This window comes from Sarcophilus harrisii, chromosome 1, assembly GCF_902635505.1.
Source record: "Sarcophilus harrisii chromosome 1, mSarHar1.11, whole genome shotgun sequence".
In the NCBI taxonomy this organism is placed as follows: domain Eukaryota; kingdom Metazoa; phylum Chordata; class Mammalia; order Dasyuromorphia; family Dasyuridae; genus Sarcophilus; species Sarcophilus harrisii.
The window spans coordinates 713,411,191-713,475,047 of NC_045426.1; the positions used below are offsets into that span (position 1 = coordinate 713,411,191).

The 63,857-nt window shown below is 36.0% G+C and overlaps 1 protein-coding gene across 1 annotated transcript; it reads left to right on the plus strand.

The window, feature by feature from the left end:
* The first annotated feature begins 22,978 nt into the window (after nucleotides 1-22,978).
* On the plus strand, nucleotides 22,979-55,903 carry LOC100925857 (zinc finger protein 345). The gene is made up of 2 exons (XM_003762838.3): nucleotides 22,979-23,612; nucleotides 50,786-55,903. The coding sequence occupies exon 2, from the start codon at nucleotides 50,837-50,839 to the stop codon at nucleotides 52,685-52,687; it is 1,851 nt and encodes a 616-aa protein (XP_003762886.3). The 5' UTR covers nucleotides 22,979-23,612; nucleotides 50,786-50,836; the 3' UTR covers nucleotides 52,688-55,903.
* The last annotated feature ends 7,954 nt before the right edge of the window (nucleotides 55,904-63,857 follow it).

A 63,857-nucleotide genomic window follows, 5' to 3' on the forward strand; every position in this document is an offset into this window, starting at 1 on the left:
TTTTAGGTCTTGTCATTCATAGAGTATTGAATTTATAAAAATGTGCCAATTTCCAGCACAGCACACCTGTCTGTCTTGCATCAAGACAGGTTCTGGGTAGATGCTTTATGGAGGTTTTCCCATGACTGTTTTCTGAAGGCCTACAGAAGGTGAGCTTGTATCTGATATACTTATCCAATTAAGAAAGCAATCATTTAAAAGCCTCTGACACTAATTTATAGGAAATCAAGTCATTCTCCAATTGACAAATGATCAAAGGATATGAACAATTTTCAGATGAAGAAATTGAAACTATTTCTAGCCATATGAAAAGATCCTCCAAATCATTATTGATCAGAGAAGTGCAAATTAAGACAACTCTGAGATACCACTACACACCTCTCAGATTGGCTAGGATGACAGGAAAAGATAATGCTGAATGTTGGAGCGGATGTGGGAAAACTGGGACCCTGAGACATTGTTGGTGGAATTGTGAATACATCCAGCCATTCTGGAGAGCTATTGGAACTCAAAGAGTTATCAAACTGTGCATACCTTTTGATCTATCAGTGTTTCTACTGGACTTATACCCCAAAGAGATACTAAAGAAGGGAAGGGGACCTGATTGTGCCAAAATGTTTGTGGCAACCCTTTTTATAGTGGTTAGAAACTGGAAGTTGAATGGATGTCCATCAATTGGAGAATGGTTGGGTAAATTGTGGTATATGAATGTTATAGAATATTATTGTTCTGTAAGAAATGATCAGCAGGATGATTTCAGAGAGGTCTGGAGAGACTTATAGGAACTGATGCTGAGTGAGTTGAGCAGAACCAGGAGGTCATTATACATGGCAACAACAATACTACATGGTGATCAATTCTGATAGATGTGGCCCTCTTCAACAATGAGATGAGCCAAATCAGTTCCATTTGTTCAGTAATGAAGAGAACCAACTACACCCAGTGAAAGAACTTAGGGAAATGAGTGTGGACCACAACATAGCATTTCTACTCCTTCTGTTATTGGCTGCTTACATTTTTGTTTTCCTTCTCTCGTTATTTTTACCTTATTTCTAAATCCGATTTTTCTTGTGCAGCAAGATAACTGTATAAATATGCATACATATATTGCATTTAACATATACTTTAATGGATTTAACATGTATTGGTCTACCTGCCATCTAGGGGGGAGGGTGGGGGAAGGAAGGGAAAAATTGAAACAGAAGGTTTTGCAAGGGTCAATGAAACAGGAATCAGAAGTGGAAACTCATCAGCCTAGGGGAGGGGTCAGATTCTGGAGAAAATTGACTTTGCTTAGTCTCTTTCCACTTGTACTGGAGTATTCAATGTGTCTGTCCCTCAGTCCTACCACTCTCATCAATTAATGTCAATCAGACTACTGGTCTAACCTTTAAATGGCTGGAACCCAACAGAGTAAGGCAATGGCAAGTGAGTAAGAAATCAAGCAGCAGTTTAATTAATTTGAGAGTGAGAAAGGTCAGTCTGCAAATCAAAGTCTTCCTGGGAAGAGGAGGTTCCTAAGCTGGAGCAAGAGTAGGAGATATATATAGAAAAACAAACAAACAAAAATAAAGTAATTGAGTTAAAGCACAATACAATCATTCTTAGATCTTGAAACAATTCCCATGGCAGACTCACTAGGGCAGGCATCTTTGATACAATTCTCAGGTTTTGAGTTCTGTGGTGTTAGCAACAAGTATTCAGACTCGATTTTAAAGTCTGATGTTTTATTGAAAGAATGAGAGAGATTGAAAAACACAAACTTCTATTATGGGAAGGAGGCATAGCTCCCTGAGAGGAAGCTTTTTTGGGGTTAGTTCCTACTTACCTTTCAGTTGGCTAGAGGAAGAGTTCCTAGTATGCCCTAGAAACACCCTAGGAAGTTCCACTTCTTCATTCTCATAGTGTTTAGATTTGTATGATTTTTTCCCCCTATGCATGAGCTTTATTAAGCAAGGGCAATACAGAAAAGCCTTCTCTCAGTTTTGGACTCTGGCAGATTTAAGCCAGTTTCTAGCCCAAACCACCTTAATAGAATTCTGTAGCTAAGTCAATGTTCTGTGGAAACTTAACCTTACTTTGTCTCTCACGGTGGGAACAGCTTTTGATAGTTGCTTGAGGGTCATTGAACTTTGTGATTATTCAGTAGGATACAGACCAGATAATGTTGCCAAAGAACAGGCCTGGAACATCTGATTCAGTTCACTTATCAATGACAAGCTCGGGAATGTAGAGATTTTTGGTTTGTCAGGGGATTTTGATCAATTTCTACTGCAGCACATTGGCTGTAGTTTTACTTCTCAACCCCAAATGTCCTGGGAAAATAGAGGAATTCAACAAATCTAGAGTATCATCATTACACACACATGTCAATTAATATGAAAATCCTAAATCCCATGACTTTATATGAACAAAATTATCTGGCTATTTCCATCAATATCCATGTCTTCGTTTATTTCTAAAGGTGAGCAAAACAATTCTTTCAGGTGGACAACCATATGGTAGGCTTTCCCTTTTTTGGAGCAATTTTCCAAATGGTGCTTCAATGAGTGCCAGTGGCATTTTTATCAATTCAGGAGAAAAAAAGAAACATATTACCTGCATAGTGGCAGGAAGGAGTTCCACATTCAAGATATGGGGGTGAGACTGGGGTGTAGTTCTTGACAATTTCTTGAAATTGATGAGGCTCTTACTTTGTTGGGGCTGACAAAGCAGGAGTTAAGTAGATATTCGTGTCATCTGCCCTTCTTTACATAGCAAGGTAGATCTGGGCGACCCTCCTAACCAGCGGAAAGTATTCCAGTCAAAGAAAGTGTGTATGTGTATGTATGTATATATATATATATATATATATATATATATATATATATATATGGCAGTGGTATACTTCCGGCTCTCATCTGGAGCACCTGGTTTGTGTCAGGATTCAGCTGGCTGACGCTCCCCGCCAGGGCCAGCTGAAGACAATCTTTTGAAATTTCCCTGATTTTCACTTCATCAGAGTGAAGGCTGCTCCAGGATTTCCGGGTCGTCAATTTCCAATTGCCTAACTCCCAAGGTAGTTGCAGACTTTGGCGTGATACCAGGCAGTTCACTTTTCAGGGAGGCAAGAGTGAGTCAGGCCTTTGCGAAAGCCCCTTGTGTGCCCAGAGCAATGGCGCTGTGTCCCAATCAACTTTTTGCAGAAGTAGAGGACCCCAACCTGTTTTTGAAAGGATTTCTTCAGGGGGTCAATGAGCGGAGTTTCGAGGTGAAGACAAGGAGCAACAAGGAGGACGCTGTAGGAATGACCTCGGAAACTTCTTCTGGAAGCCCGCCTGAGGAGCAAGGAGATGGCCCTCTACTTTCGGAAGGCTCCAATTCAGCGCCCGAATTGCTGCTGAATAGCTTGGGAAGAGAGGAACCCGCACCGGACAGCGATGGTCCTGCTGGTCCACTGCCACGAGTCCCAGCCTTGGTCACGAGCGAAAGACAGCCCCGTGCAGAGGCGGTGCCCGCTAGGGATACTGGCGAGCCAGCTGCGCCACCGGATGGCCCGGGCGCCCACACCAACGAGGTTGAAGTGAAAAACCCCGCTACTGACCAAGCCAAGCCCAAGTCAAGACGGAGTTTCCGCTTTTCACCTTACCAACGCAACGCCCTGACGGAAAGTTTCAAAGCCAATAGAAATCTTCCAGCCCGTGAAATGAAAGCTCTGGCGGCTCAGCTGGAGCTCTCCCCTCGCCAAGTCCAAAACTGGTTCCGAAACGAGAGGAGGAAATACAACATGTGGTTCGCTCACTTGCTCGATGAGGAGCATGGAACTGACCCCGACACATTGCTGGCCATGACCACTGAAGTCATGTCTCTGAGAACTGGGGTCGGTTCCATGGCCCACCGACTGCGCAAGAAGTAGCAAGAAAAGTCTCGGGCCGAGAAGCACTCCCCTCGTGCTGGACAGCTCCTACTGTTCTCGGAAGCAAATGGGACCTAGGCCGAAAGCCAGTCGAACTCTGCGAGCCCTAGTGGATTTTATTTGGATAACAAGTATTTTTAAAAAGAATTTCGTTTTTATAGTTCTTGGGATTGTTTCAGCAGGTGGACTCACAACATTTTATACTCAAGAATTATTTTAAATGGAGGATTTTTTTTTTAAACTATTGCTTCTTTCAAGGTATTGTTTGCGATATATAGGAACTCCTTGTCGAACTCTTCTTATTACTTCACGTTTAGCACTTTGTTACTATCACAACTAACTTTCTAATCGAGTCTTTGGGATTTTTCCAGTGCAATTCCACTCTGCAATTATATCATCATATCGTCTGCAAAAGAAAATGTTTTATTACCTTATTCCTATTCTGATTCCTTCTACTTCTTTTTCTTCTCTTATTGCTCTTGATTGCTAGAATTTCAATACAATATTGAATAATATGGGTGACAGTTTCACACCTGATCTTGCTGGGAAGCCTTTTTAATACACTCCCCATTATAAATAACGCTTGCTGATGATTTTAGATAAAAGCTTCCCATCCCCCCCCCCAATTTAAGCAAAAATCCATTCATAGCAATACTATAATAGGAAATAGGAATGTGTTGAAACTTATCAAAAGCTTTTTCTGAATGTATTGATATAATCAAATGATTTAAAAAAACTTTTACTGTTGATATCAATTGTTCTAATAGTTTTCCTTATGTTAAACCTGATGTAAATCCCAGTTGATCATAATATATAATCTTTGAAATATATTCTAATTTTAGAATTAGAAATTTCTAATTCTAAAATTAGAAAATTTGTATTTTAATCAGCATTTTTGCATCCAGATTCATTAATTCATCTATATTTTTTCTTTCATTTTACTCTTCTTGGTTTAAGTATTGGTGCCATATTAACTTCATAATAAGAGTTTGGTAGCATCTCTTCCTTACCTATTATTCCAAATAATTTATTTCATATTGGAATTAATTGATTTTTAAATGTTTGATAGAATCACTCATAAATCCATCTGGTCCTGATGCTTTTCTGTTAGGAAGTTTTTATGGCTTGTTCAATTTTTCTCAAATAGGTCTGTTTAGATATTCTATTTCCTCTTGTGCTAACCTAGGCAATGCATATTTTTGAAAATATTCTCCTATTTCATTTAAAGTGCTGAATTTGTCATAAAATTGGGTAAAATAACTATAATTGTTTTAACTTCATCTTCATTTGTATAAGATGTTCCTTTTTGATACTAGTAATTTAAGACCGTTAAAAATTAAATTAATCCATTATTTTTCTGCTTTTATCATTTTTTCATAAAACCAAATCCTAGTGTTATTCATTAATTCAATATTTTTACTCTCAATTGTATTAAACTTGCTTTTAATTGTTAGAATATTCAGTGTTCAATTGGGAATTTTAATTTCTTTATTTTCTAGTTGTTAAAATTATATTCCCTCATTTCCAACTTTGGTGTCACTCTGATTTACCCAGCTTTCACCTGTAACTGCAAGACACCATAGCCTTGTCTATGGCCCCACCTCAGTAAACCATTTGGCCGACCAGCTTAAATCAGGGTGTTGGCAACTGAGAACTTTCAAACTCATTGGTAAATTAGGAGAACTGTTTGCCAGGTATATCTCCATTTCTCCTGAAGGTCACAGTACACTTCTTTTCAAAAATCCCAGAGAGGAACCTCAAGAACACAAAATTCTCTATGACTGATTATGTCTTGTAGATATTTCTCAGCATTTGTTTCTCAGCCCACCACCTTGTTAGAGGAAGGGAAGCACAAACAGAATGTGAATACAAGCTGCAATCAAGGAGTAAGAATTGAGTATTGCAGCTACCCTGGTGTTTGTGAGAGCAATAAGAAGAAAGAAAGTTAAAGAGAAAATCAAGAAAATAACAGTAATACTAATAGAATACTTAAAATTCAAGCAGAAATAGAGAAGTTAGGAAGGAAGATTTTTGTATGATCAGGGAGATGTTCACAAAAACACAGAATGAGCAGGTAGGATGGATACAATTCTTTTTTATGGTGTCCTGAATGGTGTTAGATGTTTGAGTAGTGTGAAGAAAGGTAGCGTTATGTAGGGCTATCTATTATCAAAAACCAGCAAGATCAGTTTTTGGGAGAAGGGGCCATGGGAGCTCATACTTGTGTTGTGGACCAGCTGTTAGAACTGGCATTGACTAAAGCTTGGTAAGGGCAGGAGAAATTGTGAGTGAGTTTGTTCAAACACAAATTCCAGAAGAGAACACAGCTTTTGGTAGTCACTTCTGGTCTTGCTTGTATGAGATGACTGAGGATTTTATTTATTTTTTTTAACTTCTTAAGATCTCTTCATTTATCTCATAGGAAACTGACTTATTCTTTACATGTAATGTTATAGTGGATATTCCTTTTTAAAATGAGTTGGATTAGATGATTATCAAAATCTTACACTCTGTGATTCTGAATAGTAGGTATTCGGTAGATATTTGTTTGAATAAATGAGTGACTTGAGTTTGTGTGACAGGCAGAGCCATATTGGGAACTCAAAGCAAATAAACAGTCATCAATATTCCAATGATAAGAGGGGAGAAATAAGGAACAAAGAAGGATCTTATTAATATACTCAAAATGAACTAGAGTCCTTAGATTTGACCTTCATGTGGCTGGAATATCTTACTTACCTAAATGATTTTTTAAAATTTGCTTTGTAAAAGGTTTCTGACTCCTTTCTTTTTAGGTGGCTATACAAAAATTAACAAGAAGCCCTTGTCCTAATGTTTGCAAGAACAAAATCCTTGTCCCCTAATTTCCATCATATGAAAAGATCCTAGAGATGGTGCAGGTCTACTTCTCCATTACCCAAAGGAAGTGTCAGAGAACCAGGTGGATATACCAGCTCTTCTATATTCTCAGATGTAACTTGGACTAAAATTTGTTTTCAATACAAATTAATTATTCAAACCACTACATCACATTATCTGAATTTTATGTGTTGCCTGTAACATTTGTCTTTTCTCTGATAATACTTCTTTCAATAAAAAAATACAGAATTTTGATGTTAAAATAGCTGATTTTGGGCAGCTGTGATGAAAATATCTTTTATTTGCTGAAAAGGGAAAAGGAAGACTACCTTAATGAAATAACTCATTTACAAAAAAAAAGTGAGCTTGCTAATAATACATATTTCCTCTTTCCCTCACATTATTAAATGGAAACATGACAATATCCATGGATGAGATCATAAAGATGATTATTCTTTTTACAGTCGACTATGACTTTAAATTCAAAGATCAGTCACTGTAGCATGACCTCTAGGCCACAATAAATAGAAGAAAGAACAAGATTCAACATTAACAGTTACAAGAAATATAAAGCTTTGCTCTGAATAGTCTCAGCTGCTTTCTTGACTACAAAAAAAAATAAAACTACTTATGTATAGATAGGGAAACACATGAAAGCAGTGGTTTTTTTTTTTATTTCTACACTTTTATAAAAACTTTCTACTGCCTAATGGGATGAAATGAAATTTGAAAATTTTAAAGCAAATTTAAGGAAGGATAATGTAGGGAGCTTTCAGAAGTACACAAGTATCCTTATAGAATTATTGAGGTATGTACAGCTATGATTCTGTCTAATATGGATTACCCAAAGTTTATTATCCTTAGCAACCATAGTTATCAGATGCCAACTACTAGATGTTTTGTGGCTCTCAAAGTTATTTTTATCTATCATGTTGGTATTGTTTCCTGGCTGTATTTGCTTCACTTACTATCAGTTCAAGAAATCTTCCCAGGTTTCTCTGAATCCAACACTTTTAAAATTTATTATTGAGAATGGTATTCTAATGTATTTATTTTTCTTGCTTTTTATTTTTTAACATTTTTATTTATTGTTTTTAACATTATTTTTTTTAAATTTTGATTTAAATTTAAATTTTTAAAATTTCATAATTCTCTCTCTCCTTTTTATCTTTCTCCCATCCACAGAGAAGGCAAGCAATGTGATATCAATTATATATAAAGATATTCAAAACATATTTCCATATTAGCCATGTTTCAAAAAAGCAAAAAAATAAAGTGAGAAATTTTCATACAGTCAATATTTTTCAGTTCTCTCTCTAGCATTTTTCATCACGAGTGCTTTGGAAGTTTCTTTGATTATAGTAGTGATTAGAATATCCAAGCCTTTCACTTCTTTACACCATTGTTACTGTGCACAATGCTCTTCCATTTGCATCAGTTCATATAAATCTTGCCAGGGTTTTTTTTTTTTTTCCCTAAAACCATCCCTCATCCTTGCACTCCATCACAATCATATGCTACAATGTGTTTAGTCATTCTCTAGTGGATGAATATTCTCTCAATTTCTAATTTTTTGTTTTGGCAAAGAATTTCTAATTCTTTGCCAAAACAAAAAGTTGCTATATATTTTTACATATACTTTTTCTATATCTAAATGAGTATTAATGTGTATATATTCATTATCTCTTTGAATCACTTCTGATGAGATTGAAGGAAAAGCATTGCCTGTCATCCCTTTTTCCCTTCATTGAAAGAGTTTTTCCTGGTATACTTCTTTTCTGTGAGAAAAATTTCTCCGTTATGCTTCTTTCTTTCATCTTCTTCTAGGGCATCCCCTTTTCTTATTCCTTTAATTTAATCAGCATTTTACCATTTGAATAATTCTGCTGTGTTAAATAATTTGAGTATGATGAAGGGAACTGTTCTAAGTACTTATAAATGGGTATGGGATCTTTTTTTTTTCTTCCGTATATTCAGTTGAACTGGGGCAGTAGGAATATTCCCTCTCCCCCGTTGTCACTTCCAGACACTCCTTTCTATTACTCAGTAATTCTCTTCCAGAGACTTTGAAAGTTCTTTTGAAAATTCATCAATCTATATTTACTCTCAATCAAGATTCTAATATGTTCTTTCTTCAATGCCTGACTCATTGAACCATTTTTCTATCCAACTCTTCTTTTATTGGGTGATTCAGGAAATATATCATCAAATATCCTATTTACTCATTTCCAGTGATGCATTCCTTCAATTTACTTCAGCTATCCACAAATAGGGTAACATTATTCACCTTGCCATTCCTCAAAAATGTTCAATTTTTATGTTCATAAATTTAGAAATCCCATTATCTGATGACAATTTATTGCAATTCTATATCTCCTGATTGCAATTCCTATTTCCAATTTTACCATGACCTAAAATTTCTCCAGCCTGAGTTCATTTCAAGGTCGTTACCCTGCATGAGGTATACTACTCTCCTTCCCTATCATGACTTTTTCATGGGTAACTTCCACTCCACACTGATGCCCTGAGTCCTTTGCTCCCTGTTGATAATGTTGCCTCGACATGCACCAGTTCTGTATTATGCCCATTATACACTGACTTCAATCTTCTTCCCATACTGCTGAAAGAAGCTGTAGAAAATCACAAAACCATGTTTATTGGATTCACTATATTTTTACAGTACACCAGCTCAACTGGATTCACACTATAGGAAGGCAATTTTGATTGTGTTTTGTATCCTTTCACATACACCCCGATTGATTTTGAAAATAACTCACGAGTTCCTTTTTCAGAATTTTTAATACCTCAAACTTTTATATCTTTGCTTCCTGCTAACTCTTTCATCTGAAAAATTTGCTTCATATCAATCAAATGGAGTTTATTTACTGAGATCTCCTTCTTATCCTCAGTTCCATCTATACATAGCAGAAAAAAGATCACAGGTTAATATTTATAAGATGTAGCTAAAGTAATCCTTACAAGAAAAATTATATCTTTGATTTTTTTTCAAGAAAAAGGAGGGAATAGATCATAGAAAAGCAGGTTACAAAAGAGAAAAAGCATTTCCGTGAACCAAGCATTCAAGTATATATGTGTGTTTTGTATGTATATACATATATATGCATGTTTGAATAGATCCTTTTTTCTTTTTTTATCTTTTTGAGATACAAATCTAGTGATGGATTGCTTGATCAACATGTATGTATGGTTTTAACCTTAGGGCATAGTTCCAAAGTGCTCTACAGAATTGTTGAATCAGTATATAATTTCATCAACACTACATTAGTGTCTAAATTTTTACCACATCTCCTCTAACATTGTCATTTTCCTTTTCTGTCATAGCCAATCTGATAGGTGTGGTTTGATACCTCAGCATTATTTTAATTTGTATTTCCCTAACCAGTAGTGATTAAGAGCATTTTTTCTTTCTTTCTTTCTTTAACAGCCTTTTATTTACAGGTTATATGCATGGGTAACTTTACAGCATTAACAATTGCCAAACCTCTTGTTCCAATTTTTCACCTCTTACCCCCCACTCCCTCCCCCAGATGGCAGGATGACCAGTAGATGTTAAATATATTAAAATATAAATTAGATACACAATAAGTATACATGACCAAACCATTATTTTGCTGTACAAAAAGAATCGGACTCTGAAATATTGTACAAGTAGCTTGTGAAGGAAATCAAAAATGCAGATGGGCATAAATATAGGGATTGGGAGTTCAATGTAATGGTTTTTAGTCATCACCCAGAGTTCTTTCTCTGGGCGTAGCTGGTTCAGTTCATTACTGCTCCATTGGAAATGATTTGGTTGATCTCCTTGCTTAGGATGGCCAGGTCCATCAGAACTGGTCATCATATAGTATTGTTGTTGAAGTATATAATGATCTCCTGGTCCTGCTCATTTCACTCAGCATCAGTTCGTGTAAGTCTCTCCAGGCCTTTCTGAAATCATCCTGTTGGTCATTTCTTACAGAACAATAATATTCCATAATATTTATATACCACAATTTATTCAGCCATTCTCCAACTGATGGGCATCCACTCAGTTTCCAGTTTCTAGCCACTACAAAAAGGGCTGCCACAAACATTTGTGCACATACAGGTCCCTTTCCCTTCTTTATAATTAGAGCATTTTTTCATGTAGCTACATTTAGCTTTTATTATTTCTTTTGGAAACCTGTGGGGCAGCTAGATGGCACTGTGGATAGAATACTGACCTTGGAGTCAGGAGAACTTGAGTTCAAATTCAGCCGCAGATACTTAACATTTACTTAGCTGTGTGACCATGGGCAATCCGTTTAACCCCAAGTGCCTCTCTCTCAAACCCATTCAGTTTTCAAAAGGGCTTCAGAGTCTTCAAATCACTAACAATAAGAGAAATGCCTGTTGAAATAATTATGAGGTTTCACCTCATATACTTTAAATTGACAAAAGAAAGAAAAAGAGAAAGAGAGAAAGACCATGACAGTCAATTTTGAATGGATTTGGGAACATAGATATGCTAATGTTTTTTTGCTGAAACTGTAAAATGATACATTGATTTTGGAATGCAATTTAGAATTATGTGAATAAAGTGCCTAAAACAAATTAGCATGCCATTATTGAATTTATATTCCAAGGAAGTCATTGATGAAAAAAAATATTCCCATGTACTCTAAAATACTTATAACCACACCTTTTGTGATAGCTCAGAATTAGAAACAAAGCAGATGCTCAGCAATTAGTAAATAGCTAAACAAATTGACGTACATAAATGTAATTTAATATTGCTGAGCTATAAAAAAATAATATGTACAATGAACACAGAGAAGCAGGGAAAGATTTCGATGAATTAATGCAGAGGGAAGTCATCAGAATCAAGAACACAGGAACAATCTCACACCCAATTTTTTCTTTAAGTAATAATATGATCAAGTGTAATTTGAATGCAGAGATATGATAAGACTTACCATTGAAAGTAAAAGTTCCACAGATGTATGTGGTATATTGTTTAAGATTTCAGACCTTTTCAATGTATCTATCTCTTGTGGTAACTAATTTTTTCCTCTCTAAAATATGTTATTTGCCATATAGAATGTCTCTCAAGGATACTATGGTGAAATAATTTTAAAAATCAATAAAATCATTTTAAAAAGAAAAAGGAGAACCAGCATAGAAAATGAAAACTGTGTGGTGATCAGATGAGTCACATGTCATTTCAGACATTATTTCAAATATCCACAATGTTTTCCTAAATCAATGAGTTGATATCACAATCTCTTTTTTTAATTATAGAAAGCAGTCAGTGTGTCCTCCACAAAACATTACATGTAAAAGAAAAATAATAAGAGTGACTTGTCTTCAGATAGATTATATTTGAACAATAGCATAAAATGTGAGAACAAGGTAAAAATAAAAAGAAAGATAGACAATTTAAAAAGGCATTAAAATAGTGGTACTATCATACCAAAAAGTGGTACTAGTTTCTAGGTCTTATCCCAGAAGTTAAAGTCTATGAGTTTATCAGACAGCAGATTACAATAGTCATTGACTACTGCATCTTACATAACTAAACTATTCCACTGATCCACCACTTTATTTCTTAGACAGCCCAAACTGGTTTAGATGACTGCCACTTTATAATATAATTTTATATCTAGTATAGTTAAACCACCCTTTTTTTCCAATTTTTTTTCATGAATTTACTTAATATATATGACCTTTTTTTTTCTTCCAGATGAATTCTAGTATTATTTTTTCTTGTGTTACAAAATAATCAGTAGTTTGACTAGTATGGTATTGAATAAGTAAATTAATTTAGGTAGCATTGTCATATTTAATCTATTAGTTCAGCCTACCCATGAGCAATTGATATTTTTTCCATTTGTTTAGATATGACTTTCTTTGTATGAATAGTATTTGTATTTGTTTTCACATGGTTCTTGGATTTGTCTTGGCAGGTAGATTCCCAAATAGTTTATGTCATCTACAATTATTTTAAATGAAATATTTCTAAATTGGAATACATCTGATGTTGGGTTTTATTGGTAATATATGGAAATATTGATGATTTACGTGGGTTTATTTTATTTATCCTGCAACTTTGCTAAAAATGTTAATTATTTCAAGTAGATTTTAATTGATTTTCTATGGTTCTCTAAGTGTGCCATCATACCAAATGCAAATATCAATAGTTTTGTTCCCCCGCTGCTTAGCCTAATTCTTTTTCTTCTCTTATTGCTAAAAGTAACATTTCCAGTACTGTATTGAATAATAGCAATGATAACAGGCATTCTTGCTTCACCCTAGATCTCATGAAGAATGTTTTAGCATATCCCCATTACATATAATGCTTCTGCTGGCTTTTGATAGATAATATTTATTATTTTAAGGAAAATTCAATTTATTCCTATGATCTTTAGCATTTTTAGTATATTTTGTCAAAAGTTTTTTCTGCATCTGTTGAGATAATTAAATGATTTCTGTTAGTTTTGTTATTGATATGATCAACTATCCTGATCATTTCCCTAGTAATGAACCAGCCCTGAATTCCTGATATAAATTCTACTTGGTCATACTATATTATCTTGATGATAAATTGGTATAATCTCTTTTTTAATATTTTATTTATTTATTTTTGCATTAATTAGGGAGATCTGTCTGTAATTTTCTTTCTCTATTTTGGTTCTTCCTGGTTCAGGTATGAGTAACATATTTGTGGCATGAAACGAATTTGGTAGGACTCCTTCACCTATTTTTTTTCAAATAGTTTATATATTTTGGAATTAATTATTCTTTAAATGATTGGTAGAATTCACTTAGAAATCCATCTAGCCTTGGAGATATTTTCATAGGGATTTCATAAATGGCTTGTTCAAGTTCTTTGTTTAAAATGAGGTTATTAAAATATTTTATTTCCTCTTTTGCTAATCTGGGCTTTTTGTTTTCATAAACATTCATCAATTTCATTTAGATTGAGAGATCTATGGATATAGATAGCTCCCAATTATTGTTTTAATTTCCTTTTCATTGGTGGTCATTTTTGATACTTGCAATTTGTTTTTCTCCTTTAAAAAAATCAAATTAGCCAAATGTTTATTTTATTATCTTTTAAAATAAAATCAGCTTTTAGTTTTATGTATTAAACTAATAGTTTTCTTACATCCAATTTTATTAATTTATTATTTTTAATTTCAGAATTTCTAATTTAGTATTTAATAGGAAGTTTTAAATTTGCTCTTTTTTCTAACTTTCTAAAAATTGTTTGCCAAATTTATTGATTTCCTCTTTTTCTATTTTATTCATGTAAGTATTTATCAATACAAAATTTCCCCTAAGAACTGCTTTGGCTGTATCCGATAAGTTTTGTCATGGTTTCTCCTTATTATCATTCTCTTGAATGAAACTATAGTTTCTATGATTTATTGCTTAACCCATTCATCATTTAAGATTAGATTATTTAGTTGCTAGTTCATGTTTCAGACAGTTTCTTCTATCTTTTTATAGCTCTTTATTATATGTAATTTTATTGCATCATGATCTAAAGAGAATGTATTTGAAATTTTTTCCTATTTGCATTTTATTATGAGGTTTTATGCCCTAATATAAGGTCAAGTGTCATGCACTCCTTAGAAAAAGGTATATTCCTTTCTATGTCCATTCAATTTCCTCTAGAGATTTGTCATATCTTTTCTAAAATTCTATTCACCTCTTTAACTTCTTTCATGTTTATTTTATGCTTAAATACATCTAGTTCCGAGAGGGGGAGGTTGAAATTCCCCACAAATACAGTTTTGCCTTCTTTTTCTTCTTGTAACTCTCTTGACTTCCTCTCTGAGAATATGGATGCTATACCACTTAGTACATATATGTTTAGTATTGATATTACTTCATTTTCTAAGATACCATTTGGCAAGATGAAGTTTCCTTACTTATCTCTTTTAATTAGATCTATTTTTGCTTTTGCTTTGTCTGAGATTAAGTTTTCTAACCCTGTTCTTTATTTCTATGTCATATGAAGTATACTATATTCTGCTCCACTCTTTTATCTTTACTCTGTGTGTATCTCTTTGTTTCAAATGTGTTTTTTATAAAAAACAAAACAAAATTGTAGAATTATGATTTTTAAACCATTCTGCTATTTGCTCCTTTTTTAAAGGGAGAGTTCATTCAATTCACATTCATAGTTATGCTCTATCTGTGTATTTCTATCCATCCTATTTCCCTGTCCTATTTATACTTTTCTTTCTTTTACTCTCTCTTCCCCTCTTTTGTTTATATTTCCTTCCTCAATCTACCCTATATTCTATCAGTCCCCTACCTTTTCTCTCCTCTTTCCCATTCAACTTCTGTTCTTCCATCTATCTACTTACCTCCTATTTCTTTCCCATTTCTTCAGCTAATTCCCTATAGAATGGGATAAATTTCTATGCCCAACTGAGTTTATTATTACCTGTTTGAACAAAATCTGATGAGAGTAAGGTTCAAACAATGCTCATTCCCCCTCTTCTTTCTCTCTATTGTAATTATCTTTTGTGCTTCTTCATGTGATGCAATTGACCCTATTTTATCACCCCATTTCCCTTTCTCCCAGTACAAGCCTTTCCTTCACTCCTTAATTTTTTATATCATCACACCATAATCCAATTTATACTCAAACCTCTATCCATGTATGCCAATTCTAAATGCCCAAATAAAGATACAGTTCTTAAGAGTTATAAATATTGTCTTCCCATGTAAGGATGTAAGCAGTTTAACCTCATTAAATAACATTTTTTTCTTTGCCATTTACTTTTTTATTCTTCTCTTGAGTCGTGTATTTGAAGATCAATTTTCTATTTACCTCCTGTCTTTGGAAGTTCTCTATTAAATTGAATGTCCATCTTTTCCCCTGAAAGATTATGCTCATATTTCCTGGTAGTTTATTTTTGGTTGTAATCCCAGCTCAGAATATCCTATTCTAAGCCCTTTTGTAGAATCTACTAAATCCTGTGTAATCCTAAACATGGCTCCTTGATATCTGCATTGTTTCTGACTGTTTGCAATATTTCCTCTTTAACCTGGCAATTCTGGAATTTGACTACAATATTTCTTGGAGTTTTCATTTTAAGATCTCTTTCAGGAGATGATCATCAGATTATTTCAATGACTATTTTTACCTTTTATTCTAAGATCTCAGGCAGTTTTCTTTGATTATTTCTTGAAAGATGCTGCCCAGACTCTTTTTTTATCATGTACTTCAGCTAGTCCAATACTTTTTTCCCATCCTTTCACATTTTTAATTAACTTATAAATTATTTTTTAACACACATTGCTTTATCAATCACATTGGGAAAGAAAAATAAAAGCAAAAGGGAAAACCATGGAAGAGAAAAAAAAAAGGCAAGAAAAAGAAGCAAACGTATCATGTGTTGATTTACATTCAGTCCCCTTAGTTCTTTTTCTGGATGCAAATGGTAGTTTCTGTCCAAAATCTATTGAGATTGCTTTGAATCACTGAACCACTGAGCAGAACCAAATCTTTCATAGTTGATCATCGCACAATCTTGCTATTATTGAGTACAATATATTCCTGGTTCTGCTTGTTTCACTCAGTATCAGTTCCTGTAAATCTTTCCAGGCCTTTCTACAATCAACTTGTTCAGCAATTTAAAAAAAATAAAAAATATATAAACAAGATATTTCTTCTTTTCTTTTTCCCATAACTCAGGAGCTTTCTTGGCTTTGTTCTTCATTCCATCTGTCAAAATTCATAACTTTATGGAAGTCAGCTAGCAGCTCTCACATAAATCTCTCACCTTTGTTGGTTGCCAATTATCTTCTTGCTTCTAATATCTCTTCTCCAGAGCACATTCTACACAAAATTGACACTCCAAAGTGCAAGTCTCTTCATTTCATTTCATTTCTCTAGTTCAACAATCCTCAATGGCTAATATTCAGAATATTCAGAATTCAGAATATATTTTAAACTCCTCAGTCTGGAATGTAAAGCCCTATATGATCTGAGACTAGTCTGCTTTTCCATATTCACTTTCCATTTCTTCCCTTCATACACTCTCCAGTCATACTGGCCTACCTCAAAACTTGGAAATCTGTTTCCCGCTTTTGTGCCTTTGTGCTTAAGCTTAGAATTTTTCTATGAGGATTCTATAGGATTCTAAATTTAGAATTCTCAGCAAAAGTGTTATGTCTTTCACAAGTCTTTCTCTTTTTTTGCTCTAATATATATTAAACATGGTAAAATATGTAAATTTAATAGATATACATATTTATACAATTATCTTGCTGCACAAGAAAAATCTGATCAAAAAGGAAGAAAGATGAGAAAGAAAATATAATTTAAGCAAACAACAACAAGAGAAGTGAAAATGCTATGTTGTGAACCATACTCAGTTCTCACACTCTCTATCTTGGTGTAGATGGCTCTGATCATCATGAGATCATTGGAACTGGCCTGAATCATCTCATCTTGAGAAGAGCCACATCCCAGCCCTTTTTGTAGTGGCTAGAAACTGGAAACTGAATGGATGTCCATCAGTTGGAAAATGGCTGAATAAATTGTGGTATATGAATATTATGGAATATTACTGTTCTGTAAGAAATGACCAACAGGATGATTTCAGAAAGGCCTGGAGAGACTTACACGAACTGATGCTGAGTGAAATGAGCAGGACCAGGAGATCATTATATACTTCAACAACAATACTATATGATGACCAGTTCTGATGGACCTGGCCATCCTCAGCAAGGAGATCAACCAAATCATTTCCAATGGAGCAGTAATGAACTGAACCAGCTACGCCCAGAGAAAGAACTCTGGGAGATGACTAAAAACCATTACATTGAATTCCCAATCCCTATATTTATGCCCACCTGCATTTTTGATTTCCTTCACAAGCTAATTGTACAATATTTCAGTCTGATTCTTTTTATACAGCAAAATAATGTTTTGGTCATGTATACTTATTGTGTATCTAATTTATATTTTAATGTATTTAACATCTACTGGTCATCCTGCCATCTAGGGGAGGGGGTGGGGGGTAAGAGGTGAAAAATTGGAACAAGAGGTTTGGCAGTTGTTAACGCTGTAAAGTTACCCATGCATATAACCTGTAAATAAAAGGCTATTAAATAAAAAAAAAAAAAAAAAAAAAAGAGAAGAGCCACATCCATCAGAACTGATGTTTGTATAATCTTGCTGTTGCCATGTACAATGAACAGTGGTTCTATTCACTTCACTTAGCATCAGTTCATGTAAGTCTCTTTAGGCCTTTCTGAAATCATCCTGTTGATCTTTTTTTATGGAACAGTAACATTCATATACTATAACTTACTTTATTCATTCATTCTCCAACTGATAGGCATCCACTCAGTTTCCAGATCCTTATCATTACAAAAAGGCCTTCCACAAACATTTTTGCACATGCGAGTCCCTTTCCCTCCTTTAAGATCTCTTTGGGATATAAACCCAGAAGAAAAACTGCTGGATTAAAGGGCACAGTTTACTGACCTTTTGAGCATAGTTCCAAATTGCTCTCCAGAAATGTTGGATCAGTTCACAACTCTACCAACAATGTATTCATGTCCCAGTTTTCTCACATCCTCTCCGACATTTGTCATTATCTTTTACTGTCATCTTAGCCAGTCTGAGATATATGTAGTGGTACCTCATGGAATTTTTGCATTTCTCCGATCAATACTGATTTAGACTATGTCCAGTCTCTCTGACTAGAGATAGTTTCAATTTATTCGTCTGAAAATTATCTGTTCATATATTTTGACCATTTATCCATTGGAGAATGGTTTGAATTCTTATAAATTTAAGTCAGTTCTCTATATATTTTAGAAATGAGGTTTTTATCAGAACCCTTAAATGTAAAAATATTTTCCCAATTTATTGCTTCCCTTCTAATCTTGTCTGCATTACCTCCTGTCTTTGGAAGTTCTCTATTAAATTGAATGTCCATCTTTTCCCCTGAAAGATTATGCTCATATTTCCTGGTAGTTTATTTTTGGTTGTAATCCCAGCTCAGAATATCCTATTCTAAGCCCTTTTGTAGAATCTACTAAATCCTGTGTAATCCTAAACATGGCTCCTTGATATCTGCATTGTTTCTGACTGTTTGCAATATTTCCTCTTTAACCTGGCAATTCTGGAATTTGACTACAATATTTCTTGGAGTTTTCATTTTAAGATCTCTTTCAGGAGATGATCATCAGATTATTTCAATGACTATTAGTTTTATTGTTTTATTAGTTTTATTTGTACAAAAACTTTTAAACTTAATATAATCAAAATTATCTATTTTGTGTTCAATAATGAGCTCTAGTTCTTCTTTGGTCACAAATTCCTACCTCCTCCACAGATCTGAGAGGTAAAGTAGCCTATGTTCTTTTAATTCTTTTATAATATCACTCTTTATATCTAAATCATGAACCCATTTCAACTCTATCTTGGTATATACAGTGTCAGCTGTGGGTCAGTGCCTAGCTTCTGCCACACTAGTTTCCCAACAGTTTTTGTCAAATAGTGAGTTCTTATCCCACATTTCTTAAAGATATTTTTTAAAAATCTGTACAGCTAGACCAACCTTTTTTGTAGAATATTTAAAAAATGAGAAATGTTTGGGAGATGTGATAAGAAATCATGCACTGAAGGTGGAAACTACCAATATCAGTGGGATATTAACTAGTTACTGAGTGGAATACAGTGGCCACAACCGGCCCATGCTTTAGTGGCAAGAATCGGGATTCTTTTCCTAAATGAAAAAACATTGGTATGTGTAAAACATGTACAAAGTGAGGCGAATTGTAATCTTTCCTGATTGTTCCCTCAGATCCAAAAGTTCCATTAATGCATTACTTTATAGATCAATTAAGATTTAAAACATTCCCATCCTCTCAGGAGAGAAAGGGTCAAATGAAATCTTTTTCTTTTGAAGATCTAACATTTTGTACTTCACTCTTCTGAACTCTAAAGAAATAAAAGTTCCTTTCCCAAGAGCAGACTTTCTGTTTGCAAATCAGATATGATCTGCCACCATTTGGAGAAAGGAGGACCATGAGTTAGCTCAGGGAGTTTTCTTCAAATTTCCTCAGGTCTGTGGACCATGCTGAAACTTGCATGGTAGGTGCTGTTTCTTAGAGTCTTCTTTTCCCCTCAATAATCCTTCCCCCCAACCATTTTAATTCAGTTAAATTCCCTCTGTTAATTATTTCTTATTTATCCTGTGGCTTAACTTACTTTGTAAATATATGTTTGGTTGTTGTCTCCCCTAGAAGTCCTTAATTATTAATTTCTTGCAGACAAATTCCTTTTGCCCCCTTTTATGTTTTCATCTCTTAGAACAGTGGTTGTTGGTTGATGGATTGCACCAGTCTCTTTCTACACCTCTTTCCATTCACACACAACTACTTCCAGATGCAGATGAAGAAATGTTTCCCTAATGAGGAGCTTTTGAATTCTCCCTATTTCTTATCATCCACTCACTATGCACTTTTCCATTTCCCTAGATCATTATTCATTCTCTCTCCTATCAACGTGTATATTAAGTTGAACAAAAGAATAAACTTTCAGAGTATCTCCTTTTGGTCTTTGTTTCTCCTATTCTTAGAAAATCTTTCTCCCCTCCTGTCCCCCCAACAACCCTCCATTGTAGTCAGTAATAGCTAGTGGATAGACTGCTGGGCTTGGAATTGGGAAGACATCTTGAGTTCAATTCTGCCCTCAGATACTTAGTAGCTGTGTAAGTCACTGTGAAAGTTATTTAATTTTGTTTACCTCAGTTTCCTTATCTGTAAAATGAGCTAGAGAAAAAATGACAAACTACTCCAGTATTTTTGCCAAGAAAATCCCAAATGGAGTCACAAAGGATTGGACACCACTGAAAAATGACTGAAACACAATTCCAGAATCCCCACTCAAATTGGTGGGCCAGGTCCCCAAAAGGGCAGCTGATTACCACTACCTTCAGGACTCTACCTACTACTTCTGGAATTGTAAGGGTTCTACTATTGTTATTCATGAGCCCCCACCAATATACTGCCTTTAGGTTATCAGTCACACTAAGTTAGCTTTTAGAGAGAGTAGTAACTAAGCAGGTAAGTCAAAGATAGTTATAGTTTACGACAGCAATCCCAAAATGGTGACCATATAGCACTTTCAGGAAACAGAGATCCAGAACAAAATATGAAGGCAGTAGAGCAGAGGGAGACTTTTTCAAAGCCACTTATTTGTATTAATATGTAATATGTCATATATAACATAAATGAGTGGCCATGAATAAGAGGTTTGGTGGATTCAATGTGGATTGGTCTCTGGGAGGAGTAAAATTTTTACCACACAAATCTAAAGAGATGCTCTAAATAAGCTTTCTCTATGTTCAAACCTAGAGCAATTGCCAGAATTAAATGTAAAGTTTATTATACTCTGTTGTTTACTCTCCTTAAGGCCTACAACTATATCTGTTTTTCCTGAGCAGTCAACAAATCTTTAAAAAAAAAAATGCTACTTAGTAGGTAAATATGTAAAAGTGGAAATCTAAGCATGGTAATTTTAAGTATATGATTTAAGAGCTCCTGGCTAAGAAGAAAATGAAAAGGGACAGAAATTTAAGGGTTCACAAAATAAAAGTCAATGTAAAATATACATACAATAAAGGAATCGACACAATTATTTACGTGCAATTCTGACAAATTTAGCCCTTTTTGAAAAAAAATGTACAAAACCCTTTTAAAAAGGTAAAAATTATAAAAATTATAAAAACTCAGAGCACTACTATCATGCATTTTGCAAACACCTCACAAGCCCTTATGACACAGCTAGCAAAAGCTCCAGGCTTTCTTTGATCAGTTGTGACGGATGTGGCTCTTTTCAACAATGAGATGATTTAGGTAACTTCCAGGGGGTCTTTTGATGAAAAGAGTCATCTGTACCCAGAAAGAGGACTGTGGGGACTGAGTGTGGATCACAACCTAGTATTTTCACCTTTTTTATTGTTATTTGCTTGCATTTTGTTTTCTTTCTCATTTTTTTCCCTTTTTAATCTGATTTTTCTTGTGCAGTAGCATGATATTTGTGGAAATACGTATGGAAGAATTGCACATGTTTATCCTATATTGAATTACTTACCGTCTAGAGGAGGGAGTGGGCAGAAGGGAGGGAAAAATTTGGAACAAAAGGTTTTGCAGGAGTGAATGTTGAAAACTATTTTTATCTTTTGAAAAAAATTTTAAAAGTATTAAAAAATTGAAGTATTTTGGCCCCTTCTCCATTCCCAAGGCACTCCTTCGTTTCTAGGACCTTTCACATATCTCTACCAGTGACTCCCCTGCCCCCCCAGCATTTTTCAGTTCTCTTTCAGTCCTATGACACCAGCTATGACTTCCTCATAATTAAAGCTGTCAAAACATGGAATGACCAACCTTGGGAAGTAGTGGTTTCCCCCTCAATTGGAACCCGCAAGCAAAAGCTGAATGACCAGGAGTCAGAAACATAAGAGAGGAGATTCTCCTTGATTACAGGCTCCACTTCGGAAGTTTGTTGCTACTCTAATATTCTATGATTTGGTCATTTGAACATGACAAAGGCAGAATCTTCTTCATTTATTTTTTTTTTTTTGGTTACATATCGGATCTTACCTATTTACTCTCCCAAAGTCGGAAGCCCATTACCATTGGCAGAGAAAACAGAAGTTAACGAGGCAAACCAAGAAGCATTTATAAAGCACCCACTGTATGCTAGGCACTGTGCTGAGTGCTGAAGATACAAAGAAAGGCGAAGGTTTCTGCCCGAGAGTTGCAAGTCTGATGGGAGAAATCCCAAGCACATAAGGACAAGTGAGACACGTGAAGGATAGATGAGCTTAGAGGGAAGGCACTGAGACTGAGAGCGGCCGGGAAAGGCTGCTTGAAGAAGATGGGACTTTAGCTGAGAGAGAAAGGAAAGCGGGGATGCTGAGAGGGCGGATGGAGACGGAGGACAAACGGTGAAAATGCACCAGCAGAAGACCGCGGAGGGAAGGGAACAGCCTGTGTAAGGAACAGGGCAGGGAAGGAGGGGGGCAGAGGGAAGGAGGGGGCAGAGGGAAGGAGGGGGCAGAGGGAAGGAGGGGGGCATCGGAGGCTCGGAGGACGCCCGGAGAAAACGCCGGGAATGAAGGGGGGGGGCGTTCGGAGCAGAGGAAACAGTGGGAAGTAAAGGCACTGAGGCCTCAGCTTGGGGCACTGGGGGAAGGACAAGGGAGCAGAGTCCGGCTGACGGGGAGGAAAAGGAGGACTCGGCTTTGCCGCCTCCGCAGGAGCCTCCTACGGGGCCGTAGTCCCCCAGAAGAAGGAGCACGCGGGGCCAGATGGGAGGGGCAGGAGGGGCACGCCCGGGGTCACAGCTACGAGATCCGAGGCAGGACCAGCACGCAGGGCTTTCCGCCCCCTGCGGCCCCCAGCCCGGGCTCGGCGCCTTCGGGGCGGCCGGGGCGTGGCTGCGTGGCCCTCCCTGCGCTACAAGGGCGACACGTCCTTTCCCCCTTCCGGACGCAGTTTCTGCCCTTGTAAAACGGAGGGCGGGTCACTGAGCCCCTCCCCGTTCTAGGTTCAGGACCCTGGCCGTGCCCCCGCCCCCGCCCCCACCGCGCTCAGAGCGGGGCGCCCCGCCCCCGAGGCGTTCCAAGGGGAGGGGCTGCGCCCGCTCGGGATGGAGGATGGCCCCGCCCCTCAGAGCGCGGCGCGGCCTGTAGCGCTAGGGGGCGTGTTCTCGCGGAGGCGCGCGCTCCCGGACTCGATCCCGCTCTCGCGGTGCTTGGCTCGGGAGCTCCCTGGTAGCCGCGTCTGTCGAGGAGCTCGCTCTGTCCGGGCTGGAGTCGTCGCTGCTCGGCCGGTGAGTCCTGGGAGCGGGGCCGCGCTGACGCGGTGGGTGGCGCCATTGTTATCGCGACTGCGGGACCGGGGCCGGAGGGGAGCGGAGCGGGGCCGAGGCCCGGCCCAGGTCGGGCTCCGAGGGGCGGCCAGGCCCATCTCCCTCCCCTCCCCCGCTGTCCGAGCCCAGGGCGCTTGCGCAGCAAGAAGGGGGCAGGGGAGGAGAGGGGGCTTCCCTTCCTTCTTCTCCCCCGTTCTCCCCTTTCTCTTCTCTCTCCTGACCGGGGCTAGTCTCTGATCTTACTCTTCGTCATGAACTGTAACCTACACGAACATTTCCGGAGCCCCCACAGAGCCCCGCCCCCAGTTGGATTTTGTGCTTTTTCGGATGTTAAAGTGCCCATTTCTGGGGGCGGGGGCCATCCGTGTGAGCAGCCTGGCCTGCGGCCGGACCCCCCCTCCCCCCATGATTTTCCGGGATAATTCCCGGCATGCAGTCCGATCACCTGAGAGCACACTCTGCAGGCCTGAAAATGCCCCGAGAGTTTTCTGAAGTATGATAAACAGATACTTAGAGGTCCACACTCCCTCCCCCCTCTTCCAGAAGAGAGCCTAACCCTGAAACTACCTCGGGCCGCCTGCCTGGGTCTGTTTCCCCATCCGCAAAATGGGGATCATAGGACCCCTTCCACCGCAAAGTGACCAGTAAACACCAATTACTGTGTAAAATGAGGGTTTCCTTCAGTCAGTCCTGCCGCAGTAATTCACAGGTGGCTAAGATTTAGGAGCCGGCGGCGCGCTCTGCCCCATTTGGGATCAGTGCTCTGTATGTGGGAGGAAGAGCCGAGCTCTCATATGCTTTGAGACGTGTATCTGCAAATCTTTGTCTCAGTTTCCTCTTCTCTAACAATAGCCCCTGCCCTCTGAACTTGCCCTGAGGGTCAGGAATCGTGTTTTTGCACTATTTTGTAACCCCCAACGGAAGAGCTCTCCTGGTGGAAAGGGGCTTCTCAGGCGGCTCCAGGGTGACTTTGGACTTCGGATCTCAGCTTTGTAGGTGGAAGAGACCTCAGAGAGGAGGGCACCTGTTTCATTTCATGGTTCTTTTTTTTTTTTTTTTTTTTTTTTTAGTTTTTTTTTGTTTTTTTGCTGCTCCGGCAATTGGGATCAAGTGACTTGCCCAGAGTAAAATTTGAACTCAGGACCTCCTGACTTCAGGGCTGGCGCTCTATTCACTGCGCCACCTGGCTGCCCCTCATCTCATGGTTCTGAAGAGCAAATGCATGAATATGGGCAAGAGCTCTTTCCTAACCTTAAATGGAAGTGCAAATGGGGAGCTCTCTGAGTTTTACCTCATTTCCTGTGGACTCTTGAGTCATTTCCAGCTGAGAATCTTTGACCTTGTGACCCTGTGCCCAATTCCTCGGTTACTGATGAGGAGGTTGAGCCCCAGAAGGGGCAATGATTGATTGACTTGGGCCAAACTTCCCAAGGAAGAGAGTGAGCATCCTGCCTCAGGACCGGAACCTATTTCCTTTTGATTCTTGAACTAGTAAATCCCCTTGATCTTGTAAAATGGAGGGCCAAAGTGTCAAGTCACTGTGGGGATGCCGTGGGGATAACTAATTTAACCTAAACATATTTATTTAACGGATTATGTCGGAACTGCTATATACCAAATACTTTTGAGAGGAAGGTTCAGAATTTAGATAAGGTATTGGCCGGACTCTTATAGATAATCATCTAATTTGGGGATAAAATGCGTGAATCCAAAGTACACACAGCATAAAAACAGTAGAGAATTAAAAACATACTTTTTGAAGTCAGAGGGAGAAATTATCATCCAGAACAGTTTACGGAGGAGATACTCTGAATTGGGTTTTAAAGGCTGGGTAGGAGTTCTTTAGACCGAGAAGGCTGACATTCAGGACTAGGTGCCAAAACACCAAGGCAAAAAACAGTGTTTTGGGGATAGAGTAGTTTCAGTTTTGGCTGGAGCAGAAGGAAGAGTCATAAAATGGGATAATGCTGAACAAATATCAGGTGATTTGGGAGATTCTTTTCCTGAAGACCTGATGTTCTCTTTCAGGTTTGCAGAGTGCTCTATGTAGGAAGTGTTGTGAAGATTGAGGGAATAGGATGTACTTGTTGACTGAGGAAGTAAAGTGTTAATGATGAAGTTGTCAAGGGAAGACTGTAGAAGAAACAGAACTTTTAAGAGAACTTTGTGGAGAAGAGTGAAAAAGTTGGTGTAAAAGGGAGTAAAGAGGCAGGGCCGAGGTAGGGAGAGAACTTGGTGACTTGTGAATCCAGAGAAAGGGGGTATATAAAAAAGAGAAGATGGCCTCTATCCTTGTCAAACAGGGACTTTTCAAAAGACAGATTTGGTGATGACCAGGTATTTGGTGACCTTTGAAGAGGAAAGTTTCAGTAAAATGGGAAACACCAAAAGTGTATTTAAGTATCTTGTTAGGGATTGAGAAGAGAGAGGATGGTAATTGAAGTGGAGTGACAGATTTTTCAACATATATGTCTTTTAAAAGAAATCAAGAGCTTTTTTTTTTTTTTTTAAAGGATTGAAATCTGAACGTGTTTGTAGACAAATAACCAGAATCCAGTGGAAAGGGTGAGATTGAAGATTCATGAGAAGGAATGATTCTTTTACAAGAGCATTTAGGGCAAAGATAGAGGGATTAGTTTAAATAATGAATAGAGAGACTTTTCTTGGAGGAGGTAAAGAAGATTTTTTTTTTTTTTTAAAGGTTATATATTTCCATGTGAGTCATGTTGGGAGAAAAAAATAAGACCAAAAGAGAAAAACCCCAAGAAAAGAAAAAGGTGAAAATAGTGTGTTCGGTCTCCATAGTTTTATCTTTGGATGTGTGTGGTATTTTCCATTCAAAATTCTTTGGAATTGTCTTTATCACTGAATTGCTGAGAAGAAACATGTCTCTCACAGTTGATCATCACACAATCTTGCTGTTGCTGTGTTTGGTGTTTTCCTAGTACATGTAAACCTTTTGAGACCTTTCTAAAATCGCCTGTACATTTTTAAAAAATAGAATAATAATATTCCATAACTTCCATATACAACTTATTCAACCATTCCCCAATTGATGAGCATCCACTACATTTCCAATTCTTTGTCACCACAAATAGAGCTACTACAAACATTTTTTTTTGCATCTGTGGCTTCTTTTCCCTCTTTTTTTATTTCTTTGGGATACAGACAAAATATGCATGGCTCTTTGGCCATAGTTCCAAATTACCCTCCAAAACTCTCAGTTCACAAATCTACCAACAATGCATTAGTGTCCCAGTTTTCCCACATTCCCACCAAAATTTATCAATGTCTTTTCCTGTCATTTTAGAGAAATTGATAGGTGTGAGATGGTTCCTCAGAATTGTTTTAATTTGTATTTCTCAAATCAACAATGATTTTGCATTTTTCATATGACTATACGTGGTTTTAATGTCTTTATCTAAAAATTGCCTGTTCATATCCTTAGACCAATTATCACTTGAACTACTTGTATTCTTATAAATTTGAGTCAATTCTCTATATATTTTAGAAATGAGACCTTTATTAGACACACGTGCTGTAAAAATTGTTTTCCAGATTTCTGCTTCCCTTCTAATCTTGGCTGCATTGATTTTGCATTTCATAATGTTCTCTATTTCTTGTTTGGACATAAATCTTCTCCAAAGATCTGATTTATTCTTTGCTCTCCTAATGTGCTTATAGTATTATCCTGTATGCCTAAATTATGTACCAATTTTGACCATATCTTCATATATAGGGTATGAGATGTTGGTCTGTGGTTAGATCTTGACATAACGTTTTCCAATGTTCTCAGCAAACTTTGTCAATTAGTAAGTTCTTATCCCAGAATCTGGAGTCTGTGGGTTTATCAAACAATAAATTACTATAGTCATTGATTATTCTGTCTTGTGTATATAACCTATTTCATTGATCCACAATAAGTAAAAAGTTAAAATGATTTTTGCATAATAATTAAGCTAATTATTATGAGAGACTAGATTTGAAAACAGAATTTCCTGACTCCAGTCCAGAACTCTTATCTACTGGGACATCTAGTGGTATTGGAAACAGTAAAGAGCTGTTGATTCTACTAAGTGGCTTGTTTCATCCTGATGTAAGGAAAAGTTTCCCAGTTATTAAACCTCTGGAAAAGTGGAATGGGCCAGCTCCCCCCACATAATGCCTCTTCATTGGATGTTTTCAAAAGGAGCACTAGATGAATATTTATTGAGAATATGATAGAAGAAACTCCTATTCAAGTACCATTGGGTCTTGTTCCTGTCAGTTTGGGATATGTGACCTGTTTGTGTGTGTGTGTGTTGTTGTTGTTGTTGTTGTTATTTGAGTGGTTTTTTTTTTTTTAATTAATGAGGGGGAAAGAGGTTACTGTTATAATCTTGAGAAGAAAAGTTTTACACCTCTTATCCTGACAGAGGATGAAACTTAAAATACAGAGATACATTTTTGTACATGGATAATATGAATAATACTCTCATGCTCTCTATCTATGTATTCCTTCAAACTGTTACAAAAAAGTTATAAGTATCATTTTCCCATGTAGGAATGTAAACAATTTAACCTTGTTGAATCTTATATGACTCCTCTCTCTTATTTATGTTTCTATACTTCTCTTGACTTATGGATTTAAAAATCAGATCTTGTATTCATCAGGAATGCTTGAAAGTCCTCTTTTTCCTTGAATGAACATTCCCCTCCTTCCCATCCCTGCAATGGTTATGCTCATTTTTGCTGGGTAGGTGATTTTTAGTTGTAATCCTAGCTCTTTTGCCTTTGGGAATATCATATTCAAAGCCCTCTGATCTTTTAATATAGAAACTGCTAAATCTTGTGTAATCTTGATTGTGGCTTCTCTATATTTGAATGGTTTCTTTCTGGTTATTTGTAATATTTTCTGCTTGACTGGTAAACTCTGAAATTTTTCTCTCCTATTTGTGGGGATTTTCATTTTAGAATCTCTTTCAGGAAGGGGTGAGTGGATTCTTTGGATTTCCATTTTACTGTTTGTAGAAGATGGGGGGGGGTCCTTCATTGTTTCTTGAAAGATGGTGTCTGGGCGCTTTCTTTTTGATCATGGATTTCAGATAGTTAAATTAGCTGTCTTGGATTCATTTTTCAGGTCACTTGTTTTTTCTAAAGAGATATTTCCCATTTTCTTCTAGCTTTTCATTGTTTTGTTTTATTGTTTCTTGATGTCTCACTCATTAGTCTTCACTTGCCCTCTTTTTCTTTCTTTTTTGGTCAGTTCTGCTTTTCAAGGCATTCTTTGCCTCATTGAATTTTTGTGTATTCTTTGCTAAGCTGTTTGACTCTTTTTTCATGATTTTCTGTCAATTTCTTTTCATTTTTTCATCATTCTCATTTCTTTACCCTTTTTTTCCTCTGCCTCTTTTAACTTGATATTTGAAATCCTTTTTGAGCTTTTTCATGGCCTGAGACTATTTTCCTATATTACATTAAGGCTTTGAATGTAGCAGTTTTCATTTGAGTTCATGTTTTGCTCTTTCCTGCCACCATAGTAACTCTCATGATTTTTCCTTGCTGTTTGCTCATTTTTCAAATCTATTTTTTGACTTTTAACTTCATGCTAAAGTGAGAGTCTGCTTTCAGAACGGAGGGGTCACTGTCCCAAGCTTCAGCTGTTTTCAGAGATAATTCTGAGGATTTGTAAGTTTTCATTTCTCCTAAGGTAGTATTGTCTAAGGAAAGGTATATTTATTATTCTTCTGACCTGCTCTGTTCTGGGAGTCATCACACGAACTCTTTTTTACTCTGGAATTGTAACCAGTGTTCCAGTTCCCCTTCAAATAGCAGGCTGTGGTGTTTTAGGGCTCCTGGCTAGGACTGAGACCTAGGACTGAGACCCAGATCCAGGTATGGGCAATGCAATAGAGTCTTGTCCCTGTGCGAGTAGAGGGATCTCTATAATTTTCTAATGATCAATTGTTTGATTCCCTTTACCATCTGTGGGCTGGGAGATATGGAAGCCACCACTGTCATCACTGGTTTAGTCATCCCCCAAAGCCTACTGCTGGTTTACTTGGATGTGATTTGCACAAGGCTGTTCTACTCTTACCTAGGTACAACAGATCTTTCGTATCAACTTTCTGAATTGCCTGGGTCTGGAAAATTGTTTCACCCTGTCATTTTGTGGGTTCTGTTGGTCTAGAATTTGTTTAGAGGCATTATTTAAGGGGATTTCAGTTGGGTTTGGGAGAGCTCAGGTTCCATCTTAGCTCTATTTGCTCCTTCCCCCATTGGAATTTTTTATTTTTAATTTGCTGGGGAGCTTTGGTAGGATAAAAAGAGTCACTGCTTAATTAAGAAATAATTTTGAAAGTTTGAAAAAAGAGGAAAAGTTTTAGAACTATTGCTGTGAAAAGGTTCTTGTAGGGTGTCAGTAAGAGGAAAAGGATTATGGAGCTGAAAGGATGTTCGACTACAGATTTGTGCATTGTAAATTTGTAGAAGTTTGAGTCATGTTGCAGAATTAGAAAGAAGGAATGTTCACTATGACCTAGCCAACAGGGGGTTGTCCAGCCTCTGCTTGATGACTTCCAAGGAGGGTCACCATCAGGGTTTTGGGGGGCCTTTTTCCAGTGATGCTCAGCCCTTGGGAAGGAGGAGAAATACATGCTTGGGTTTCTCAGGCTTGGTGATTACCTGATTTAGAGCTGTGGGAAACCATTATTAACCAAGTATGTGCCAGATATCCTACTAACTGTTGGAGATGCAAAGAAACATGAAAACAATCCTTTTCTTCAAGGAACTCACAATCAGCTTGCAAACTGTGACGACTGCATTAGCACCCTGGATATCTTAGAATCAGCCGGAGTCAGGATAAGCAAAAGTCCTTAATCTTTATTCTTGGTCTTTAAGGGTAGAAGTGAAGGGGATGGAAGCAGGATCTCTGCACCCTCCTCCTTCCTTGTCTACCGCCAAAGTGACCCTGGCTAGTCTTGGAACTGGCCTGAATAAATCCTTTGTGCAAAAGAGCCACGTCCATCGGAATTGATGATCATATAACCTTGTTTTTGCCATGTACAATGATCTCCTGGTCCTCCTCATTTCACGTAAGTCTCTTCAGGCCTCTGAAATCATCCTGCTGATCATTTCTTGTAGAACAATAATATTCAGTAGCATTCATATACTATAACTTATTCAGCCATTCTCCAACTGATGAGCATCCACTCAGTTTCCAGTTCTTTGCCACTACAAACATATTTGTATATGTGAGTCCTTTTCCCTCTTTTATGATCTCTTTGGGATACAGATCTAGTAGAGACACTGCTGGGTCAAAGGGCATGCTCAGTTTGATATCTCTTTGGGTGTAGTTCCAAATTGCTCTTCAGAATGTTTGGATCAGTTCCCAACTCCTCCAACAATGTATTTTGCATTTCATAGTATATTCTAGTTCTTCTTTGGCCATAAATTCCTTTCTTCTCCACAGATCTGACAAGTGGACTATCCTTTGTTCTTCTAATTTGCTTATAGTATCACTCCTTAATCTAAATCATAAACCTATTTCAACCTTATCTTCATATCTGATGTGTGGGTCAATGCCTAGTTTCTGCCATCTTAGTTTCTACCATTATAGTTTCCAATTTTCCCAGCAGTTTTTTTTTTTATTATTGTTATTATAGTAACTTTTTATTGACAGAATCCATGCCAGGGTAATTTTTTTTTTTTTTTTACATTATCCCTTGCACTCACTTCTGTTCCGATTTTTCCCTCCACCCTTCACCCCCTCCCCTAGATGGCAAGCAGTCCTATATATATTGAATATGTCCTAGTATATCCTAGATACAATGTATGTGTGCAGATCCAAACAGTTTTCTTGTTGCACAGGGAGAATTGGATTCAGAAGGTAAAAATAACCCGGGAAGAAAAACAAAAATGCAAACAGTTTGCATTCTTTTCCCAATGTTTTTTCTTTGGGTGTAGCTGCTTCTGTCCATCATTGATCAATTGAAACTGAATTAGGTCTCTTTGTCAAAGAAATCCACTTCCATCAGATTACATCTTCATATAGTATCGTTGTTGACGTATATAATGATCTCTTGGTTCTGCTCATTTCACTTAGCATCAGTTCATGTAATTCTCTCCAAGCCTCTCTGTATTCATCCTGCTGGTCATTTCTTACAGAACAATAATATTCCATAACATTCATATACCACAATTTACTCAACCATTCTCCAATTGATGAGCATCCACTCAGTTTCCAGCTTCTAGCCATTACAAACAGGGCTGCCACAAACATTTTGGCACATACTGGTCCCTTTCCCTTCTTTAGTATCTCCTTGGGGTATAAGCCCAGTAGAAACACTGCTGAATCAAAGGGTATGCACAGTTTGATAACTTTTTGGGCATAATTCCAGATTGTCTCTCAGAATGGTTGGATTAGATTCACAGCTCCACCAACAATGTATCAGTGTCCCAGTTTTCCGCATCCCCTCAACAATCATCATTATTTTTCCTGTCATCTTAGCCAATCTGACAGGTGTGTAGTGGTATCTCAGAGTTGTCTTAATTTGCATTTCTCTGATTAATAATGATTTGGAACACTCTTTCATATGAGTGGTAATAATTTCAATTTCATCATCTGAAAATTGTCTGTTCATATCCTTTGACCATTTATCAATTGGAGAATGGCTTGGTTTCTTATAAATTAGAGTCAGCTCTATATATTTTGGAAATGAGGCCTTTATCAGAACCTTTAACTGTGAAGATGTTTTCCCAGTTTGTTGCTTCCCTTCTAATCTTGTTTACATTAGTTTTGTTTGTACAGAAGCTTTTTACTTTGATGTAATCAAAATTTTCTATTTTGTGATCAATAATGGTCTCTAGTTCATCTTTAGTCACAAATTTCTTCCTCTTCCACAAGTCTGAGAGATAAACTATCCTATGTTCCTCCAATTTGTTTATAATCTAGTTCTTTATGTCTAAATCATGGACCCATTTTGATCTTATCTTGGTATACGGTGTTAAGTGTGGGTCCATGCCTAATTTCTGCCATACTAATTTCCAGTTATCCCAGCAGTTTTTGTCAAATAATGAATTCTTATCCCAAAAGTTAGGATCTTGGGGTTTGTCAAACACTAAATTGCTATAGTTGACTATTCTGTCTTGTGAACCTAACCTGTTCCACTGATCAACTAATCTATTTCTTAGCCAATACCAAATGGTTTTGGTGATTGCTGCTTTATAATACAGTTTTAGATCAGGTACAGCTAGGCCACCTTCATTTGATTTTTTTTCATTAATTCTTTTGAGATTCTTGACCTTTTATTATTCCATATGAATTTTGTTGTTATTTTTCTAGATCATTAAAATATTTTCTTGGAAGTCTGATTGGTATAGCACTAAATAAATAGATTAGTTTAGGGAGTATTGTCATCTTTATTATATTCGCTTGACCTATCCAGGATTTCCCAGCAGTTTTTGTCAGATAGTGAATTCTTATCCCAGAAACTGGGATCTTTGGTTTTATCAAACACTAGATTGCTGTAGTCATTGACTATTGTTTCTTGTGAATCTAACCTATTCCACTGATGGACTATGCCATTTCTTAGCCAGTACCAAATGCATTGAGGTCATCTTCATTTGCATTTTTCTCATGAATTGAAGTTATTGACCTTTTGTTCTTGCAGATGAACTTTGTTTTTATTTTTTCTGGCTCTGTAGTTTCTTGGCAGTTTGATTGCTGAATAAGTAGATAATAATTTAGATAGAATTGTCATTTTTATTATATATTATCCCGGTCCACCCATGAGCACTTGATATTCTTCCAATTGATTAGATCTGACTTTATTTGTGTGAAAAGTGTTTTGTAATTGTGTTCATATAGTTGCCGACTTTGCCTTGGCAGGTACCAAATATTGTATATTATCTACAGTAATTTTAAATGGAATTTATCTTTGTATCTTTTGCTGCTGGACTTTGTTGGTAACATTTAGAAATGCTGATGATTTATGTAGATTTATTTTGTATCTCTCTACTTTGCTACAGTTATTGTTTCTAGTAGTTTGTTGATTCTCTAAGTGTACCATCATATCATCTGCAAAGACTAATAATTTGGTTTCCTCATTACCTACTCTAATTTCTTTTTCTTTTCTTACTGTTAATACTAACACTTCTAATACAATATTAAATGGTAGTGGTGATGGTGGGAAACCTTGTTTCACCCTGATCTTATTGGCAATGGTTCTAGTTTATTCTCATTACATATAATGCTTGTTGATGGTTTTAGATAAGTGTTACTGATCATTTTAAGGAAAACTCCTTTTATTCTTATACTCTCTAGTGTTTTTAAATAGGAATGGGTTTTGGATTTAGTCAAATACTTTTTCTGCATCTATTGAGATAATCCTGTTAGTTTGCATATTGATATAGGCAATTATGCTATTAATTTTTCCTAATATTGAGTTAGCCCTTCATTCCTAGTATAAATCCTACTTGCTCATGGTATGTTATCCTAATGATAATTTGCTGTAATTGCTAATATTTTGTTTAGGATTTTTGCATAAATATTTGTTAGGGAAATTGGTCTATATTTTTTTTTCTCCATTTTGACTATATCTGTTTTAGGTATCAGCATCATATTTGTGTCTTTTTTTTTTTTTTTTTTTTTTATTTAATAGCCTTTTATTTACAGGATATATGCATGGGTAACTTTACAGCATTAACAATTGCCAAACTTCTTGTTCCAATTTTTCACCTCTTACCCCACCCTCCCTAGATGGCAGGATGACCAGTAGATGTTAAATATATTAAAATATAAATTAGATACACAATAAGTATACATGACCAAACGTTATTTTGCTGTACAAAAGAATCAGACTCTGAAATATTGTACAATTAGCTTGTGAAGGAAATCAAAAATGCAGGTGGGCATAAATATAGGGATTGGGAGTTCAATGTAATGGTTTTAGTCATCTCCCAGAGTTCTTTTCTGGGCATAGCTATCAGTTCATTACTGCTCCATTAGAAATGATTTGGTTGATCTCGTTGCTGAGGATGGCCTGGTCCATCAGAACTGGTCATCATATAGTATTGTTGTTGAAGTATATAATGATCTCCTGGTCCTGCTCATTTCACTCAGCATCAGTTCATGTAAGTCTCTCCAGGCCTTTCTGAAATTATCCTGTTGGTCATTTCTTATAGAACAGTAATATTCCATATATTTGTGTCTTAAAAGGAATTTGATAGGACTCCTTCTTTCCCAATTTTCCTAAATAGTTTGTATAGTATTGGAATTAATTGTTCTTTAAATGTTTGGTAGAATTCACTTGTAAATCCATCTTCACACTGGAGATTTTTTCTAATTTCTTTTCTTTTTCTAAAATGGGACTATTTAAATATTTTATTTCCTCTGTTAATCTGGGGAACCTATGTTTTGGTAAATATTCATCTATTTCTTTTAGGTTATCAGACTTATTGGCATATAGTTGAACGAAATAGCTCTTAATTATTGCTTTTAATTTCCTGTTCATTGGTGGAAAGTTCACCCTTTTTATTTTTGATACTAGCAATTTGATTTTCTTTCTTCCGTTTTCTAATCAAATTTATTAAATTAAAAATTTTTTTTTCATAAAACCAACTAGTTTTGTTTATTATTTCAATAGTTTTCTTTCAACTTTGTTAATCTTATTTATTTTCAGAATTTCAAATTTGGTATTTAATGGGGGGGGGGGTTAATTTGTTTTCTAACTTTTTTAGATGCATGCCCAATTCATTGATCTTCTCTTTCTTTATTTTATTTAAATGAGCATTTATAGATATAAAATTTTCCTTAAGAATTGCTTTGGCTATATCCCATGAATTTTGGTATGTTGTCTCATTTTCATTCTCTTGCAAAAAATTATTGATAGTTTCTATGATTTGTTGTTTCATCTACTTACTCATTCTTTAGGATTAGATTATTTAGTTTCCAATTACTTTTTGGTCTACTTTTCCCTAGCCCTTTATTACACATAATTTTTATTTCATCATGACCTAAAAAAGATGCATCTATTATTTCTGCCTTTTTGCATTTGATTTTGAGGCTTTTATCCCCCAAATACATTGTCAATTTTTGTATAGGTTCCATGTATTGCTGAGAAAAATGTATCCCCATTCAGTTTTTTCCAAAGGTCTATATTATAGGGGTCCTCAAACTACGGCCCACGGGCCAGATGTGGCAGCTGAGAACGTTTATCCCCCTCACCTAGGGCTATGACGTTTCTTTATTTAAAGACCCACAAAACAAAGTTTTTATTTTTACTGTAGTCTGGCCCTCCAACAATCTGAGGGACAATGAACTGGCCCCCTATTTAAAAAGTTTGAGAACCCCTGGATAATATCTAACTTTTCTAAAATTGTATTTACCTCTTCAACTTTTTTCTTGTTTATTTTGTGGCTTGTTTTATCTAGTTCTGATAGTGAGATTGAGATCATCCTATTAATATAGTTTTGCTGGATGCTATATCACTTGGTGCATATATATATTTAGTATTTATATTACTTCATTATATAGGGTACCCTTTAGGAAAATATAATTTCCTTCCTTATGTCTTTTAATTAGATCTACTTTTGCTTTTGTTTGATATGATATTAGAATCGCTACCCCTGTTTTTGTTTTTGTTTTTTTCTTTTTTAACTTCAGCTGATGCCTAAATTGATTTAGATCCTGCTTCTTCACTGGATTTGCCAATTAATTCCTGGATGTTAGATCAACCTAAGGTTTATTTTTGGTATATTTCATTTAGAAAAATGTTTGGGTATCTGTTTATCTAGATCCTTCCAAAATTTGTTGTTCTAGAGCAGAGATAGGAAACATCTAGCTGGTGGGCTGCTGAAACCAGCGAAATCATTTGGTCCAGCCCTGCCAAGGCAACCAGAGGTGATGATGAGTTGAAAGCTAGGTACAACAACCTCCCATTGCTTGAATTTCTAAGCTGATAATTTTGTATGGTCTACTAATGATATTGTAAATATTCAAATGGCCCTTAGCAGAAAAAAGGTGCCCACTTAGAGATAGAAGCCCAGAGCTTCCTGCACACTATGTTCCTCCTATATGACCTTCCCAACTCCAGGGATGTAATTTATTTTTGACTCCATGATTCCATCATCATCTGGCCTTCTCATATATCTCCCCTTTGAGCCTCAGATCCCAATCTCTTTTCCTGGAGATTGATCATTCAGAATGAGCCCTCTGAGCTGTGTACTGGGATTTGCATTGTTTGGCAGTAGGGGAGATGCAATAGTATGTCAATTTTAGGGAGATTTTTATACTCTCTTCTTAGAAATGTGCTCCTCTATACCTCCTCTTCTCAATGAATTTGCCTTCTCTATCCATTGCCCTAGATTTCAGGGTCTCTTTTTTTGGAGTCCAAGAAACCAGGCTGGGATGAGTCTCTTCCCAGACTAAGCTTTTGCTCTAGGTTGACCCTTTGTCTTTTTTTGTTCCAGCCTTGGTTTCCCTGTTATTGGCACTGGGGTATTCTACTGTTCCTCTTAGAGCAGTTGCTGTCTCTTGACATTCTCTACTTTCAGGCTTGCTTCCTTTAACTCACATGCCATTTTAGCCGTTAGCCTCAGCCACCCACCATAAGCAGAGTGCAGCTTACTAGAAGTCTAGGCTAGAACAATTAGCACATCCCAGAATACCCTCCCTAACAGGAAGCAACAGGTAATCAGTTTGGTAATATCATGAGAAAGTGCCCCAAAGAAAGTGACTGCATGTTGGAAGCTGTGGATGATTTCTGCCTGACCTTTTTCCTTCAGAATCTCCTAGAACTGCCCTTTGCTATTAATTCCTCTTTCAGTAATTGAAATCTACTTTTTTTTCCCCTTTTTTTCTTTCTCTTTCTTTCTTTCTTTCTTTCTTTCTTTCTTAATTTCTCTCTCTTTTGCTTTTTTTTTTTTTGGTGAACACCAGAACTTAAGAGAATATGTGCTGAAATTTTGGTTTTCTTTTTTTCTTAATTCAATTTGTAACTTCCCAAATGATGGCAGGTAGCTACAAAGTTAAAAATAGAGTAAAATAGGCCAGTGGAATATAAAAACCATAGAGAGACTATTCAAAAGTGCGCACCATAGAAGGTAAAAACAGCAGTCCCAGGCCTTCCAATCAGCTAATTACTATTCTTGGACACTGAATTTACTTGTTAGTTTCTTGGCAATCCTTTGGGTCATGTAGTAGTCATTGGCCGATCTGACAAAAGAACCTGCAAAATCAACTGTAAAGACTTTTTTTTTTCCCATGAACAAAATTGAAGATACACAAAGGCTATTTGGATTACTCTAGTCTTTAGTTTCTTTGAGAATTGAGTGCAGAATATTAAAATGGTTCCAGTAAACAGGAAGTAGCAGAGATCTTTCCTTTGGGATCAAGGGTACTTTGGTTTGGAAATTAACTGGTGTTCCAGTTCCAGTGTACCCTCCTGCAAGGCTCTTTTGGGAACTTTGGTGACAGATCAAAGGCCTCTTTCAAGCTGTGCCTGCTCATACACAATGTGATTCTGCCTAATTCACTGCTTTGGGGGCTTTCTCTTTCTTCCTTTTTTAACTTGAAGTGTTTGGACTGGATAATTTTGAAGATGTTAAGATTCTAGAAAAAGTGGCTGGGACAAGACTCCCTTTATTTTGACACCTATTATCCTGGGTTAAGAGAGGCAGCTGAATGGTGCCATAAATAGAGGGCTGGACTCGGAATCACAAAATCTTGGGTTCGAGTTTTACTTCAGACACTTATTTACTCCGTGACATTGGGCAAAACACTTTAATTCCTGTACCTCAGTTTCCTCTGGAAAAAGGGGATAATAATAGTAGCTGCTTTCTAGGGTTGTAGTTAAAATAAAATGAAATAAATGCAATTATTATGATTATGATGATACAGGTTTTGAACTTGGAAACTCTAGAAGATGGAGTATCTAACATCTTTTAGACTTTTATTCCACAGTGCTAGATGTTTCAAGGCAATTTAAAAAAAATAATGAAATTCTTTGTTTCTTGAAAATGAGAACTGTGTGCCTTATACACCAGTTTTAAAGGTAATTCTTTGATCAAGAACCATTTATTGAACAGTGGGTACTTTTTACTTAACCTTAGAGATACAGAGGCAAAAGTAAGTCCTTTCTTTCAAGTAGTTTAAAATAAATAAGCAGACGTGTTTACATGGGTATGTGTTTAGGGTATTTACAAAGTAGATACAAGATGATTATGGAAAGCTTCCTGTAGAGTGGCACTTAGACCAAATCTTTTTTTTTTTTCCTTTTTTGTTGTTGTTATTTTTTTATTTTCAAAACATATGCATAGATAATTTTTAACATTCACCCTTGCAAAATCCTGAGTTATAAATTATTTTCTCTCCTTTCCTTCCACCTCCTCCCCTAAATGGCAAGTATTCCACTGTAGGTTAGACATGTGCAATTCTTCTATACATATTTCCACATTTATCATTTTGCACAAGAAAAATCAGATCAAAAAGGAAAAAAACTTGAGAAAAAACAAGAAGAAGCAAACAATCACACACACACACACACACACACACAAATACTATGCTGTAATTCACATTCAGTCCCAACAGTTTTCTTTCTAGATGCAGATGGCTCTCTCCATCCCAAGTCTATTGGAACTGGTCTGAATCACCTCATCATTGAAAAGAGCCAAGTCTATCAGAGTTGATCATCACATAATCTGATTGTTGCCATGTACAATTTTCTCTTGGTTCTCCTCACTTCACTCAGCATCAGTTCATGTCAATCTCTCCAGGCTTCTCTAAAATTATCCTGCTGATCATTTCTTATAGAACAATAATATTCTATAACATTTCTATACCATACCTTATTCAGCCATGCTCAAACTGATGGGTAGCCATTCGGTTTCCAGTTTGTTGCCACTACAAAAAAGGTTACTACAGACATTTTTGCACATATAGGTCCCTTTCCTTCCTTTATGATGTCTTTGGGATACAGGCCCAGTAGAGATAACTGCTGAATCAATGGGAATGCACAGCCCTTTGGGTATAGCTTCAAATTGCTCTCCAGAATGGTTGATTCAGTTCACAACTCCACCAACAATATATTAGTGTCTCACTTTTCCCACATCCCCTCTAACGTTCATCATCTTTTCCTGTCATCTTAGCCAATCTGAGAGGTGTCTCAGTGTTGTTTTAAGTTGCATTTCTCTGATCAATAGTGATTTAGAGCACCTTTTCATATGATTAGAAATGGTTTCAATTTCTTCATCTGAAAATTGACTTAAACCAAATCTTGAAAGGAACTAAGGATTCTAAGAAGTAGAGAGCTGAGAAAGGAGGACCAGAATTCCAGGCCTATGACTCATCTGGTACAAAGGCATAGACATTGGGAATGGAGGGCCATATTAGAAGTCCAGTTTGACTAGACTATAGAATAATTGAAAGGGACTAATGTATCATAGGCTGGAAGGCTAGGTTCAGAAGAAAGTTAGTGACTGGCTGGCTGGAATGCTGGATCTGAAGACAGAAAGAGCTGAGTTCAAATCCAGCCTCAGGCACTAGCTACGTGACCCTGGGTAAGTCACTTAAGTTCTCCTTGTCTCCCTTTTCTCAATTGTAAAATGGAGATATTAAGAATACTTGCTTCACAAGGCTGTTGTGAGGATCAAATGAGAAAAAATTGTTCAAAGCACTTAACATAATTTCTGGCACATAATAGATGCTGTAAAAATGCTTATTCTCTTCTCCTTTTCCTTCTGTCTTCCTTCCTTCAGCACAATTTATGAAAGGGCTTTATTTAGCAAACGGAAATTTTTATTTTTTATCTAGAACTAATCTTTGGCCACTGGAGTTAATTGAATAGGGTAAGGGAATAATCTGACCATTGTTTTAGAAAAGTCACTTTGATAGATGTTTGGGTGACGATTGTGGTGAGTCTTGGGGCAGAGAGACCTTTTAGGAAACTGGTAAGATAATTATCCAGCAGGAGAGGCAGTGAAATCCTAAACTAGGGTAGGAACCATTCAAGAAGTTAAAATGACAAGATTTGGCAGCTGATTGGGATGTGTGAGGCTATAGCAAGAGTGTGGAGGTCAGATGTGTTGGATAGGAATTAAGTTTAGAAGGGCAAAGAGGTTTTGAGGAAGGATGATGAAAAAGTGGTTTTGAGCACATGAAGCCCATTTTTCTGAGTAAAGAAGAATGCTTTTTCTTAAACCCTTGTATGGATAAGTACTTTGTGATAATCTGCTAGGAACAACCTTTACCTGCAAATATTGTATGCACAGGCATTTCCCAGGATCTCTTTTTCCACAGAAGAACCTCAATATGGCTCTACAGAAATTCTGATTGAAAATAAAACTATATTCAAGGGCCAACCTTAATAAAATTGATATAAAGGTAATCTACAAATAGAAGATACAATTGACTTATTTGTTAAATTTATTTGGGCTTGAACATTTTCAGATTAGATAATGCTTTAGAGATGCTCCAGTTGACTTTTGTTGTAATTGTTGCTCAGCCTTGTTGGTCCTGTCAGAAGTGCATGCTGCTTAAAACCATGACGAGTCAGGGGTGGTAAAATCACGCCATTGAGAAGGAGAAGGATGTTTGTCTTCAGCATTGCAGTAGGACATGACTTAGGATGATAGAATCATATATCTGCCAATCAGCAAGCATTATGCTAACCACTTAACTACGTTACAGATAAAAAGAACAGAGGAAAAAAAAACTTTTTTTTTCTTATTTTCAAGTACCTCATATCTTAATGGGGCAAACAACATGTCAATCTCATAATAAAAAAATAACATTGTTATCATTTCATAATATATGTGGTTTAATAGTGGGGGGTGGGGGGGAGCCTTTTATAAAGGGTAAGATTTCAGCAAGTCTCAAAGGGAAGCCGGAAGCAGAAGTGAAGAGGGAGAGTATTCCAGGCATGGAAGACAGTTAGTAGAAAAAGTATGAGTTGGGAGGAGTACCTTGTGTGAAGAATACAGAGAAGACCAGTTTCAATAAATAATAGAGGATGTGGAAGGAAATGAAGTTTAAGACTGGAAAAGCAGAAAGGGGCCCAGTTGTGGAAAAAACTTTCAAAGCCCAACAGAAGATTTCATATTTGATCTTGGAATAATAAAGTTTCCAGAATTTATTGATTAGGGGAGCGATATGGTAAAATGCGCCCGACTCTAATGTGTTTTGGGAAGGGACATCAAAGACCAGTTACCTCATTGATAGTTGAAGAACATGTGGGTCAGGTTCACACAGCTAGTCTCAGTCCATTCAAGCTAGGCTTCAAACCCAAGTTCAAGACTCTCTTCTGACTATAAACTAGTTCTCTATGTATCTCTCATTCCCAAACAATCATCATGTTGATTTTTGCTAAAAGTTTTCAAATGAGGAAGAACTGTGTCCCACAAAGCAGCCTGTACTACTCTTTGTTAGGGTATTCATTATGCCTATATTACACTTAAATTTGCCTCTGCAGTTCCTTGGCCCTCTAAATGTACCTGATGCTTCTCTCAGGGGTTAAATACATTTATAATTTTGTTGCTGCTTTGGTCTTTTTCTTCTTCTCCCAATGCTTAAACATAGTTTTTCTTCTCTGGTTTTCTCTCTATTTTCATATGGCATGAACCCATGGATCAGCATCAGTTTGATCACATGCTTCTAGATAATTTGTTGTTTAGTCGTTTTCAGTCTTTTCTGACTCCCTTCATCTCATTTAAGGTTTTCTTGGCAAGTATACTGGAGTGGTTTGACATTTCCTTTTCTAGCTCATTTTACAGATGAGGAGCTGAAGCACAACAGGATTAAGTGACTTGCCTAGGGTCACACAGCTAGTATCTCATTCTGGATTTGTACTAGAATCTCATTACACTCTAGGTCTGATCCTCTAGCCACTGTTATCTCCTGACCTCAGGGAAGGTAATAGGGATAAACAGATCTGCTGTATATAGTGTGTTGAATCTTGTCCTATGTCCTTTCCCCTTCTACTTTTTTTTTTTTTAAACATTTTTGAGTTGCAAATTCTCTCCATTCCCCTAGCCAACTCTCCTCACCCATTCAGAAACAAGCAGTATGATATCCATCATACCTTTGAAGCCATGCAAAACATTTCCATAGTAGCCATGTTGCAAAAAACCCAAAAAAGTTTCAATGTATTCAGAATCCATCAGTTCTCTTTCTGGAGGTGGAGAACATTTTTATCATAAGTCTTTTGGAATTATTATGGATCATTATTTTTATTAAAGTGCTGCTGTGAAATTTTGAACAAGAGTTAAAACCAGCAAGGTTTTTGACATGTAAATATCTTCCATTTTTTAAAAAGTGTGATAGAAGTTACATCAGTGATCAGCCCTTTGACAGAATACATTCTGGAATTTCCCCACTAATTGTAGTCTACTCAGTGATCTCTGGTTTGAAGACTCTTACTGACTTTTGTGACATTCATGGTGCTGTCTGTTGTATAGTGGGGAAATTATGTTTTGGCTAGCTTTTTCAGATAAGGAGATGGTATAGCCAGTTAGTCCTGTTCCTTCCAGGATTAGACTTGGTAAATGAATGTTGTCAAGTTCTTACAGCTCTCTATAGCTCAGAATTTTGATAATTTGCTTAGTTTTCTCATTTGTAAAATCATTTATGATGTACAGATATAAAAATTTGGACATTGGCAAACTGAAGCAGAAATTGAATATTCTGTAGTAATATTTAATCTTACAAATAAACTTTTTGAAGGAAAGAGACTATTTTGATTTTTGCCTGCTTGTCTCTAATACAGAGCCTGGTGACTGACCTCTTGAAAGCACTTAAAACATGTTCAATTGAACTTGAATTATGGAATAGAAGGATAAATATGAAAAATTTAGCTATGTAGTTGAAGCATCAATTAGGAGCAATCAGTTTAACAGTTTCAAATATTTAAACTCAAAGCTATCTTTTTTGTCTTTGAATTGTGAAAATTACCAAATTTAAGGAAGTATTTGCTGATAAATAAAGGAAGGTATCACCTTTAAATGCAATGAAGGAGTAACATCTCCATTGTTACTAAGTAGTACAGAGTAGTTATGACTTAATAATTTGCCTCAGTTCCTATGTAGTCAACCATGATGTGTACCCCATAACTTATGATGAAAAAATCCTATTCATAGCCACAGAAAGAACTGATTGCTTCTATCTGTATTCAGATTTACTATTTTCAGTTTCTTAATTTTTTTTATCTGTTTTTATTTTTTTCCTTCACAACATGAATTATGTTTACATAATTGCACATATATAACTTACATCACATTGCTTACTGTCTTAGGGAGGGAGAAAAATCAGAACTCAATTTTTTAAAAATTAATTTAGAAATATGTCTTTATATGTAATTAAAGAAAATCAAAACAGTAAAGAGCAGAAAGATGTTTAGAAAAGAACAGGAGAGAAATAGTGGTTTTGATACTGTCATGTAAATGTTTGACAGCTGGTGCTTATTAAAGTACTTAGTGTGTTAATGTGACTAAATTCTTTTTTTCTTTGCATATTGAAATGTCCTTTTTTTGTGTTAAGTTCACAATGAAAAGAAGAATATTTGCATAGTCTTTTGGAAATTCAAGCAGTTAAATTGTTTTATGCATACATGAAAAATGCCCAAATAGTGTTGATAATTATATTAGCAGGTTTTGTACTACTCAGTGACAATAGTAGATAGAGCATCCAGGGAAACAATTAGGCTATTAAAAGAGTGAGTTGGATATTAAAGTTGTTGTGAAGATAAGGTCAACAGGACTTGGCAACTACTCAAATAGATGGAGGGAGGAAGGGGGGTGATAAGGGACAGGTGAGTATAAGAGTTGACACTGCCAGTATTCAGATAAACCCTGTGTGTTCCAAAATTATTTATATATATTTTTTTTCTTTCAATTTAGTGTTGGTCAGTTTCACATCATCCTTGGGCACTCTTTTTTTTTTTTTTTTTTTTTTTTTTTAAAGCATAATTGCCAAGGAGCTGAAGAAAGAGAGAAGATTCTTTCCACCTCAGGAATGCCTTTGATCAAAATCCATGCAAATCTTAGGAGAGGTTTAGAGAAGGCTCAAAAGGACTGCTTGCCTTTCTCCTACAACTCTGCCTGTTTTAAATTCCTCAGTTCTTCCTTTATCTCAACTAGGATATGAGATTTAGATTTGTGAGTAGTTTGAGAGAATTCTCTAAAGCCTTTAGTCCTCTTGTTGTTCTATAGGTCAGAAAAATGGAAATTCAGAGAGGAAGTCACTTGCCCTTATTCACACAGGCAGTAATCTTTAGTGACAAGATAGATGCATGGCTAAGACAATGAATAACAGAACCTGTGTCTAAAGTATCTTGGTATGCTGAAAGGATAGATGAAGTTGAATGATGAAATTTAATAGGAACAATAAATAACTTCCCATTTGGGAAGTTTCACAGATAGGAGAAGTAGCACTTTTTTAAGATGAGGTCACACATTTGTTTTTGTCATAGACAAAATGGTCATATTATCTCAGAATGTATTTAGAAAGTTAGTGTTCATGACAAATTAGGCAGTTTTGTTACCTGATCCAGCCACATAGTTTTGGTCTGGATTCAATAGCTTGTACAAAAACAAATTGGAATGTGTCCAGAAGATAACCAGGAATATTCAAGTACAAATAGGATCTTTTGAAGAAAATCAATGCTTATCCTCAAAAGAGAGGAAACTTTTGGACTAAGGGGAAGGAAGAAAAGGGAAGTGGTACCTGGTAGTTCTCATAAAGATTTGTGTGGGATATAATTGTTTTGTTCATATCACGGTTTTAGAACAAGAATAACCTTCAGATGAGACAATAAATGAAAATGGCTAATGGAGAATTGAAACCCAAGATAAATAAGGCGATAGTAACTTCTCTGTCCTTAATGAATTTTAACTTAGCCCAGTTGATCTAAATTCTATAAGTATTTAGTGAATTAGCCAGTAATTCTGCTGAACTTTTGTTAGTGATCTTTGAAAGATGTTAGGGAATGAGATGGTAGGGTAGTTCTGGAACAGGGTCAAAGACTCAAGAAAAAAATGTTTGGGAGAGATGCTGGAGGGATTATGGAGTTGCAAACCCTATGCCAGTGAACTTGTCTTCAGTTCTTGGGGAAACTTTCTGGAATGGATCATTAAAGATATGGTTAGTGAATTGCAGAGGGTGGGAGGAGAGAGAGAAAGCTGTGAGTATAAAGAATTGTCACAAAACCATCCCAAACTAGCAAAAATAAACAAAACAGCCTTATAGGTCACCAGCACTCCTTTTTAAACAGCATATTAAAGTGGATAAAGGTGCATTGGAGTTTGAAACACGTGGGTTCATTCTTCTGCTTTGACACATACTGATTGTGTGGCTTTTGGTAAATCATTTAATGTTTCATTCATCATATACCTTAAGTAACTGTAATCTAAGGTAACCTTAAAACTAGAAATTGCAAACAGAATTTCCAGTCTTATTGGTAGAGGGAGTTTGCTTACTGTGAAGCTCCTTATTCTCTTAAAAAGACTCTGTCTGAATGCTTCCAAACCTTCTCTTCCATCCCCAACAAATCCCCAAAACTAAATGGATAGATTTAAGTAATTGATAACCCCGCATATATAACTAGTGGATATAATCTCCCTTGATTTTAGGGTAATTGATAAATATTTCATATTGTTCTTATGAAAAAGATGGAGAGATATGTATGTGAATAAAATGTGGACTAAATAATTGAAACATTTAATATATTCAGACTTTTGAATGGTTGCACTTAAAACAGTTGTTAGTGATTCAGTGTAAGTTGAGCAAGAGCTCTCCAATAGAGTGTCCAGTGATAAGTGTTTGGTCTGACTTCTTTTAACTTTTTTTTTTCATTGACTTGAATAAAGGTATAATTGACAAGGTGATCAAAATTGCAGATGATACAAATTCAAAAATATATTAAGGTGGAATCCAAAAGGATTGTTGAGCTGAATCTTGGTTCAGTGGATAGAGCATTACACATAGAGCTGAGTTCAAATCCTTTTTCACATGTCAGTTAGCTGTTTAACCATAGCACTTAACTGCTGTCTACCTCCATTTCCCCATCTGTAAAATGGGGATTTACCTATCAGAGTTGTTATGAAGGTCATATAAGGCAGTATTGGTACAGTGCTTTGTAAATCTTTAAGTGCTATGTAAATGCTAGCTATCATTGATTTTATCTGACAGCTATTTGCTAAATGAATTAGAAGGTTAAGAAATGGTAAGGGGGCAGGCAGATTTCTCATCAGCGCTACACTAGAATATTTTCTCTTTGAGGTGAGGAGAATTCCCTTTTCTTTAGCTGATTCCTCAGTAAATGTTGCCAACATTCCTCCCTAGATTGCCTAGTGTCAAAACCACAGCCTTTTTTAGGTATTGTCTCTCATTTCCTTATTCTGTTCAAATGGTAGCAGTTCATGGCACATAAAATAAAGCCTTTTTCATCACTTTAGTGCATAGATTTACATTTTAGGTTTTAGACATAAATTATTCCTTAATTGGTATCACTATTAAATAGAATACATCGGACATTTTGCCTTTACCTACCATATGTCTAATTCCCTAACCTGGAGAAACCCCTAACATGTTCTTGCCAGACACTGCTGGAGAGAGCATTTTGGAAACCTAATGTTCAAGAAAACCCTTTCTTGCATGCAGAAGAAATACAGAATTAGTTAGTTCTATTGTTCTTCTTTCAGTGTATTCTTAACTCTTAGAGATACATCCATGACCAATTCAGGGAAATTCTGAAACCTGGAATCTTAGGTCAGAAAAACGAATGCCAATTCAAACTAACCTTGGAAACTTCTCTGTGTCATTCAGTCCCCCATATTCCATCCTCTCTTTCTTCCTTCTCTTTCCCCTCAATTGAAGATGAAAGAAAAACAAATCTCTTGTTACAGTTATAATTTAGTTAAGCAAAATATATTTCTGCATAGGCATGGCTAAAAGAAAAATACACATATTGATAAATGTATGTACACCCTACTATATGTGTGTCATTCTGCAGCCCTTCTCCATCAGGAGCTGGCCAGTGTGTTTCATCTGCTGCTCAGTTCCCAAGTCTTTCAGAGCCTCTTGTTTCTGTAACATTATTGTCACTGAAAATTTGTCATTTTGTTTGTTATATCAGTTCATAGAAATGTTCCAGGTTCCTCTGAACTCGCCCACTTTTTTTGTTGTTTTTTAGCACAGTAATATTCCATCACATCCAAATACTACAAATTGCTCAGCCATTCTCTCTCAAGTTATTCTTCAAGTTTCAGATTGGCTAGAAGCTGGAACTGAAACTCTTCTCTTTTCCATGTGGGGGTGGGGGATATAAGTCATACTGCTCCTTCTTGCATGTGAACTTGCTTCTTGCCCAATCCATGCCATAAGATGGAAAACTACTTTTCACCCAACAGTGCAACTCCTATGTACAGATACCTTCTTCAGTGTGACAATGGCTGAGTAGTGGGAGACAAAGTTCTGGATGGCACCTGTTCCCATACAATGGGGGACTTATTATGGGTCTTGAACCTTTTCCCTAGTCTTAAGCTAGAGGTTTTTGGCAGCCATACTCTTAGCTAGACTTTGCCCTTAGTGTTCATAGACCTCTCTGTGTGTTTTTCCATGCTGACCTGGGTTGGAAAAATGACTCACAGTAACTTTGTCTTGAATCTTCCCATAAGCATTTAATCTGGTGCATTTTCTAGGTATGCTTAGATAAGTTTAGGGAGATAGGAGGGAAGCTTACTATGCCAATTGCTCTTCTACCATATTGGTTCTTGCCATCTCTTGATCATTTGTTCTACATCCTTATTAAATGCTGGTTTTCCAGCCGTAGAGTGAATATTTCTGGCTGAGAATTGGATTTATTCTCTTGTGTGAGGTAGTGCAACATGGTAAAAGTCCTTTGGGATAAAAGACTTGTGAATTAATGTTACATGGTACAAAATCATGGATTTTGGAGTCAGTAGAAGTTGTTTTGAGTCTCAAATTGGACACTCTTTATGAACAATGTAACTTGGGGCAAATTGTCCACTCTGAACCTTCCTCACCTGCAAAGTAACTGAACTGCCATCTTCATGCAATCATAAGTTTCAGTGTAAAGTCTTTTATAAGCTATAATGAATAACTATAATTTATGTCCTTACAGCAGTCCTGCAAGTGTAAGATTTTATTAGGGTTAATACTGTTCTTTGAAGATAGATATTTTTGTTTTATTTTATTAATAATATGTAAAACGTGAACTATGTATACGGTACTGGAAATGGAGGATGCTTAGTTTTTTATTTTAATAATTTTTAATAATAATAAATGTTTTAATAATAATCTTTTCAAAATATATGCAAAGATAGTTTTCAGCATTCAGCCTTGAAAAACTTTTATGTTTCAAATTTTTCTTCCTCCCTTCCCTTCACCCTATCACCTAGACAGCAAGTAATCCAGTGTATGTTAAACATGTGCAGTTCTTTATATACATATTTCCACATTTATCATGCTGCAAAAGAAAAATCAGATAAAAAATATGAGAAGAAAAAAAGCAAGCAAACAACAATAAGAAGGTGAAAATACTGTGTTGTGATCTATACTCAATCCCATAGTCCTCTTTCTGGATGCAGATGGCTCTCTTCATCACAAGTCTGTTGTAATTGGCCTGAATCACCTCATTATTGAAAAGTGCCAAATCCATCCCAGTTAATCATCACATAATCTTGATGTTGCTATGTATAATGCTCTCTTGGTTCTATTCACTTCACTTCTGAAATCATCCTGCTGATCATTTCTTATAGAACAATAATATTCCATAATATTCATATTCTATAACTTATTTAGATTTTCCCCAACTGATGGGCATCCACACAGTTTCCTGTTCTTTCCCACTACAAAAAAAAGCTGAAACATTTTTTGCACAAGTAGGTCCTTTTCCCTCTTTTATGATCTCTTTGATATACAGACCCAGTAGAGACATTGTTGGATCAAAGGGTATGCCCATTTTGATAGCCCTTTGGGCAGAGTTCCAAATTGCTCTCCAGAATGGTTGGATCAGTTTACAACTCCACTAACAATGTATTAGTGTCCCAGTTTTCCCACATCCCCTCCAACATTCATCATTATCTTTTCCTTTCATCTTAGCCAATCTAATAAGTGTGTATTGGTACCTCAGAGTTGTCTTAAATTGTATTTCTCTTATCCTAGTGATTTAGAGCATTTTTTTTTTCTTATGACTAGAAACGACTTTAATTTTTTCATCTGAAAATTTCCTGTTTGTATCCTTTAACTGTTTATCAATTAGCGAATAGCTTGTATTCTTATAAATTTGAACCAATTCTCTATATATTTTAGATGAGACCTTTTTCAGAAATCTTGCATGTGAAACTTTTTTCCCCAGTTTTCCATTTCCCTTATAATCTTGGCTGCATTGTTTTTGTTTGAACAAAATCTTTTTAATATAATCAGAATTATGCATTTTGCATTTCATAATATTCTGGTTCTTCTTTGACCAGAAATTCCTTCCTTCTCCAATATCTGAGAGGTAGACTATCCCTTTTTCTCCTAATTTGCTCATAGCATTACTCTTTATGTCTAAATCATGAACCCATTTCGATCTGTTAGGTTTTGGTCAATACCTAGTTTCTGCCATACTATTTTCCAATTTTCCAGCAATTTTTGTCAGATAGCGAATTCTTATACCAGAAGCAAGTCTTTGGGTTTATCAAACACTAGATTACTATAGTCATTGACTGTTATGTCTTGTGAACCTAACCTATTCTACTAATCAATTCTTTTTCTTAGTATCACATAGTTTTGATAACCATTGCTTTATACTATAGTTTTAATACCACTAGGCCACTTTCATTTGCAGTTTTTTTTTTCATTAATTCCCTTGAAATTCTTGGCTTTTTGTTGTTCCAGGTGAACTTTGTTGTTATTTTTTCTATCTCTGTATTCTTGGCAGTTTGATTGGTATAACATTGAATAAATAGATTAATTTAGGTAGAATTATCATTTTTATTATATTAGCTTGGCCTACCCATGAGCACTTGTTATTCTTCCAATTGTTTAGATCTAACTTTATTTGTATGTGTGTTTTTTTTTCCTTTTTTTGTTTGATTAGAAGACTAGACCAGAAACTAAAGTTACTGTGGGATAGTGACAGTTTTTTTCTTTCTTTCAGATTGGCAGATCAGATCTGTAAACAGGAAGTTTACTCTAAAGCTGGGCTCCTATGGAAGAATCATCCCAGGAAAAATTCACAAGTGATGGTCCTTGTGACTCTAAATTGAGTGAAACCTGGGAATATGAAACCAGGTTAGAGGAGGAACAGAGTGATGAAGAGAAAACCCAGCATATAAAAATCATCCAAAGGAAATCCCCTAGTAAATTGAGAAGCCATGAATATAATAAATACGGCCGACTCTTTGGTGTAGGACCAATTCTTTTCCCACAGCAGAGAGTACCCATAGGAAAGAATCTCCCCAAATATGATACACACAGAAAGAGCTTGAGACTCTATTCAGATGTAAGGAAATACAATAAAATTTCCTCCAAGAAGATATTTTCCAAGTATAATGAAAGTGGAAAATCCTTCAGTTTTCATTCAGATCTTATTGAATATCATAGGCTACATACTGGAAAAAAGCCCTATGAATGTGGGAAAACCACATTATGGAGAACACAGCTTATTCAACAGCAGAGAAGTCATACTGTAGAGAAACCTTATGCATGTATTGAATGTGGGAAAGCCTTCTGCAAGAGGACACAACTTACTCAACATTTCAGAATACATACTGGAGAAAAACCTTATGAATGTACTGAATGTGGGAAGACGTTCCGACAGAGTGCACACCTTACTCGCCATCAAAGAATCCATACTGGAGAGAAACCCTATGCATGTAATCTTTGTGGGAAGGCCTTCAACCACAGCTCTTCCCTTGCTTCCCACCAGAGAATTCATACCGGAGAGAAACCTTATGGATGTGATCTGTGTGGAAAAGCTTTCAACCATAGTTCTTCTCTTGCTTCTCATCAGAGAATTCACACAGGAGAGAAGCCTTACGAGTGTAATGAATGTGGGAAAGCTTTCCGTCAGAGCACAGAACTTACTAGACATCAAAAAATTCATACTGGAGAAAAACATGAATGCACTGAATGTGGGAAGGCTTTCCACCAGAGTTCACACCTTACTCGACATTTGAGAATTCATACTGGAGAAAAGCCTTATAAATGTAATGAATGTGGGAAGACTTTTAATTATAGTTCATCCCTTGCGTCTCATCATAGAACTCATACTGGAGAAAAACCTTATGGGTGTATTGAATGTGGGAAAGCCTTTGGGAAAAGGACACAGCTTATTCAACATTGGAGAATTCATACTGGAGAGAAACCTTATGACTGTAATGAATGTGGAAAGGCCTTCCGTCAGAGCTCACAGCTTACTCGACATCAGAAAATTCATACTGGAGAAAAACCTTTTGAATGTGATGAATGTGGGAGAGCCTTCCGCCAGAGATCACAGCTCACTTACCATCAGAGAATTCATACTGGAGAAAAACCTTATGAATGTAATGAATGTGGTAAGGCCTTCTGTCAGAGCACTGAACTTACTCAACATCATAGAATTCATACAAGTGAGAAGCCTTTTGAATGTCATGAATGTGGTATGGCCTTCCGCCTGAGTACTGGACTTAGTCGCCATCAGAAAATCCATACTGGAGAGAAACCTTATGAATGCGATGAATGTGGGAAGGCCTTCTGCCAGAGAGCAGAACTCACCGTACATCATAGAATTCATACAGGAGAGAAACCCTATGTGTGTAATGAATGTGGGATGGCCTTTCGGCAGAGCTCACAACTGACTCCACATCTTAGAATTCATACTGGAGAGAAACCTTATAAATGTAATGAATGTGGAAAGGCTTTCAATCGCAATTCATCCCTTGTTTCCCATCACAGAATTCATACTGGAGAGAAACCTTATGAATGTAATAAATGTGGCAAGGCCTTCCGCCGGAGTACAGGACTTACTCGACACCAGAGACTTCATATTGCAGATAAATCTTATGAATGTAATGATTAAAGGAAAGTTTTCCTTCAAAACATATCTTCACATCAGTTCATTAGTGAAGTGAAAAGTCTTATAAAATATTTTGATCTTGTAAAGAAAAATGTAATACTACATTTTGACATGTACTTTTGATAATGTAGTAGTAATATTGACTATTGTGTTTGATTAGAGTTTTGTTGCTTCATAATGCTGCTTTATTGTAGTCATTGTGTATTTTGGGTTTTGGCTCTTTCATTACTTCACCTTTCCCTGTGGTTCTCTGAATTTTTTTAGTCTTTGTTACTTGCTGCATAGTAATTACATTTCTATACCATAGTTTGTTCAGCTATTTGTTTGTTGAGCACCTACTTTGTTCCTAGATTTTTATTTTGCATCATTATGGTAAAAATATTCTTTGAACATCTGAGTCTTTTTGTTGTTCTTAATGCCCTATTTGTAGTATAATGCCAGGAGTAGAATCTCAGGGTCAGAAGGTACGACGAGCAGCTTAGTAACTTTTCTTTCATAATTCTAATTTTCTATTCCTGATTGATTAAATCATTTTACAGCTTGATTAGGTGTGAAATAATCTGTCCACCTTTCCAACTATAGGTTTTCCATAGTTTAAGATTCAGGTCATTCAGAAGGGTGTTTTAATTTAAATTTTCTTGATTATTAGTGATGTTTACATCTTTCAGATGAATTTTATTAAGCTGTCTTTTTAAAAATTCCTGTCCTTTGACCATTTGTCTGTTTCAGAGTAATTCAATCTTGGATTTGCATTCCTTTTTGGTTTTGGAGTAATACTTTTATCAGAGACATTTAAAGAAAATATTTTTTCCCATCATGTATCTTCTGATTCAAGATGCATTGAATTTATTTGTGTAAAGGTGTTTGTGTTTTGTTTTGTCATTTTATTTGATTGAAAACATCTATTTTGTGTTTTGTAAACTAACACATAACTGGTTTCAAATATTTCCCATTATCCTTAGTTATGAAAGAATCTTCTGTTCTCTTTTTTGTTTTTGTTGTTGTTGTTATTTGTTTGGTTATTCTTTTTTTTAATTGTGTGATTTTATATTAGTTGAGCCATTTGGAATATAATATGGCATATGCTGTAAAATGGTTATCTAAACCTACTTTTTTTAGACTTGCTAGTTTTTCCAGCAGTTCTTATTAAATAAAGAGTTCCTACTGCTGTAGTTTGTGTTCTTGAGTTTATCAAGTACTAGACTGCTTCTGTGTAATTATTTTTTCTAGGCTTTGCTTGTCAGGTCTTTTCTGTTGATATACTTCTACATTTTTTACGTAGTACCAGATAATTTTGATAACTGTTAATAGATTCTGAGATCTGGTATCAAGTTACCCTTCTAATAACCCCCCTCTCCCCATTATTTCCTTTAATATATCACCTTTACACAAACTTGTTTTTGAAAGGTTTTTCTCTCCATTATGAACTGATGTTGATTATGAGGGTTTACTTAGAGAACTCTAACGAAGCAATAAAAAAGTTGAAACAGATAGCTTCAGTAAAGTAGCAGGATATGAAATAAATGCACAAAATAATACTTTTCTGTATAATACTAAAGGATAAGTTCCATTTGAAATAACAAAATGCATTAACTGTAAAATAAATGCACAAAAAGTACTTTTCTGTATAATACTAAAAAAAAAAATCACAGGAGAAAAATTCCATTTAAAATAACAAAATGCATTAACGATGTGGAAATAAACCAACCAAATACACTTAAAGGACTTTCATAAATGAAACTTTTACAAAAACAAGTCTTAAATAATTGGAAAATATTAATGGTTAGGCTATGTCTATAGGCAAAATTATATTTAGTTGTATATCAACATAAATACCAAAGGAATATTTTATAGATTTAGACAATGTAAAATAAATTTTAAGGCATAAAACATCAAGAACATTTAGAGAAAATTTTAAAAAGATATTTACATTTATGAGGTTACATGAAACATTAAGGAAAATTTAATGACAATACACTAAAATTGGACTGTGGCCATTGATTTTTTTCATATTGTTATCCGTAAGTAACTGACTGCACTGTGGACTGAAATGTGAATTATTCTGAACTTTGTGATCTATTTTCTAAAATCTGGATGCACATTGAATTATGCATGGACCTTTTTGGAACCTGTATCACATGGTCTCATGGTAATGAACAGTTAGAGGATCCCTCTTTTAAATTAATAATTTTGATTTGTTTTGAACTGATAAGCTACCTATTCTATATTGTTGCACCATATTACATTGTTTTACTCTTGTAATTTTTATCATTGATATTTGATTTGGGATACATTTTCATTGTGTGGTATGTTATAGTAATGTGATGGAAAGTATTCTTGATTTGGGGAAAGAGAACCTGGGTTTGAATTCCAGTTCTGGCCACTGACAACCTATGATGTTGGACAAGTTATTACCTCTTCAATCCTCAGGTTCCTCTGTAAAATGAGGACACTGTACCAAGGTGTCCCTCCATGGGCCCTTCTAGTTCTGAGTCTGTGATTCTAGTTCTAAGTCTGTGGTCCAATGAAGGAAAAGTGAGACTGGAAGCTTAGAAAGAACAGAAAAAAATTAGAAGCTTTGGAGATTTAATAAAAGTTTGATGGATTGAAGGAAATCACCAACCACTAAGTACTGGATACTCTACTATAGCTATAAACCAAGTACACAGTTAGAGCTAAAAGTGATGTAAAGATAAGAGTAGTTTGTCTGCATGATGTTCATAGGTAGTTTGATATGTCTTCAATGCATGTAGATTGTAGCACAGCTGCCATTTATAGCACTTTGGAAAGCACGCTACATACATTATTGATATCATTTGATTCTCATAACCCTGATTAATAGAATTATCTCCATCTTATGGATGTGAAAACTAAAGTTCAGATAGGTTAAGTGACTCATCTAGGATCATGTGATCATAGTGTCTGAGGCAGAATTTGAACCTAGGTCTTCTTGCCTGCAAGTACAGCACTATCCACTACACTGCTACCTCGTAACTCATTGGGACAGGAATTACATCTTTTTATTTACAGTAGTTTTGATCTTTGGGATTACACATTGGTGCTAAAAACATTGATATAAATAAATAGCTCACCAACAAATGGAAACTGTTAGCAAATTGCTTTACTAAAGAGTTTATAAAAGACATTTGAAGGTTATTGCTAATAATTCTGAGTATTGTATCTGTTCCGGCTGGGTGGATGAGAGCAGTAGGAAAGGTTGGAGAAATTAATCTTAAACTAGATTTTTCTGAATATTAGGCAATTTCCAACCTGGTTGACCACAGACTTTATTTTTATATTCCTTGGACACTATGAAAATCTATCAATGGATTGCCTGGCTCAAAATGTGATTGAGAGAAATCAGGCCCATAAAAGCAATTTCAGTCTAATTCCCAGGCTGTCAATTTTAAAATGTCCTTTCTCCCTCCATAAGACATTCTGAATCTTAGAAAACCACATAGCTGATCTCTAATAATCTTTTATGATAAGGTCTTCTGTAGAGGTAAAAAATTAAAAGTCTGCAAAGCCAAACAGATGTTGGAAGAAACTACTAAAATAAAAGAATGTTTGGAAGGTAGTCCAATTTTGGGAGTCAATCCATAGTGGCAGCAATGGGGAGAAGGGAGGTAGGGAGTGGAAGATGGAAGAAGTGTACCTTTAACTACAAAGTTCCCATAGTTTTTCCTTATTCTTCCTGCTCCACGTGTACCTTTGTTATGGACCTTTGTGTTTTTAGCCTGCCAATGGAGCCAGATTTCCCAATGCCAGGATTAGCTATAATAGTAATTAGTTATAATAGCAATACTGCCTCAGATAGATAAATAGGAAGCCAATCAGATTTAGTGGGTAGTCTCTTGCGTTTTTACTTTTTGTTTGTGAGTGGGTTACTACAAGGAGGTTATACCTGCTCAGTGACCTATTATATATTGTACTGAGGGACAAGTGTGTGTTATCAAGGAGTAGACTAACAGCAGAAAGGCCAGAAGCTGTTGTAATTACCTATGATAGACAGTTTTATTAAAACTTATGTTTTTATATTTAAATTTGTTTCCCAAGAATCTGCTTATTAGCTTCATCACATTGGGAAGGCTTGGGCCATTTGTTTTGAACTCCTGCCTTTTTTTTTTTTTTTTTTTTTTTGCAAGGCTACCTAGAAAAAATATTAACTTGAAACTGATTAAACTCAGGGTCATAGGTTCACCCTGTGCGAAATATTTATCTTAATATTTACCTAATCCCTTAACTTCTTTTGGACTTGTTTGGAGGGGCTCTGAGTCATTTCTTGCTCAGTAGGTAGGGCCTAGTTGGTTTTATCTTGGAGGCCCATGTCTCAATAATTGAGGATCTGAAGTTTGGAGTGATGCATACCTATTTGGACTGTTAGTCCAAGTGGACCTGCAGGGATCTGCACTCTGCTGTCAGGACTGCTGATGGACAACCTATTCTTGTTTATGCCTTTAATAAATCTTACTTGGTTCCATAACAGTGTTTCTTGTGTGATCACTTCCTACATCTCTTAATTTGAGCCCTCACTGATCCATCTCGGCCCATCAGGCTTATATAACCTGGAGTCATGTTTCCCACTTCCAATACATATTGAATGTGAGACTCTGGGACAAGTCACCAAGTCTTCTTAGACTCTTGGGAGTCTGTTTCCTGATGAAGGAAACAGATAACGACTAGTGCCTGCCTCACAGCATTATTAGGTGGTGTTAATACATAAAGCCCTTTTAATCTGTCTAAAGATATGCAGTGGTAGCTGGGTGGGTGGCCCAGAGGATAGAGCATTGGACTTGAAATCAGGAAGACTCATCTTCATGAGTTTAAGTGCAATCTCAGACACCTACCAGTTATGTGAATCCAGGCTAATCATTTAAACCTCATATTCTGGGTAGGAAATAAACTGAGAGAAGTTATGACTCGTCCATCATGGAGACAAGTTTCCTAGTTCTTCCTGATTCCAAACCTAGTATTCTATCTACTATATTCAACTTTGAATAAGTTATGTAGCTTCTCTCACTGTTTCCATAGCTTAAAAATTATTGAGTGGGTTGATATTGCCTTTAATATGCCTCCCAGTTCTAAATCTGATTATAACTCCTATAACATAATTCATATTCCTTGTTCTCCATCCATAATTCAAGACTTTAGAACAAATAAGTTCCAAGCTGCTATCAGTATCTTAAAATAATACAGTCACTTGACATGTTTAACAGTACTACCTTATGTATGGAATTAAAACATTTTTATTCATTTAGAAAATGTATTACATGTTCACTGTTGCCAAACAATACTTGGCACTGGGATCATTGAAAATAAAACTAAAAGGAATCCTACTCTTCAACTCCACTTAATATAACTCTATAGCATCTAACTTTTAAGATGCTTTACATCCTTTGAATTACAGAACCAAAGCTGAGTGGTTCCTAGACATCCCTACGGAGTCAATCTGACAAAGGCATAAACCACCCAGCTGTGAACAGCCCACTTAAGTTTGGAAGCAGTGAAGTACTTTGGGCTATTGGATGAAAGCTGATGATGAAATGTCTTGGGATTTACTGAATGAGTTGGATACATTTCAGCCTCTTGTGTATCAAGTGAAAAAGTGATTACAGAGGTATTCTAGCAACAGCTTTTGTAATCAAGGTTCTGAAATGCTTTGAGAAGACCAACCCTTTGTGCCGGACTAGGAGGCAGAAAGAAGGAGAGGAGTGATCCCAAAGGGATTCTCAACTCCCTCAACATTAATCAGGTCAATAAAAGCATTGGATCTAGCTGTGACCTGAGAAGACAAACACTTGGAGAGGGAAACAGTTTCAGGATTCAACAAAGTCCATCACTCTTGGGGTCCACTAGAGAATTCTACACATCTTAGGGGACAGAAATGCAGGGAAGGACATATATACCTGTTCTGTGAGACAGGCACCCAGGCTATCCCTGCCATCTTCCCACTGAGCCCTTCCAGTTACATAAATGGAACAATATCATATCTCATCTCCTACCCCAGTGGAAGTCTGTTTCATGAACTTTGCCAGACTTTCCAGTGGGTAAGACCTCTTCCATCTTCTGCTCCCACAGATTTATCTAGAACTAACCAGGTGATAAGGTTTCTTAACTAGGCTCCCATACTTTTACACTATTTCCTGCCTGCTCTGAGGCTGACCTGTTTGTTCTCATAGGACATAACATAGCCAGAGGGAGAACCTCAAGTGTGGAGCTTAGACTTCTAATCTCATGTCTCCCTAAAAGAACTTAACTCCAAATACTGATATTGAGCAGGGTTTAATAAAGGCTCAGTCATTATGTGCTTATCCCCTTTTATTCACTCTATTCCACTGATCTTGAATTCCAGCAGTGAATTTACACATTCTCATTCTTGACTTGATATTTAAGACTAGTCATTTCATTCCTGATCTCTCAATGTGCCTGCCACTTCCATTATGTTCTCTGGAATTCATGTTCTATAATTAATAAGCTTCCTTAATTTTCTACCTTCTGGCCCTCATTGAATATGATTTCTTCCTGACAACACCATTGGCTATCTTTTGTTTTACCAGATATACTTTTTCTTATACTTTGCTTTCCACCATCCTCTTTCCCTCTGTCCCTTATGGTTGTGGTGGGTAAATCAGAGTATTCTTCACACCCTATTGCCACTTTCAGACTACTTCAATCACCTTCATGAAGCAAACTCTACTTTGAGGATTACTATATACTAATATATAATCCAACTCAGGTCCCAGTAGTTCTTATCCTCTGAGCATTCTTCTTAATGGAGTGTTTTACTTACAGTTTCTTTCCTCCCTATCTCCTATTTTCAAACTAAGAGATGTGTTTTTTCACATATCTCTCCTATATCCTAAGTTCCTCTGTCTACCCATTCCCATGATCTTTGCCTGGATCATATTTCAGCTACACAGAGGGTTAATCACCTCCTTGACTTTGACATTGCCTATGTGAATTTCACTTCAGGAAATGTCTGTATACATGTATATACATAGATGCAGACGCATGTATATGTGTAAGTCGGTGCATGAATATGTGTACATATACATACATATATATATATACACATATACACAATATATATTGTATTTAACAATGCTAGTTGAAACTTGCATACCAAACTCTTGATTTGAGATATTTCATACAAATATTTTTCCCCCATTCAGCTGCTTCCTTTATTTTAGATAAATTAATGTTGTTTGTAGACAAACTTTTCAGAGCCACATAATCAAAGTTATCTATTTTTATCTGTTGTGATTATCTCTATCCCTTGTTTTGTTATTTTTTTTTAAAAAGGTTAATCTTATTCATGAAAGATATATAACATGTTTCTTTTCTAATTTTAAAAAATATCATATCTTTAATATTGTCATGTATATATTTTGAATTTGTTATGGAATAAAGTGTTAGATATCAATCTAAGTCTAATTTCTGTTAGTTTGATTTCCAGTTTTCCCAGAAGTTTCTATTAAATGTGGAATTCTTTCTTAAGTAATTATGTTTTGTGTAATGCTGGATTTTTTATTTTTTCTTGTCCGGTGTATTCCATTGATTTATTTGTCTATTTTCAAACTATTTGTTGATTTTCAAAAATCAAATGATTTTGATGATTGTTGGTTTTATGTCTTAATTTGAAATCTGGAAGTGCTATTCTCCATTTATTTCTGCCTCTTCATTATTTCTCTTGATATTCTAGATATTTTGTTTCTCCAAGTAAATTTAAAAATTGTATTAAATAATCAAAAGGATACTGTATACAACTTGACACAATTTTAATTGTATACAATTTGATAGGTTTAGCATTAAAACTATAAATTTACTTTGGTAGTATTATGATTTTAAAAATATTGTCATGACCTAGTGAGGAACATTCAATTTTCATCCATTTATTTAAGTTGTTCTGTATTTCAGAAACATTTTGTAATCTAATTTAGAAAAGTATTTTTGTATGCTTTGATAAATTGATCCTCAAATATTTGATGTAATCCATAATTTTTCTAGAATGAGATTTCTCTTTTTTCTTATTGCCCTTTGGATGTATTATTATCATATAGGAATATTCTTGATTTTTGTGGGTGAGAGCTCACATTCTAGTGAGACATGATATGAATAATTAAGTAAACAGAAGATATATACAGAATAGATGAAGATGCTTAGGAATGCATGAGCAAGTTTAGTGAGTAAGAAATGTTCAAAGTATATTTAAAGAATAATATAAATGATTTAAAAAGAAAGGAATGTAAGACCAGTTCTTAGTGATATGTGATTACTTTAAAAGAGGATTTGTTTGGTCCTGTTTGATTTTATTTCAGTCGGGGGAACTCCAAAATTGGAAACTCCTTTGATCTTCCTGTTTGGAAATCCCCTCAATGGATGTAGATTAGTCAGTTCTCTATAACTTAGAGTTTTAAGGAATTCATTATTTTGGTATCATGTAATTCAGTGCCAGTGGTCACAGCTCTCTCAGAGGTGTAGTTGAATCCAGATCTTTCTGACCCAAGTGCTTTCCTAAATCATTTCACTATGTTTGTATTGTTAAAAAGCACTTATTTAATGCTTACCATATGCCAGCTCATGGGAATCCAAATACAATCAGAAAGAAAAACATTCCTTGCTGTCTATAAACGTATATGCTAATGAAATGAAGAAAGAGGGGGAGGAAGGTACACAACATGGTGAGGATGGCTTGGGGAAAAAGAGATATCATTGAAGAAAAAAGATGGAGGCCTGGGTTTACCTGAAAGGACAGTAAATTGAAGACTTAAATCTGTCTTGGGATGTTGCAGTTCCTAACTTAGAGTCTGGAGAGCTTGAAACTTTCCTGTTTTTGGAAACACTATCCTTTCATCTTTTTGATCTAGTTGTTTTTGTCTCCTCAATCCTCTGATCGAAAACAACTTTATTATATAAGCTTGTGATGATTAAGTCCTAAATTAGATTGGAAAGAGCTGGGGAACAGATCTTGTAGAGAAAGACTGTCTGTTCCTTCCTCCCTTCCCCTCTCTCTCTCTCTCTATCTCTCTATCTCTCTCTATCTCCTTCACAACCAGACAATTGAAAATTGAGTGTTAAAAGATCGTGACAATAATTGTCTAGCAAAACAAATCTTCATATTGTCTTGTCCAAAAACCCAATCAAAATCTAATAGTTAACTCCATTCCCTCTGCAAGAATGTAAATGACATGTTTCACCTTCAGTCTTCTGAATTTGTGTTACAACACTGCAATGATAAGAGTCCCAGAGTCATTCAGTAGTATTTTTTCCTTCTAAAATGTAATTGTTATTTTCTAACGTGTTCTCCTAGTTTGTCTCTTTTCAGTATCTAACATTTCAAAGAAGTCATCTAAGGTTTCTTTGAAATTGTCCATATAGACATAATATTCCATTACATTCACATGCCACAGGGTGTTAGCCAATAAACCCCTCAAATACTGTTGAGTGATACAATGGATAGAAGCAATTTACTTCTGGTCAGGAGTAGCTGAATCCAGTTTCAGACACTTAGTAGTTTAGTAACATTGGGCAAGCCAAGGTAGCACTTGTTATGAAGATAAAATAAGATGTTGATAAAGTGTTTGGTAAACTTTATATCATTTTATAAATATTATTATTATATAAAAGCTATTTCCTTTTTTTCTCAGATATCTTTGTAATATGGGACAAATATCTTTTTTTTTCTCTCATTTATGATCTTTATTTTTTGAGGAACACTATAATTAGTGTTTAGAAATATTGACTGTGTTTTGGAGATTGACTTTCTTTCTTTCTTTCTTTCTTTCTTTCTTTCTTTCTTTCTTTCTTTCTTTCTTTCTTTCTTTCTTTCTTTCTTTCTTTCTTTCTTTATTTTTAATAGCCTTTTATTTACAGGATATATACATGGGTAACTTTACAGCATTAACAATTGCCATACCTCTTGTTCCAGTTTTTCACCTCTTACCCCCACCCTCCCTAGATGGCAGGATGACCAGTAGATGTTAAATATATTAAAATATAAATTAGATACACAATAAGTATACCTGACCTAAAATGTTATTTTGCTGTACAAAAGAATCAGACTCTGAAATATTGTACAATTAGCTTGTGAAGGAAATCAAAAATGCAGATGTGCATAAATATAGGGATTGGGAATTAAATGTAATGGTTTTTAGTCATCTCCCAGAGTTCTTTTTCTGGGCGTAGCTGGTTCAGTTCATTACTGCTCCATTAGAAATGATTTGGTTGATCTCGTTGCTGAGGATGGCCTGGTCCATCAGAACTGGTCATCATATAGTATTGTTGTTGAAGTATATAATGATCTCCTGGTCCTGCTCATTTCACTCAGCATCAGTTCGTGTAAGTCTCTCCAGGCCTTTCTGAAATTATCCTGTTGGTCATTTCTTACAGAACAGTAATATTCCATAATTTTCATATACCACAATTTATTCAGCCATTCTCCAACTGATGGACATCCATTCAGTTTCCAGTTTTTAGCCACTACAAAAAGGGCTGCCACAAACATTCGTGCACATACAGGTCCCTTTCCCTTCTTTATAATCTCTTTGGGATATAATCCCAGTAGCCACACTGCTGGATCAAAGGGTATGCACAGTTTGATAACTTTTTGAGCATAGTTCCAAACTACTTTCCAAAATGGTTGGATTCGTTCACAACTCCACCAACAATGCATCAATGTGGGACAAATATCTTTGTAAAATATGGAGAATAACTTTTTGATCCTAGTTCCAAATTATTTTCCATAATGGATGAACTATATATCATATGACTTAAGTTGACAAAGTATTTTCTTCACAAATACTTGTGGATAGTTAAAAGACAGCAATCCTCTTTTCTATGAAGGTAAATCAAGAATCAGAAAGGAAAAAATGATTTTAATAGGTCATATAGTGTATATATATAGTATAATAGAAATCTATATATAGTATAGTATCCAGGGGTCCTCAAACTACGGCCAGCGGGCCAGATGCAGCAGCTGAGGACAATTATCCTCCTTATCCAAGGCTATGAAGTTTCTTTATGTAAAGGCCCACAAAACAAAGTTTTTGTTTTTACTATAGTCCGGCCCTCCAACAGTCTGAGGGACAGTGAACTGGCCCCTTATTTAAAAAGTTTGAGGACCCCTGGACTATATATATATGTAATATTATATAGTATAGTATATACTATAGTA

What these genes read in the sequence shown, in the direction of transcription:
- LOC100925857 (XM_003762838.3), top strand. Translation starts at nt 50,837, where the DNA reads ATGGAAGAATCATCCCAGGAAAAATTCACAAGTGATGGTCCTTGTGAC.